Genomic DNA, 72,089 nt, shown 5'->3' with positions numbered 1-72,089 from the left:
CAAAATTATATCAATTAATATTAAAAGTTATCGAGAAACAGAAGCTGTCTCCCACTGTTCTAATGCATGAATAGGACAAAGTGTCTCTTTCATTTCACCTTGTCAAGGTCTGACCATTTATACAATCAGTAGTTGGCCTATAGTTGACCTTTTGTTGACTTATTTAATCATCTACTCTATTTCTAGAACAGGTTATAGGTATGCAGACCTGAATCACTCACTAAAAAGGTCCTGTCATTAGGCACTAAGACTTATACCTGATAATCTGCCTGTCACATAATATGCATACAGATGACAATCACTTACTGCTTTTATGATATAAGGCTGAAATTGCCTATAAATGAGGAAGAAAGCCATTATTTAATCAATAGAATTGCGTCAATTGAGTAAAATTTGTCTCCAGTGTAAACAAACTGAATGTCTTCGCGCTCTGTGAAAAGAAGACTAAATTACTTGCAGATCTTGCAGACAGAAAAAACATAGGAAGTGGACTAGCAGCCTGACACATTCAGGATTTTGGAATAGACATTAAAGATAATTGCTCAGATAACACTGGATTACTTGTTTCTGCACAGTGTATACGCACCTTTATGTCTATAAAAAGTGAACAAATATTTGCTGTTTTAAATTGTTTGCTGAATAGGTATTTTAGAAATGACTTTGGACGATGCATGTTTATTAATAATAAATGCATCAGTTGAACAAGTCAGTAGCAGAACTCCTATGGACTTTGGTAGGTTGAGGATTGAGCCTTACTACCTCATGATTTGGCAAATGTATTGAAGACTCAAGGTATTTATAGCAGCAGTGGAGGTCTGTCTAAGAAACATCGACGGCAGAGTTATCATACCCTCCGCACCCTAACAGCTTCCTCCTTGCAACCTAATACTTACATTGGTGGCTGACCACAGCAAATCACTTTTGCAGGAGAAAAATCCAAGTATCCAATTCCTAGAACTATTATGACCCTTGCAATGGTTAATGATTAGTCCTGTCTAGAAATATCTGTTTTGGAAATTGTGCAAACCACTTGAGATGCTGGTATTTTAACATTCAGTTATTTTATATGCCCTCAAGTTGTCTGAAGCTTTGGTTGAAGGAAAACTTGAGAATGTTTTAGATGTATGTTTCTAATCTGTAAATATTTAAACTGTTGACTTGCTAAATTAAATGTCGATTGCATTTCCCTAACTGAATATAAGTGACCACCTGGAATGATATCACTCATATACATGACTTGATGCCCTTGGAAAGCAAGACCTTGTGTAAGTACGTCTTCCTTACCCATCCAGAAATTGAGAGAGTTCCATAAAGAAACATATAAAGAGCAGCTCATCTGGGGAATCAACTATATCAGCAAGATTTTCTGAAAGCCTCTGTCATGACCCTCAGTCAGGGAGATGATTGTTTAAGTCTGGAGGAAGAGACACTGGAGGAAAGGCACATAAGGAGTCAAGAGCTACAGCTTGGTTTTAGTATATAGATCTGAATCAGAAGGTTTCTGTGACAGCTCTTGTAACCAATGAATGCCTGGTCTGAGATGAAAAGATTTAATAAAGTCAGCATGTTGTAGGATTGGGCCCTAAATAAGACGTAGAGCAGCAAGTGATGACAACCAAAGGGTAGTGGGAGGGGCAAGGGCTGCAGCACCAAAAGATAAGCTATTATTTAAATATATTCCGTTATTTCCTCCCCCTACCCATTTTTTTGAGTTGTTGAGATAATTTTAGATATTGTAGGGATTTTGTTAATAATCTGAGGGAGTAAAGTCCACAGGACAGGAATAATGGAGTCAGATGTTTTATTTGCCATACTGATGTTATATACATTTCTGCCATTGCCAGTACCGTACTCAGTCTTGATACAACCAACTTGCCTATTTATTATTAATTATTATTATCATTTGACTTTATTAATTTATATGTCAGTTGTGCCCACAGGCTCCAATCAGGGTCTAGGCCCCATCATGCCAGATTCTGTACAAAAAGGGGTCCGAGCCTTTTCGAGACGTTGGACAGCAGTTGTAGCAAATAGTTGAAAGTCAGTTAATCGTTCCTATGGGATGGTGATTGCGATACTCACCCTACCCAGATTTCCCAGTGAGATGAACACAGAAGGGGACAGGGAGAGCAGGGGACCTGGGATCTCTACCTGACTCTGCCACTGACTGTGGGACGCTGAGCAAGTGGCAGTTTGCTCTCTCCCACATACTCCCTGAGGCTGATCTTGCAAAGATTCCACCAAATAATTCCGTTGTGGGGTAGGATTTGCCCCCTCTTTCTGCTGGAATGAGCAGGGGGTTCGGTCCCTAGAATCCTTACATTCCTTGAGATCTGTGTGGATGTCTGAGGACCCACTGGTGGCCAAGGCAAGCTACACTGGCTCTAGAGCTCCCTCCCCTGGTGCTGTCACAGATTCCCACAATCACCACCCATAACATGGAAGGGCTCCTCCTCACAGTTATAGTAACTTTTAAATAGATTATCTGGGGGCTTGGTTGGGGATGGTGCTCACTCATCTCTCCGCCTCACTCCTAGTTCACTCTCACATGCAGATCTCCAACTCCCTGGAGGGCCTTCTACAACACTCAGGGTGGGTGGAGGTGGGGGACAGTGCCTTAAAGGTGGCACCTCCCCTTTCTATATTGGAGATCTGTGCATTGGGGGTCCCCTCTGCTTGCGGATCGTGTGGGGAGGATATTCAGTTTGCCCATCTGTAAAGTGAGTATGATAACACATGGGTGTTATGAGGCTTCATTTATTAGTGTCTGTAAAGTTATTGTGAGATTCTTGAATGTAAGGTGCTGGATCAACACATCATGTCATGGCTTCAGAAAATGCAGCAGTAAGATTACAGCTAGATCCAGCTTCATTAGAGAGCTGCTATTTGGACACCATTTGCACTTGGACTTTCTTTACACTCCAGTTTAATGGCTACTTTTATTTTATTAATGTAATGGGTTGCTTTGAGTGTTTGTGTATATTTTTCCAGTCATACTTGGAAAAAGAAATTGCAAAAGGCTGTTTTGTTGAGTTTGAGTCAAATATATTAATAACTGGTAAAAAAAGTGACAACATCTTTGCGTTAACCTAAGAATCTGATTCCAATTACTTCTAAAGTCGAGTGCCAGTATCTTGTTTCTATTCTTTTATGATTTCAGGTAATTTGTTACCTTTTAACTGAGTTAAAAAAATAGCCTGCATTGTTAAATTCTGCAAAGCAAAGCGCTCTTAAGAAGCAAGCTAGAGAAACCTGCACCTTGAGAGAGTATCATGTTGTATCGAGACTTCAGAGAGATTAGTTTTTAAAGAACTTCTTTATTTTTATTCAGAATATGATCCAGTTCTAGGGATTTAATTTTCTGCCCCAGATCACTAATTTTGTATGTTTTCTTATTAAAGGATGAAAAGTTAGGGACTGAACCTGCAAATCTGTTATCACACAGTTTCTTCTTACTCACATAAGTAGTGCCATTGAAGGCAAGGCAAGATGTAGTTTTATCCCCTAAAAAAGGCTGCTTTTATAACACTATCTAGCTCTTATAGAGTGCTTGTCATCATTAGATCTCAAAGTGCTTTACAAAGAGAGGTAAGCGTCATTATCCCCATTTTACAGCTGGGAAAAATGCAGCACAGGAAGGTAAAATGTCTTGCTCAACATCACCCAGTAGCAGAGCTGGGAACAGAAGTCAATGGCAAAAGTGACTTCAGTGGTGCAGGACTGAATTTACTGTCTGGGGTTTGTGGAAAAAGGAAGGCTAGTCATATATAGGGTCAAACAGCTTTAGCAGATGAAACTGTAGGATGTTTACGTTTCACCGCAACACATCCAGTCCTCTGTGTCCAGGGAATACAATGATCTTTCAGTTTTTGTTCAAACGTCTTGCCACCCCAGTTTTCGACCCAGAATCTGGAGAGTTTATTATTTCTGAACACTAGTCCCTTGACAGCTCCTGAGATTTGGAAACAGATAGATATATCTCTTGCAAAAATGCTGTGGAATATTTTGTGGGATTTTTAGAAATGATATTTTTCTTTTTCTATTTTTATTTATGGAGCAATTAAAATGCTTAACTTTCCAGGAAATTATTTTTTATATGTTCAAAGTCATAAATGATTGATAGAATATTGGCTTGCAACTTATACAGGTGAAAAGTAACCACAGGAAATTGTCCCACGTGTATATGATATATGAAACAACCCTGCAAGACTGAAGTCTGATAACATTGTGCAGTGGAAGGGCTCCACAGGCATTTGGAACAATATATAATTGCAGAACCACTATCAAGTGCCATAAAGGTGAAACAAGAAGACTTGGCTTTATAATATAAGAGCTCTCCTCTAAAAGGCTAATCCCTTGAAGAAAAATAAAATGTAAAAGGAAACATAACCTCTCAACTAGAACATTTACAGTGAGTCTGTATCAGACAAGGTAGCTATCAGACTGAATGATGTACTGTATAATGGGAATAAGACACTTTAAAAATGTTGCTTTTTAGATGAAGTGACACTGCTCCCTACACCTTTTGTGTGGATAAAAGGAACTAGAGAGAAAAAGCCTGATTCTAGTCCCACTGAAGTCAATGGGAAAACTTCCATTGACTTCCATGGGAGCCGGAACAGGCCCAAGGTCAGTAATGCAGCTTTGAAGAGCTCGCTTGGTGCTCTCCTCAATAGGAGATCACAGGAGCATGCATCTGGGGATCACAGAAGTATGTTCTCCTGCAGTTTAGACATTGTACATTTTAAATATTCACTGGCACATACTGGTCAGCAGTTTCCATGCAGAATTGCTGAAGTCAGTGGGAGTTGTGTGTGCAGATCAAGACCAGGAGTAGGTATGAGAGATCAGATGTGGGTGCAATTCCCTGGGGCTTGAGATTTTATAATACCATGTAGTCAGGCTTCCTGGAGCCTAGTCAAATCCAGACAACAGAAAAAAGGCTTCCCACTGCCAGAGTTTTAAATCAGATATTCAAAAGCGACACCCTACAGCCTAGGTTTTGAAAGGAAATTGATTTAAGGATGGCTTTGTGCTAATGATGCAGCCATAGTTCATGTACAGCAAAAACCATGCTTCCTCCTAGCCATATGGAGAGTCAAGCTTCCCTTGCACAGTGCCAAACTCACTGCAGAACGTGCGCTGGACCATGCTCACTCCCTGATGCAGTGGTTCTCAAACTGGTGGCAATCAGGCGTTATCCAGGTTTGTTGAAAGTATAACCTCAGAAAAAGAGTCCATTATAACTACACTGAATAAAGAACAGAGGTGGTTCACCATGTACTTCTGAGAGTTGGAAATGTGGATACAATAGGCCTTAAAATCTGAGAACTGCTGGTCTGGTGAGTAGCACATCAGAGTAGGAGTCAGTACTTGTGTGTACTGTTGCCAGCTGTACCACTGATTCACTCTGTGACCTTAGACAAGCCACTTAGGTCAAAATTGATCACAAATGTAGTGTGCCTTCATTTTTTGGTACTCAAAATGAGACACCTAGAGCCTAAGCTTCAGACATCTTGATCACCCACAGTTCAAGCACCTCTGAATATCAGGCCCTCATCATCTCAAATTGGACACCCAAAACTAGAAGACATCCTTGAAAACTATTGGCTTAATCTTTTTGTGCTTCTGTTTTCCTTCTCTATCCTATACAGTATTGTGAAGCTTAATTGATTGATGTCCGTAAAGCATTTTGAGGTCTTTCAAGAGGTTGTACAGGTGCATATTATTTATTATTATTAATCGTTATTATTGTCTTTTTGGGCAGTACGTTGGTCAGAGCAGCTGAGCCCATCCATGCTTCAATAATGGACTGGTCCCCTGACAATCCCTGTAGTGAAAGTATGGTACCGTGGTTTGAACTTTGCTCAGTGAGCAAGTGATAACCCTTGCTCCAACACAAGGCTCATAGCACTCAAAGTGTGACACATCTTCCATAAATGACTTTAAAATGCATGGGCCTGGTTCATCGCTGCGTTCAGTTTGTGCTGGTGTAACTCCATTTATGTCAACACTGTTACATTGGCACAAAACTGGAGTAACACAATGATGAGTCAGGTCCCATGTGTGTAAAAGCCTGAAATTCATATGGCTGCATTAAATATTTGCACATTCTGCTGTGTTTCGATTACAGTTAAGGAAGAATCTGGAAGTTAACCAGTAGTATGACCAGTTAAGCAGGCATGGGATGAAAATGAACATGACTGAGACTTAGGTTATGGTGGGTCAGTAGAAGTACCACAGGGAAACTGGATATGGAGATTAATGGAATATGACTAAACCAGACTGGCCTGTTCAAGTAGGTGCGTGGCTGGGTCATGGATAATGGCAAGCCTGAATAGGAGATGCAGTCCAGACTGGAGAGTGCTGGAAGAGTGTGGAATAAAATCTCCCATGTCGTGTATGACAAGCATGTGCCATTGAGACTGAAAGCCCGACTGTGTAGCACAATGATACAACGTCAGTGCTGTATGGTGGACAAGCCTGGGCACTGAAGGGAAAGCAGAATCAATGCTTACAGGTATGTGAGATGAGATATCTTTGCACAGTAAAAGGAAGGGACAGATTGTGAAATGAAAGCATTAGGATGGAAGTCAAAGTCTGTGATGTGGCTGACAAAATCCAGGAAGCATGACTCGGCTGGTTTGGACACGTGCAGAGAACGTACCAAGAGGATGAATACAATATGGCAGTAAAGGGTGGTAGAAAAGAGACCTTGAGAAAGTAATAGATGGATTTCATCAAAGAAGACTGTAAGCAGGTGGACCTTAGTACTGCCTCAGACAGATGCAGATGGTGGATGCTTGCATGACCACCAGACCCCAGATGATGGGATAAGGGGAAGAAGAAGAAGAGTCTGGAAGCAAGTAAAAGTCAGACAACAACTGAATTAATTAAAAACAGGAAAAGATTAATTTAAATGAGATTTGAACCGGCATATATAGGAAAGAAATAATTCAGTTTCTCTCTGGGTCCAAGAAACACCACTTCCTTCAAAGCTTCCCAACAGTATATAAAAATAGAAACATTAAGGTCCCCATTCTGCCACTTTTATTCGTATTTTCTCTGTGATTAGTCCCAAGGATTTCAGAGTGAGTAAGGGTGACACAATTGGACCTATATCAATGCAAAAAAAATTTTCCGTTGGCTGATCATATTCAGAGACCATGATGTTGCTTCTTTTCAAATGAACTCTGTCATTATCTATATCGTTCCATAGAAATTTCAGGAATCCTTGTCTTATGTTCTCGTTTCTTTTCTCTTCCTCAAACATAATTCAAAATAGATGAAGATGATTTATTTTTTGTATTATCACAGTGCCTAGGAGCCCCCATCACACAATAGGACCCTATTGTGCTAGGTGCTGTACAAACACAGAACAAGAAAATGGCCCCTGCGTATCTTGTTTGTGTTTGCATTGGTTATGATAGAAAGACCAGTCAAATCAAAGGTTATCCTTAATTTTCACTCTGACCCAAATTCTTCCTTGGTAAACTCCATTTCCTGTATACTAGGGGTGAATTTAGCTCTTTGAGAATGTATTTTCTTGACTCTTTTAATATATATACATTTTTGAAGCAATGTGACTTGCCAAGAGATGCCCTCTGCGCTGTCCATAAACACTGTTGTGATTACAGTCAAATAAAGGAGAGCCCAACCAGTGAACGTGATACATTTTAGCTGGTAATTTGATAATTTATTTTTCATGAAAATGACCCTGTATCACAAATATTTCTCCAAGAGCGAATTCTGGTTCATCAAAGCCTGCTTTGGTGCTTAGATAGGTTCAGCTTTCATAGGAGAATGAAACATTGATCAATGGGATGTAGCAGGAAGGTTCTGCAGAGGGTTAGCGATAGTTGAGCAAACATAATAAATGACTCTCAGTATTTATTCCTGTCATCTGTCACTGTAAACCACATCACTGTCAGTCTTTCTACTATTTCTAGCTTGCATTTAAGTTTCCAGGAGCTTGGGAACCTTTTCCATTGATAACCTGTTTGTCGACGAACAACAAAAAATGAAGATATTTAAAATAAAAGAGAGCCAGGTTGTTGTTCTTTCCCCATGAGTATGCTGCAGTCTCCAGGGAGAGGAATGCAATGAAACCGTAGACCCTTCTTCTAGGGAGTCGCACTGAGCTGTTGACAAGTTCTCCCTGGGCTGTGGGCAATACACCACTATGCACTTGTGTCACACCGCAGGGCTTCCCATTGATGCTTATCCTTTTAGCTTGACCTCTGAACTCTGCTGCTTGCCACACTTACTGAAATAGCAGTTTAAAAACGAAAGCAGGAGCACGGCCAATGGAATTTTCATGCACTGTACTTGCCTTAGTTAAAATGATTTGCCTTTCATAATAATAATTAATAATCTTTTATGGCTTTCTTATTTTGATTCAAACCCAACTTCCAGCTATGTATCAAGCTACAGAATGCCATTCAGTTTTCCTACTATCAGTTGCATGAGTGTTCAGCCTACCATCAGTTTCTGTTTATCAAGGTTGGCCTAGAACCATCCCCTACAAACTTTGCAAATATAACTGTGCAGTTTGGGCCCATCTACAATTTCTGTCTCTCATAGGGCTCTATCAAATTCATGGGCCATTTTGGTCAATTTCATGGCCATAGGATTTTAAAAATAGTAAATTTCATGATTTCAACTATTTAAATCTGAAATTTCGCAGTGTTTTAATTGTAGGGATCCTGACCCAAAAAGGACTTGTGGGGCGGGGGGTCGCAAGGTTATTGTAGGGGGGGTTGCTGTACTGCTACCCTTACTTCTGCGCTGCTGCTGGTGGCAGCACTGCCTTCAGAGCTGGGCAGAGCTTCTTCGAATGATTGCTTCTGTGTATTCCACAGTAGGTGTGCGTGCTCGCCACGTGCACCGGTGCCGGAAGTTTTTCCCTTAGCAGTACCCGTACTGGGGGAGCACCGCGGGGACCCCTGGAGTGGTGCCTGTATATCGTGCTGTAAGGGGAGCTACGGGCTCCCCCCACCCTCAATTCCTTCTTGCCACCAGTGAAGGTAGTCGGAACTTTTGTGCTCCAGCTCTCCTGCAGCCCTTCTTCTCGACTTTAGTGGTACCATTGTAGATTGTTCTTCAGTGGACAGAGCGGACTCGGGGCATGCCCCAGGCTTCAAGTCGTGCGACTCCTGTCGCCGTTCTATGCCCAGGAGTGACCCTCACGCTGAGTGCCTTCGCTGCCTGGGTGAGACTCACATCAGTGACCGTTGCAAGATTTGCAGGTTGTTCAAGCCAAGAACCAAGAAGGAGAAAGACTTCAGACTTTGAGTTCTCCTGATGGAGTCGGTGCTGACTCCGATGCCGGTGTGCAGATCGGACTCGGCACCGGCCGCCGCATTGTCGGTACATAGTGAGGCCCCTTCGACCAGTTGGTGCACTCTCCCGCCAAAAAGCAAGGGAAGAGCTCGGCCTCGCAACAACGCCGTGAGAAGGGCAAGGGGGAGGCTGGTCTCACGTCAGCTAGCTTCCCCCAGGCTCTAAGGCTCCGACTCGTGTGGAGTGGAGCAGCCCAGTACCGTTGACCCAAGCATCCCTGCCGGTACGGACGCTGTCGATGCCGGAGGTGGTGCAGGCTGCGAAGGACATTATGTCCCTGCCCGTCCCGAGCTCGCAATCGGGTACAGGCCCTAGGTCGCGGGGCAAGCCCCCTTTGGGTGCCCATCAGACCTCTCCGAGCAGCCGCAGTTCACGCTCCGAATATCAATCCCCGCGCTGCTCGGCACACAGCGGCCGCTCTTCGGACATCTCCTGGCCACCCTCAACGCCGGCCACACCGTCTGGGCCGCTGTTGGGACGGGAGTCGCGGGGACCCTCCACGCCGCCTGCCAGTGAGCGGAGGCACCGGGAACACTCACCTGCTAGACGTGGGTACCGGAGCCACTCTCGACGGGACAGACGTCACCGCTCCCGTTCCAGCTCCCGCTTGTCTAGGCGCCACGCCAGAGGTTCCCCTGGGGGTATCTCAGCGTCAGGGCACTGAGCGTTGCGTCGCCATCACATGTACCGAAGCAGTTCGTTGCATGGGTACCGCTCATCGTCGTCGAGATCCTGGTCCCGAGGGAGACGACGCCACAGACGCCGCTCCTACCGCTCCCGCGACACCGAGCGTTCTTTGGCAATCTCGGCCTCGGCACACGTCCATCCACCCTCCGCATGTGCCATTCTGCTGGGGCACATATTGCCATCCCGTACTCAGCCGAACCAATGGCGAGGGACTCCATGGCAAGGACAGTGGTGCCAGTGGGCACCGTGGCCATTGGTGCCAGCCCAAGCAGAGGCCCGTTCGGTCACCGGAGTGTCCCAGGCTCCATCGGCCTCCTCTGACCACCCACAAGACAAGTCGGCGGGTCACGAGTTGGCGGACACGTGCCGGGACTCTGACCTCAGTATCGATGCCCCGGCATTGACCGAGGTGCCCGGCTCCATACGGCCCTCTCTCTGGTACCAGACGACACCATAGTGGTGCCTCCATCGTCGGTCGCACAGGAGGACTTCAAGGCGCACCGGGACCTGCTAAAGCGGGTGGCTTCCAACCTCCAGCTGCAGGCCAAGGAGATGGAGGGTCCGTCCGATTCCCTCTTTAACGTCCTGTCTTCCTCGGTACCGGGCTGCATGGCCCTGCCTCTGCACCAGGGTATTGCCAACATTTCAAATTCCTTGTGGCAAACTCCCGCCTCCTTGGCCCCAATCTTGAAAAAGGCTGAGAGGAAATACTTTGTGCTGGCGAAGGACCACGAATACCTGTATTCACACCCGGCACCCAACTCGCTCGTCATGGAATTGGTAAACCACAGAAAGTGCCAGGGCCAGCCCGCGCTCAGCCCAATAAACAAAGATGCCAGGAGACTGGACTCCTTTGACAGAAAATTTTATTCGTCGGCTAGCTTCCAGCTTCGAGTAACCAGCCACCAGGCCTTAATGAGCAGGTACGTCTTCAACCTGTGGGAGTCCCTGCCTAAATTTGAGCCCCTCCTCCTGGACCGGGACAGGAAGGACTTCAAGGCCCTGGTGGAAGAGGGGTCGTCGTCGGCAAAAGCAGCCCTGCAAGCGGCATCCGATGTGGCGGACACGGCGGCCCGCTCAATGGCTTCCGCGATCACCAGGCACAGGGCGTCGTGGCTCTTGTTGTCCGGGCTGTCGACAGATGCACAATCACTGATGCAGGACCTCCTGTTCAATGGCAAGGCGCTCTTTGCGGACCAGACGGACGTCAGGCTGCATGGGATGAAGGATTCCCGCACCACCTTGCAGATCTTGGGCCTCTATGTCCCTCTGGCTAAGCACAAGCCCAAATCGCTTCCGGCGGCTCAGGCTGCGAGGAACAGATATGATCCCCTGTACAAAAGGCCCAGAGACAAGAAGCGTCAGTCTCAGAGGCAGTCCCGCTCTGCCCTGCAGCCTGGTCCCTCTAAGGGCAAGAGGCAAGGGAAGAGGCGGTTTTGACTATCTGCAGGGGGGCTTGTTGCCAGGGAGACCCCCCCCAATTAATAAAGTTTGTGTTCTGCAACCGATTGTTTGCCTTCCTCAGGGCGTGGTCCCGCATAACTTCGGAGCAATGCGTCCTCAGTACTATCTCCAAGGGCTATCTTTTGCAGGTCACTTCACCTCCACCAAACCACCCGCCATCCACGATGGCCCCGGGGGCCCCGGAACATGTCCACCTCCTGTGTCAGGAGATGGACCGGTTGCTCCACTTAGGGGCGGTGGAAAGGGTACCGGTTCAGTTCCAGGGCAAAGGGTTCTACTCCCGGTACTTCCTGATCCCGAAGGCAAAAGGGGGGGTCTCAGGCCTATTCTGGATCTGCACGACCTGAACAGGTTTCTAACCCATTCCAAGTTCCGCATGGTGTCCCTGGCCTCTATTATCCCCTCCCTGGACCTGGGGGACTGGTACGCGGCCCTGGATCTCCAGGACACGTACTTTCATGTCCATATTTTTGAGGGACACAGACGCTTCCTCCAATTCATGGTGGGGATGGACCACTACTAATTCACGGTTCTCCCCTTTGGCCTATCCACGGCTCCCAGAGTTTTCACCAAATGTATGTCAGTGGTGGCGGCCTACCTCAGGTAGGAGGGTGTACAAATCTTCCCTTACCAGGACTCCTCAAGGGAGAGTCCCGTTTCGAGATGGAGTCCCACGTAGAGCTGCTCCTCTTGACATGCGCCGATCTAGGCCTGGTCGTGAACTAGACCAAATCGACATTAGTGCCCATTCAGTGCATAGAGTTCATTGGGGCCCTGCCGGACTCCTCCAGGGCCACAGCCTCTCTCCCCCTGGACAGGTTCGAGACCCTAAGGGATCTCATCGCCTCAGTCACGGCCTTCCCGGTGACCACGGTGAGGAAGTGTCTTCAGATTCTGGAACACATGGCGGCGTGCACTTACGTGGTTCACCATGCCAGACTCCGTATGAGGCCCCTCCAATTATGGCTGGCCTCCCAGTTCTCCCAAGCTTGGGACTGTCTGGACAAGGTTCTCACGGTCCCGTCCCTGATACTTGCTTCCCTCTTATGGTGATCCTGCCCTAGCAATATGTTGCAAGGGATTCCCTTCAGGGAGGCCAACCCATCCATAGACCTGATGTCCGATGCTTCGAACCTGGGCTGAGGAGCCCACACAGGGGATGTGCAAACCCTGGGAATGTGGTCGGCCCCAGACTTGCCCCTTCACATAAACATCAAGGAGCTCAGGGCGGTTCGGTTAGCATGCGTGGCGTTTCTCACGCACCTCCACAGCAAGGTGGTCAGAGTCCTCACGGACAACACTGCCGCCATGTACTATATCAACAGGCAAGGCGGGACTCGCTCCCTAGCCCTCTGCCGGGAAGCCCTGAACCTATGGGAGTTCTGTATAGCCCACAATATCTCCCTGAGGGCGGCTCACCTCTCGGGCGTCCACAATACGCAAGCGGACCACCTCAGCAGGGTCTTCTTCTCCCGGTACGAGTGGTCGCTCCACTCGGAGGTCACTTACTGGCTCTTCTAAAAGTGGGGGGCTCCTCAGATCGACCTGTTTGCAACCCGTCAGAACCGGCGTTGCCCCCGGTTCTGCTCCGGGGATGGGAGGGGAAGGCGTGATCTCCGACGCTTTCCTCCTGAGCTGGTCAGGCCAGCTCCTGTATGCCTTTCCCCCGTTCACCCTCATCGCCAAGGTCCTTCAGAAGGTGAAAGCGGACAAGGCAAGAGTCATTCTCATAGCCCCGGCGTGAGCCCGCCAGCACTGGTATGGGCCCCTCCTACGCTCTTAGCAGCCCCCCCAGGGCGCTGCCGCTCCGCCCGGACCTCCTCTCCCAGGATGGGGTGCGCCTTGTCCATCCCAATCTTGCCGCACTTCACTTGACAGCGTGGCTGCTCCGTGGCTGAATGACGAGAAGAATCGGTGTTTGGAGCAGGTAAGGTGAGTCCTCCTGGAAAGCAGGAAGCCGACCACGCGACGCTCCAGGTTTGCCAGGTGGACAAGTGAGCGGGGAGTGTCCCCTTCCGCCGCACCTCTCCAGTTTATCCTGGATTACCTCTTATCCCTTAGGGCCCAGGGACTGGCACCTTCCTCAGTCAGGGTGCACCTGGCGGCCATATCGGCCTTTCACCTGCCGGTGCAAGGTCACTCGGTCTTCTCCCACTCGATGATCTCCCATTTCCTGAAGGACCTTGACCGTTTGTTCCCAGATGCTAGGCCCTCTGTGCCGCAATGGGACCTCAACCTGGTCTTGCCCCGTCTCACGGGACCCCCCTTTGAACCTCTGGCCATGTGTTCCTGGTCGCACCTCTCGTGGAAGGTGGCCTTCCTAGTGGCGATCACGTCGGCCCGACATGTCTCAGAGCTCAGAACCCCCCTATATGGTTTTCCATAGGGATAAAGTCCAGCTCCGCCCACACCCGACGTTCCTCCCGAAAGTGGTCTCCGCCTTCCATATGGAGCAGAGCATCTTCCTCCCCATGCTCTGTCCTAAGCCCCACTCCTCTAACGAGGAACGCTGCCTCCAACTCTCGATGTGTGTAGGGCGTTGGCTTTTTATCTGGATCGGACTAAGCCGTTCCGGAAATCCTCTCAACTCTTTATTGCCTTGGGCTAAGGGGCAACCCATCTCCACCCAGCGGCTTTCCCGCTGGATCACCTCGTGCATACACACGTGTTATGATTTGGCAGGGATTCCCCGCCACCGATTGTAAGGGCACACTCTACAAGAGCTCAGGCCTCATCAGCTGCCTACATCGCCCATGTCCCCATCCAGGACATTTGTAGGGCGGCCACGTGTGACTCAGTTCACACATTTACTTCACATTACCCGATCGTCCCCCAGTCCAGGGATGACGCCGGGTTCGGCAGGGAGGTACTTCGTCCTGAAACATCGTGAATTCCTACCCACCTCCAACAGATATTGTTTGGAATCACCTACTGTGGAATACACAGGAGCAATCACTCGAAGAAGAAAGAACAGTTACCTGTTCCGTAACTGGTGTTGTTTGAGATATGTTGCTCCTGTCTATTCCACACCCCGCCCTCCTTCCCCTCTGTTGGAGTTGTCCGGCAAGAAGGAACCGAGGGTTGGGGGAGCCCGTAGCTCCCCTTATAGCGCGATATACAGGCACCACTCCAGGGGTTGCTGCGGTGCTCCCCCAGTACGGGTACTGCTAAGGGAAAAACTTCCGGCATCGGTGCACGTGGCGAGCATGCATACCTACTGTGGAATACACAGGAGCAACACATCTCGAAGAATGCCAGTTACGGAACAGGTAACTGTCCTTTTTGGACCAGGAACCCCTTATGCTGGGGGGCTGTATAAACACAGAACAAAAGCAAAATAATCTTTCTGATCTTGGGTGGAAAAACAATGCCACTGCCCTCTTCCACTTTTGTGTTTGATGCTCTGTAGTGATTGAGCAGTGTTTTTCCTTGTTTCCCTCCTGCCTGCTCCAAGTGATCTTCCAGCCAGCATCAAATCAACAAGTAGAGCCAGAGAATAAAGAAGAAAGGCAGTTGAATCAGAGAACAAGCCTTTAGGGTTCGAAGGATCATATCTTTCCAATGCAGGGCAAGATCCTCAGCCGATGTAAATCGGCATAGATATGGTGACATCTACAGATGTCTATGGAGGGTCTGGCCTGTTATTACAATCAGACAGGCCAACTCAAGAAGTTTCTACTAGGACAGGGGCTTTAAACTATGGAATGCCTCTTTCCTGCCTGGTAGCTTGAATTTCTGGGATACTGTAAGTGAGTAGTTGGGTGTCCGTGTCATAGCTCTCTTTTCTAGCTGAGCTGGTGGTGGAGGTACACCCTTCATTTTAAGAGCTAGGAGTCCAACACCTTTATTGAAAACTGAATTGACCTAATTTTAAAATAAACCAATTAAAATACCTAGGAAGGATTAATAAACAACAGCTAGAAAAGGTTTCCTAAAATCTCACAATAATATTCCTGTCATTTATTTTCAAAAGCACCAAAGAGATTTAGGAGCATGAGTTCCATTGAAAGTCAATATGATTTTTGCTCCTAAATACTATAGGTAGATTTGAAAATTTCCCCCATGGGCATGCTGCATTATTGTGCATGTAAAAGGCTTAGTTTGGAAATATAGCATGCAGAATTTAGACTAGGAAACAGATAACTTGGCCTACGCAGTTAAATTCAATTGTTAATTTCAGTGTTGCCAACGCTTGTGATTTTATCAAAAGTCTCATAATTTGGGGTTTTTTTTGGAGCTGCTGGAATCATGATGTTACCTGAAAATCTCTGCATTTTTTTTTTTTAAGGAAAGTATGTAGGCCTGATGGCTTAAGAGGAAAGCTTGAAAACATGAACTCCAAAGTGTCTAACTCCAGAAGGCAAATACCCCCCCCCGCATTATTATTTTTTAAATCTCATGATTTTTAAGCCAATATCATGAATCAAGTGTGTGGGGGATCTGCTTTGTGATTTTTGCATGATTGAAGTCGGTGATACTGTAAATTGACAGTGAGGACTGGCTCTCCTGTGCACTGAGACCCTTTTATACCTTTCTGGCAACATGCAGGCTGTTAGTGTAAGTAACATTCAGGTCCAAAATTTCATTGTGCTGATTAAACATTCAGGTCACAGTGCTGAAATGAGGCCCATTGTTGTCTTTGCAACTTAAGTTAATGCTATAATCAAGTTACCTTAATTTGGCTCTTGGTTCCATTAGAGTAGAAGTGCTGTACTGCACCAAACATTTCATCCCTTTCTGTGTTCTTCAGTGAAGTAGGAAGGTCTGTGCTTAAAACAAATAGATAATGGGCTGGATCATTCAAATGCTTATGCACATACATAGCTTTAGTCATAATGAAGTCAGTGGGACTATTTCCATACATAAGTATCTGCAGAATTTATAACTTCCAACCTCAGACTGCTACAAGCCTCCTTTCTAGTGGACAGATTCATAACAGGCTCCCCCTCCACCCCCCCTGGCCCCCAGTGATCTGCAGACTGTGAAGGAGCTGAAGGTATTATGATTAGACAGTAAATACATCATGAAGATTAAGCTGATAAATGGTCAGTTCTGGCCCATGATTGAAATTCAAGTAAACTGTCTGCACAAAAATGTGTAACACCATATATATAACAGATATTTATCTCTTTTCAGAACTTTCAGGGCTGTGCATGAGATGAAAGCAAGCAAATGGGTAATCAATTTTATTAGTGATTCCATATTTTTTACTCTGATAGGAATAATTTATAAGGAGGTAGTGCCTGGCTTTCCAGCATGCCATGCATGTATGCTATAAATAGATAGTCATTGTGGTGTGTATTTCCCTATGCTAGATGGTGACAGCTTATAAGTGGGTACCCTAGATAAGGGTATACAAGCAGCTATCCCCCCTCTCCTGCCCTGACATTCCATGTAAGGGCCTGCCCAACCACATCCTCGTGCTCAGGGTTGGCTCCTTCTGGTGGGACTGAGAAGTATATTTTACTTAAAATGGTCCCTGGGGAATATATTGCATATGCTGAAGCCATATAGTAGTGGGCACACTTCCCCTGTCCTATTCTATCAGGAATCTTCATGAGGAATCATGTCTCCTTGAGGCGGAATGCCTGCTGGTGTCCCAATGGGCCGGAGCGAATGCACATCACTCCCAATATAAGGGTGTAATTCAATGGCACAGCTGAGTCCCCAGAGAGTTATTTACATATAGCCTTAAACAGGAATTGCTAAAATATAGAAATCAGTCGAAACAAGATCCAGAAATCTTTACTTCGTAATTTTGAAGACAAAATTTAGCAATTTTGATGGCACATTATTCAACAAAGTTATTAAATCAAAATGTGACTTGCCTTGACAGTGGACCCAGCTATAAGATATTACCTTTAGGAATTCAACCATCTACTTACTTTTCAGTTTGTTCATATCCCCTCTGGTAATTTAAAAAACAATATGTTAGGAGGCTGAGTAACAGCAAACAAACCTATGTGCTGACCTGCGCATGTGCTAATAATAAGTCATAAGTCTGCTTCTTAAAAAATTTCTGGTTGCAGCAAACAGTGGTTGAAAAAATAAATACATGCTTGAATTCCTACAGGTAAGACCATCCAGATGGGACCATTGGGGGATTGGTTAATGGGGTGGCTCAGTAGTCTTCACAGTGTTTCTTTAGGAAGAGCCCCTGTTGTTCAATCAAGCATTAGTCCTAGAAATATTTTCTAAAGGTGAAGTTCGCCACTGGATAAAGGGCCAGCAAATGGCCTACGTGTTAGGCTGAAGTGGGGCTTGATCTGTCATAGGCCTTCTGCTGGTGAAGTTCACCCTAACTGGATAGACAGATTCTTTTGACAAGTTTTCAAATAGCCTCCAAAGCTACACATGCATGTTTTGTGCATGCATCTCTGTGCACTTATAAAACCTGCAGTTTTGCAAATAGGTCTTTGCATGTACAAATTAAGTGGCTAGCCATGCAGTTCTTTGATTTACACATGTTAATGGCTGGACATACATTATGTTTCAAAAATATGACCATGGATTTTACAAGAATGGATGGCTTTACTTTCCAACTTTGATTGTTATTATATTAATACAGGAATTAGCTCCATTTTTTCACAATACTAATCAGTTCGGGTTTTTCTGAAAGAGCTTTGTGCACTACAGAAAATACTTCCAATTAAGTTAATTTGAAATAAGAAATAAAATTGATGAGGCTTCACTTTTAGAACTGCAGGATTTTAACAAGGGGGACCATTTTAGCTGCCCAAACTTAGACCATCTTAAGCGCTGCTCTAAATTGCTCTGGGAGGCCAGATTGTTCCCAAGAACAGGGAAACAGAAACATGGGCCACAGCCATTCCTCCCTCAAGTACTTGTCCTGAGTACACCTTGGCCAGACCCAGGAACAGGACCCAAATTTCTTTTTTGATCTCTAACAATCTTGTCCAATTTTTTCCCAGAGCTCAAAGGGAGCCCTTCAGCCCACAAATTGACTCTAGCTGTATTCAAACCAGTACATGGTTGTGTGCCTTATTTTATTTTAAATGCTGTGGTTGGCTTGGTTTTAGGGCTGCAGTGCTTTGTGTTGGCATGTAGGAAATTCAGGTTTGAAAACAACCTCAGGGATTCCTATTTTCATGGCAAATAAAGACGGTGGAGATTATGCACTTTGTGCTTTGCTGTAAGGAGGGGGGTAATAGACTATTTATTATTAATTATTATTATCACTTGCATGCAATAGCACCCAATCATGGAGTATGGCCCTATTGTTCTTGACACTGTACAAACCCATAACAAAAAGATGAGATCATTGCAATATCTCAGCTACTTGATTCTTATGAGCTGCCTCCTTTCCTGGCTGATGGACACTTTATAGAGTAGACAGCTCCATGGTCATCAGTGTCTAGAAAGCACCTTAGAGTTTCACAGCAGGATATTTGTAAAAGGGAAAGGGATGGTGTATCAGGAATTAAAAGGTCTGTAAAACTAGAACAGGAGTACTTGTGGCACCTTAGAGACTAAAAAAATTATTAGAGCATAAGCTTTCGTGGACTACAGTCCACTTATGCTCTAATAAATTTGTTAGTCTCTAAGGTGCCACAAGTACTCCTGTTCTTTTTGTGGATATAGACTAACACGGCTGCTACTCTGAAACCTGTAAAACTAGAGTCTCTCCCTCCTAAAATGACCATCCCAGGTGAAGTCTATAGTCTGTTGTTCTCTGTCCTGAACACTGAGACCATACGGTCAAACCAGTGCATTTGGAGAAGAGCCAATATTGGCACAAAATTCTGAATATTCTCAATGATTGTTCAGTCTGACCATGGTAATAATGCTTATCACTAGCTACTAACAAACTGTAATGCAAATGGGGCTTTGGCTGTGATCCAGCAAAGCTCTTAAACATGTGCTTAACTCCAAGCATGCTAGCAGTCCTTTTAAAATAAATAAGACTCTTCACAAGCTTAAAGTTAAGTGTGTGCTTAAGTGTTTTGCTAGATAAGGGCCTCGGTTATCATGAATATTTAGGAAAAGGCTGTTCTACACACATTATGGAATGAATAATAAAAGGTGTTCTTGAGTGAACAAAATCATTCATTGTTTGCTATTAGGGTTTTGTTATTTTTCATTCATTATTCTCCTGTTTAAATGTTTTTCTTGGAGCAGAAACAGTAGCAAGGGACTTTAGTAAACAATCATGCCCCAAAAGTATTAGGTAGGGAGAAGTGAATAAATGTGTAAACTTCCTAATAGACTTGTTTGCATAAACTATTACATGAATACTTTTTAAAAAGGAATATATTCAAAGAAACCAGAATCAGTTAGTGAATAGTTCTGAAACAGGAAAAAAATAAGGCTGTGTCTTCAATACCAAAACATGTGGGTTTTTTTGATAGGATAAGTAACATGCATTAGCCATTTCGCTGTAAACCCCTAGTGGAGACACGACACTTGTAGGTTTTACTGCAAGGTAGCTTGGTGAGGTCAGCACCATATCCCAGACCTATGGCTGCCCTCTCCTAGTTTATCTCATGGTGAAACCACAGTGCTTTATCTACACCAGATCTTCACAGCAAAATGGCTAATGCCATGTTATCCTGTGCCACAAATACACATTTTGGGCAATGAAGACAAACCCTAACCACGGCAGATCATTTATTTACAACAATTAGCTCAACCAGTTCTAATTCTAAGAATTCCCTGTTATAGTTGAATTTTTAAAAATGAGACCACAAATGAAACAAATACCCAAATACTGCTTACAATAAAGATGTATTGTGTATGGGTTGTTCAGTTACATTTTCCAATTATTTTATCTCTCTACGTAAATCTTTTGCCATCAGCGGAAGAGGAAAGTATCACTTCTGAAGATAAACAGGATTCAAGTAGTACCACTCTTCCCTGCTATCTTCAAATGAGGTGTCAATTTCCTTTTGGCAAACTCCTGTGGATAGATAAGAGACAGTTGCTGCAGGAACAAAGGGCTTTTATGACAAGGTGAGAAAGAGAAAGTTTCAGATTAATAGGAATTTCTATCTTTGCTTACTTTTAATTTCAGTTTTAAGTCATAAAACAGATTTTCAGTGATACATGAACTCTGTAAACTAATGTTCTGTGGCAGTCCGATTTCACCACTCTGACTCTCTAGCTTCAGAACCAATTTCATCAGCCCGAACAACGATTTACAATCAAGTTATTTTGACCACAAAAGTTCAGGCCTCTTGCCTATAATCATGAAATAGGAAGAGTTGTTTCAAGAAATGGATTTAAAATTAAAGGCTTAACATAGTAAGACTTATCTTATTTATGCTTAGATGATGAGTAACCATTTTTTTTTTCCTGTTAGGTCTGCTTCATTATCAGGGGGTGGGGTAACTAGAAGCCTCTGGCGTGTTTTAACACATGTGGAAATAAAGTAAGTAAATAATTTAAACATGTATAAAAATTGTAGAACATTTTCTCTCAACTGGTTTACTCCCTTATTATCTTCTACAAAATTTCTTCTTCAAATTTTCTCTTTCCCCTGTGAGGGTTAGGTGCCTAGGCACTTACTGAGATTTTCAGAAGTGCTTATCTCCATCTTTAGCTGCCTGCACTAGATTGAAACTGTTTGTTTGCATAGCTAATTAACAAATCTCTTTCTTTAAAGGTCCATTTTTAAACTGCACATGCCTCGCTGGCTTCAGGTCCCGTGGCTTCAGAAGTTTTTACGGGGAATGGTCATTTTAAAAGTCATCTGAAAAACCCTGAATTATATTTTTTTACCCCCATCCTGGAACACGCTGTGATGCTAGAGGTGAAGGGACACAAACCTGCGGCATTACACAGTGAGCATGGACAGTATTATTCCATTTGCTCTTTCAGTGGAACACTGCCAGGTTAAACAGTTTTTATTTTTTAAATTTGGGAATGAGAGACGTGCAAAACTGCATTCATCCCTCTCCCCAGGAGGCAGAGGAAGGGTCTGCCAAATGCTTGTTGGAGCCCACCAAGCTTTTCTCCACTTTAAGCCCACCCATCCTGGATGCTTCTTGTCAAGGTCAACATCTTTCCACTTGAAGAGGAGTGGACAGGATTCCCTCCAGAGCCTGTCAATGCTTCTCCCAGAATTGTCCTTTGGGGATGCAGCTGAGTGATCTGAAGCACTTTCTTCTCCGAGGGTTTAGCAAGCTGCCCCTGCTAGCACACTGCGCCTGAGACCAAGAAACAAACTCAGGCCTTCGCTTAGGACTCCAACGCACCACTTATGCAAATGGGCCAGCACACTTACTTCTCATGCATTTTCCTCTTAGAGAGGTACATTGGCATTGGGGAAAACTTTCACTCTTCACAGATGTAGAAATGAAAATGTCAGGAACACCCCCACATTTGGGAAACAACTTGGATCCAGGTTTCTAGCCTGGGCCTATTTCTACTATAAAGTATCTCGTATATCTCATAGCAACATAGGACTTGCTATTCTGGACCAGACCCATGGTCCTTCTGGTCAAGAATCCTGGCTCAGACAGAGGCAGAGCCAGTGGCTTCAGAAGAAGTGTGGCAGGGTGGACTAGGTCCAGAGGCCCCTTGCTGGAGGTCTTGTGGCCCTGCAACACCTGCCCCAGAATAGAGCAAGGGAAATCCTCCAGACAGCCTAGAGTGGCTGCAGAGCAATGGCCAATCAGAGGGGCTGATAGAACAGCCAATCCCGGGCCAGAAAGGCCCTATATAAGACAAGCAGCAGAGCAGAGAAGTTCAATTACTGTGTGGAGCTTGATGAGGGAGGAGTGGATGCCTGGCTGGCTAGACAAACAGCAGGACTGCGGATAGCTTACTGCAAAGAGCTCACCAGACAGAACTGAGCCCAGCGGACGCTGCCAAAGACCGGCTGGCTGGATAGAATAGCAGCAGAGCTATCGAAAGGTCAGTGTGGGCAGGCTGAGTCCGGGGGACTGAGCATAAAACCTGGCCAGACCAGACGAGGGTACCAAGATGGACACTGCTGGTCTGGTACCAGACTGAGCCCAGGGAGGGCTGCTGAAAAGGACACCTGTGGAGGGTACCAAGATGGGCCCCAGCTAGGTGTCTGAAGAAGGCAGTGCCTCTGGGAAGAAGCCTAAGAGCTATGGCCCCCTACCAGGGCCGTGATAAGAACTCGGGACTGTATACCCCGGAAGTGGGAACAGCATGGAAGACCAGCCGAGAGAACCATCGGCCAGGATGGAGGGCGCTCGCAAGAGGCGGATGCCACCCCGATATAAGAACTAAAACCAAAAGTAGGCTCACACCCACCCAAAGGGGGCTGCCTGTCAGAGGTGGGTGCCCCCCCCCCCGTGAAAAGAACTGTCGGCCAGAGAAAAGGGGGCACACACAAGAAGCGGGTGCAGACCCTGTTACAAGAAGATGCAAGAAGCTCCACTGTAGGCAGATGTTGGATAATCTGCTCCAATGAAGGTCTCATTGTAAGCTCCCTCTGAACCCATCTTCTCTTTATTCCTGCTATGAAGACATAGGATGACATCTTGGCCCCATTGGCATGAATGGGAGTTTTGCTGTTGACTTCAGCAGGATTTCACCCATAAGGCTGAAATTCTGACATCAGGTGCATTTCATTAATTGCTGAAATGGTGAGGAAAATCTCATTCAAACACTAATATGTGAAATAACAAAGGAGTGCAGTTAGGTTTTCTTTTCGTATAAATATTTCTCCCCTGTTTGCTCCCATGTAAATGATCCTTTTAAAGGACTCCTCAAAGTAAGCAGGTGCAATTTCCATTGAAGTCAACAGTTGTGTTAACTTTTATGCTAGGGTTAAAACTGTCCCTGGATGCTTGACTTATTATGTTACAACGTTATAATATACTATAATGTTTTAGCCTTTGAATTTATGAAGTGATGACATGATGTGCTTTACGAATTTACAAAATGTTTACCAATCACACATTGCCAGTGCGTGATACAAAAGCAATGTTCCCCAAATGAAGCAAGCCAAATGGCCCTTGCACTGCATTTTCCATGCTGTTCTTCAAGCTAATGTCAAGGTGGGAAGCTCATCTTTGTTCTTCTAGAGATATTGTACTTTCAAAGGGCTAGACTGAGCCACTGTGCAACTCACTGAGTATGGGGCAGCGCAAAGTTGCACCATCCCAAGAGGAGCCCTGGGAAGGACTCTCTTGCTTCTGGAGGTGAGAGGAAGTAATTTATGACACCTCTTTCCAGGTGAACGTTATTCCCCTCCCATGCCCTGCCAACATGACTAGCTTTTGGGGCCCAGGAGCAGAAGCTCATCCACTCCTGCCCCCTTTCCATTCCTCTCCTGCATGATCCAATTTTTCAGGTTTTGTTCTGGAGACTAGGACTGGGTTCTTCTTTCAAGCGACTACTCTATTTTGAAGCATAACTATCAAAAGGAGGCTTTGTCATGTAACACAACCACTTTGGAAAACTTTGAAACACAAAGAGGCATTCAGATCCCAGGGTGATGGGCAACCTTTGAAAAAACTTGATAGACAGGATCACCTAAATAGTTGAATTTTGTTTTGATTTTTTCCCCTCCTCTGTAGTGTTGACAAGGGCAGAATGCAGATGGGAAATAATTTTGCCATTGTTGTTGGCACCACATTTTAGAAAAACCCTTGTTACTGTTCAGAAGGCAACCACAGGATCTGCTATCCATCTATTGTTTTTAACTGCTGCACAGTGCTGATGATTCCTGTGGGTAGTTGTGTTTTACAGGATAAAAAACAAAAACTGCTCTCAGACAAAGCTGAAGTTTGGTCTTTCTCATGGAAGGAATTTTGCTTCCTCTGAATGTGAAGATTGGCCAAGGTTATTTTCTGAAGTGAGGGTCTGACAAATTTCCACCAGATCCTTGTACTCCAGAAAGGTTTATTGAAAGGACTGTGGGGATGCTCTGTGGCATTCTGATTATTTTTCATGGTGAAACTTCCTGTATAATGTTGTTACTGCAATTACTAAAATAATAATAAAAAATAATAAAAGGTTGCCTGCTATGTAACAAGTAACTGATAAAAAGAAAGAGGGAATGAGAAAGGCATAATAAACCTAGAAAGAAAATTGAGTTTAGAATGATCTCTCTTGACCTTTACCATCAAACAAGAGGACTGAAGTTCTTAATGTCCGAGTCTAGTTAAATGTAATCCATACAATGTCTACTGTATTCTCTTGAGGGAATGCAGTGCCTGACTAGCACACTGTGTTCTCACGTTAAAATGTTCCGTCAGCATTGCTGTGGGCTGTGGGGGATATTAGCTCTGCCAGTCTCATTGCCTCTCTAGCCTAAAGAAGAGGCCAAAGATCACCATTTTCATTAATTCAGGCAGGAAGAGCGGAAAGTAAGAGTAAACCAAGTATTTGTTTTCACTGACTGTCCAAGCTACACTCAATAGTTTTCTCTTTCCTTTTTCACTGCTAGAAACAAAAGGAAAGTAGGATTTTAGTGACTGGGTAAAATGACCTGTTACTTAAATTGAAAGGAATCATTTTACCACATTCAAGTGTCTGCTGTTTTTGTTTGTTTGTTTGTTTGTTTGGTGTTGTCACTAGAATTATATGACACAAAGAAAATTTATCTGCCTGATATGTAATTTATAAGCACATGCTCCTTATTGGTCATAGTTCATTATTCTCAGGAAGTTTGATTATTTTCTTATTCTAGTAGACTATAGAGGGCAGCTGAACGCAGAAGACTATTCAAGGTTGATGGCCTGAATTTCAAAGCTCTGGCTGCCTGAGAGATCTCTTTCTCTCTGTGACCACAACCTCCTATAACATGGAACAATTAAACTGTTGGTCAATATGGGAAGATGTGTGGTCATGGGGGACAAAACCCTCAGGGAAGCCAGATCCAGACTCTGAAGTTCACTGAAAGACAAAATCGAATGGTTATTAACTTCACTACATTCCCACATAGATTCACCACTTAGCCCTAGCTTTCCCCCAGCTCACCTATAAAAATCCCATTTTTATACATTCAAAATAATTAAAACAATTATGCAAACTATCTTAAACTGCCTTTCATTGATAGGGATGGAAGAGAGAGAGAGATCCGTATTCTTGTCTTTTTCTCCTGAGATGTGCTCAGATACTATACTACTAATGCAAAAACCTGGACAGATAACTAGACAGAGGAAAGGAGAAGTTTCACCTGCTTGTGTATGTTACACACTAGCAAATGTGTAAGAGGTAAAGCTATAAGGTGTAAGAAATAGAGGACAAGGCTGGACAAGAAATTTCCGGAGGGTTGCAATAGCTAGCTTGTTGTATTATGGAATTCAGTAGTTCATGAAAGATATTGTGGCTACTTTTATGTTATTAGTTTTATAGTAATAAGCTTGACTCTGCTTAGTGACAAATAGAAATAGTTTCCTTACATGCAGTGTGGTTGTAGCCATGTCAGTCCCTGGATATTAGAGAGAGAAGGGAGTGTGCGGTAATATCTTTTATTGGACCAATTTCTGTAGGTGAGAGAGACAAGCTTTCGAGCCACACAGAGCTCTTCAGGTCTGGGAAAGTTACTCAGAGTGTCACAGCTAAATACAAGGTGGAACAGATAGTAGTTAGCACATATTGCAAGAGACCGTTCAAAGTGAAGTGTCCAGTTAACACTCATGAAGTCATAGGACAAAAAGGTGAAGGTGGTGGTGGTGGTGGTGTTCATGGGTTGCAGATTGTTACAGCTTGTAATAAATCTATTACAATAATCTGGAAAGCTTGTCTCTCTCTCACCATCAGAATTTGGTTCATTAAAAGAGATTACCTCACCCATCTTGTCTCTCTAATATCCTGAGACTGACATGGCTCAACTACACTGCATTTAGGCTCCTAAGGCATATTTGAAAATGGAACTTAGGCGCTTTTGAAATTTACCCTTAAACTAAATTTGAGATGTACTGTTTTTTTTCCTGCTTGGAGGTTAAATGATAACCTAACATTTAGCTGATACCTGGCTGCAGCACAGCGGACAGTTGCAAAGCTCATTTCCTGAGTTACATCTTTTTGTTTTCTTAACATTTAACAAGACTTTCTAACTCCCTCTTGATTGGATTCCAGATATTTCCTGCCATTTGAAGGAACCAAGAAATGTTGCCTTAGAGAGGTAGCCAACATAAATATAATTTTACATGGTGACGTAACAGCCAGCTTTTTGTTTCACAAAATTCAGATTGATTAAAAACCCGAAACTCTCCTCCTGCAACCAGTCTCTGGCCTGAAAAATCTTTCAAGTTTCCAAGGATGTGAGTGATACCAGGTTCAACAGTTAAACCCCATGTCCTCCAATTTCTTCATAGATTCCAAGGCTGGAAAGGATTACTGTGATCAGTTAGTCTGACCTCCTGTATGACACAGGCCATAGAACGTCCCCAAAATCATTCACAGAGCAGATCTTTTAGAAAAATATCCAATCATGATTTAAAAATGGTCAGTGATGGAGGATCCACCATGTCCCTTAGTAAATTCTTCCAGTGGTTAATTACTTTCACTGTTAAAAGTTTGTGCCTTATTTCCAGTCTGAATTTGTCTAGCTTCAACCTCCAGCCATTGGATCGTGTTATCCCCTACTGTTGCATATGGGCAGACCCCTCCATCCACATGGAACACCACTGACTTAAGTGGGGCTTCACACAAGCAAGTTCCCATATGCAACAAGTTGCAGGACTGGGCTCTTAATGTACGTCCTGTTCATGCAACAGTTTGTACCTGTCTTCCCAATTTCTTTCTCACCCACGCAATTAATATTTAATTAGCAACAATGGAACACAAAGGTACTTGGCAAGCTAAAGTTATCACACTGGCTGACAGCATGGCCCATCAAATAAGGCACTATACTACTTTAACACCGTGGTGGTATAAAGTACCCCACCACAACCTCTTCTGCGATGACAGCCTACTTTCTGCTAACCTTCCTGTAGAGCAGATTGTCCCTTACAGGAACTTTTTCCCAGCATGCATATTCTGGGACTCGCCCTTTAAATTTGGCAGACTGCAGCAGCTGCAGCCCTAAGGTGGCCATTTTGCAACTGTCTGCTGCTTGCTGCATCTCTTGTTGTTCCAGCTGGCAAGTATTCTTAACTCCTGTTACATTTTCCCCTTATTGTTTCTGAGGAGATGGCACATTCTCACAACCAGGTGTCAGGAAACCTGGGTTCTATTCCCAGCTCTGTTGCTGTCAAATAATACAGGTTGTCCTAAGTTCTCTACATTAGGTTGACCATGAAGTCCACATGCTCATGTTGGTTTATATGATAACAGTGAAATCCTGAATGTCTAGACTATGACACTGTTACACTGTATTTCTGATATCTATGTGTGATATTTGGCATTTAGCATTATGCAGGAGCAAACCATATAAAAAAATGGCATGTCAGGATTGGAAAGAGCTTGTGTTTTAAAGCAAATCTCAGTGTTAGTATTTTCATAAGGTTACATGAAAGCCTCGCAAAAGATAACATGGAAATATGTGTAAGTCTAAATGTAGCTGAAAGTCATCCCCTGTATTGTTACTGTAAGTTACTGAGCACTGTTTGTGTACAAACAAGTTAGAAAAATCTTTTTAAATTGATAACATCAAAATCAGCTACAATTCTTTCCCCATCATAGTTACTGATTTTTGTTGCTCAATTGGGGCACAAATTATTTAAAGGCCAAATTTCCTCTTAAGTTATCACAGTGTAAATCCAGAATTACTTCACTCAGCTCAGTGGAATTATTCTGGAATTACGTTAGTGTAAAATGAGAACAAAATCTGGTCCCGAAGCTGTGAGTAATGGTGGTATTGGTGGTAGCAATTTAAATGAGGGAAGTGTCATGGTCAAGTTGTCAGGTCGAGAGAGAGACCAAGTGGAATCTATGAGAGAAGCCAGTGTGGTTGGTTTCAGGGAAGAGGCCCTACTGAAAGAGTCAGGATCAAGGAGCATCACCAAGGGATTCACCCCTGAGAGGTTCAGCCAAAGGACTTGAAACCTGGAAGATATTCAGATTTTTTTTTCCCATCCCGTGTAAGATTAATTTACAGTATTGGGGGGTCAAATTGGTGGCAAGCTGCCAAAAGCCAATTTATCTCCTTTTATCAAAAGAAAAATAAACTTTCATCTGCTTTTCTGATTTTTTGCCTTAATGTGAAATCGGGGTAGTGCGAACCAAGTACAAAACTTGCTCCATGGCAATGAATTTTTAACTTTTTAAAGGTTATTCTCTCTCTATTGTCTACATATATTAAATCAGGTTGTTAGGATTACTCAGCTTTACTAACTTTGACTTGACTTTAGTTTCAACAGAAAATTAAAAAGCTCAGTGCATTGTGGCTGCCAACCAGTTATTTTCCAGTGGTCAGTGTTCAGTTACCTCTTGGCTCTCTCTGCAGCTTATGTTGATTTGCTGCTTGTAGGCCATCATTTAATTCACTCAGTTTGAGTCTCTAATTACGATTTTTACAGCAATTTCTTGCAGCCCTGTTCATGCATTTTTTTTGCAGTGCAAAAGCATCCTAGCTCAATGACACTTTGTTTTTTGATACGATTTGTTGGTAAAATGTGCTAGGACTGCAAAATCTACCCACTGACTTCCTCTCTCTGTGTGGCTGGTGTGAAACCGGACTTCTTTCAGGATGCCAGGATGCTCAATCTACATATTATGGGTAGAGCTGGTAGCACTGCCTATTATTAAGGTTGCCTGACATTTCCCCTCAAAGACTCTGTTTTCAGTTGTTTATAACTTTGCCAAACTTTTGTGTGTATTATATATATATATATATATATGGAATAGGAATTTTGCAAAGAATGTTTATATTCAAATTATTATTTTGTGCAGCAAATTTTGTATTCTCGTATTGAGCAGGACACAACATAACTGGATGAGGCATAACGCAGCTTGACATGATTTACTGTTCCTGAAAATCTGTAGACAAGAATAAAACCAACACTCTGTGTTATAAGAATTCAGGTTGCAGACATTTTCTACTCAGAGCAGCATAGATTAACATAGGCATCCCATTATTTGTTGAAAGCTCTCTCTCGCTCTGAATTTGTTTGGATTTGGTTGAGTTGGGCTGATTTGCTAATAGCTCTGTTGTTCCGCTTGTTTATGGAATTTTGTTGCACTTAGGGTGACCAGACAGCAAGTGTGAAAAATCGGGACAGAGGGTGGGGGGTAATAGGAGCCTATATAAGAAAAAGCCGCAAATATCAGGACTGTCTCTATAAAATCGGGACATCTGGTCACCCTAGTTGCACTAATTATTTCTGATGTACAGCTACAAAAGAAACGTAGAGGAAAGTACTGTTATTATTTGACAGACAGGGAAACTGAGGCAGAGAACAGTCAAGTGTTTTGCTGGAGGTTACTCTGTTGATGGCAGATGGGACTGGGACTTGAACCAAGAAGTTGTAATGCATAGTCCCTTGCTCTAAAGTCAGATATCATTGCTATGAATTATACAAAGAGAAGTCTGGGGACCTTAGGGGCCCCTCTGAGGCATTTATTTGTTGAAGAAATGAGAGTACAATACTGACGCTCACAGAAAGTGAATATTTTAATGCTTATTTCATTAATGCAAGAATAGGAAAATCTAATTATGTTGTTCTTTAGATACACTCCATATGAAAATCATGTCTACATTTATATTTGGACTAGATTCTATTCTCTTTGTACAAAACTCCCATTGATAGGAGTGGGATTTCTGAGTAAGGATGGAATATTTTATTTTAAAACCACATTTGTCAGATAAAAGGGTGAATCATTTATTAGGATAACTATTTGTACTTTTAGTACAAATACTTTTTTAAAAAATTACAGATCTTTAAGAGAAAAACATTGGATGAAGAAATATTGTTAAAAGAGCACATCTGTTGCAAATTCTTATTTGGGGGGAAAACACGTGTTTTTATTTTAAATTTGTATGTGTGTTATCCTTGTGTTAACTATTAGGTAAATAGAAGCATTGAGAATCCATTTTCCAGTGAAGTTTGGTTAGGAATATTTGTACACATTGTGTGGGAGATAATTTGAAAGCTAATTGGAACTTTGTGATGTGCCAATTCCCTGCAGATCCCTTAATTCAAAATACCTGCCTTTTGTATACTAATATTTACCAAATGCACATACTTGTTTTGGATATGAAATCACTTTACTCTACAATGTGCATTTTTGACATGCCTTCCTAGAGTATTGCATAACGCAGAACACTGTCACATAATGTGCTCCAGCATAACAAACACAATCCGAGCGAAGGCTGAACTTTAAGGGAAAACATATTTGTTTGGGGTTTATTAGTTACATATATGCAGCCACAGTCAGTTTAGATACTGTGTTATGATGTAATATTGTAAAGTTAATGAGCTCACTACTGAGCACAGATGGGAACTTTTTCTTATAAGGCTAGATATCTGTATAAAATAGGGTGACATCTTGGCCCCATTGACATAATTGGTGAAACCCCCTTCCTTCAGTGGACTAGGGTTTCACCCCAGAAGTTTTGGGTGGGTCCCCTAGGTTGCTTCTTACCCCTTCTCAAAGATTCATGGTAGAAGGGTTGAGAGCAAGTATCTTAGGCCACGTCTACAATGGGACACTCAGGAAAGTTAAAGGGAAGTAACTAACAGCGTGAAGTCAATGTGCATAAGAGCATGTCTATACTTACAGCCCTGCAGCGGCACAGCTGTACCGGTACAATTGCATTGCTGCAGCGCATGTGGTGCAGACCAGAGAGAGCTCTCCTGTCAGCATAAAAAACCCATCCCCGCGAGTGGCAGAAGCTCTCCTGCCGACATAGTGCTGTGTGCACTAATGCTTATGCCAGCGTCACTTAGGTCGCTCACGGGGTGGAATATTCACACCCCTAAGCAATGTAAGTTTTGCCAACATAAGTGTAGCATAGACCTGGCCTAAGTTAGAGCTCATTATCCCTGTTAGGGTTGCCATCTGTCCAGGTTTTCCCAGGATTATCCCTTTTTTGAGCTGTCCCAGGAAATCTGTCAGCAGAGTCACCTCTAGGGCTGCTGCTGGGGGTTTATGTCTCTTGTCATGCACCATGGTGGCAGCTGCTCAGCAGGGCCCTGCTTCCCCTTCAGGGAGCCAGCTTCTATTCCCACACTCCTTCTGTGCTCCCCTTCACCAGCTCAGGCATGTCCCTGTTTGTTTTGTACCTTAGAGGTAGCAGCCAACCCTTGTGTGGATACTCTCATTCAGGAATGAAATGGCCTTAGTTCACTGTAACTTGGAGAAGGATTAAGGGTCTGTCTACATGGCACGGCAAAGTGCATGAGAAGGGTGTGATTTGTAGAATGCTCTAACGTGGTGCAGTGTTACTGCCAGTGTAGGCCTTGCCAGCGTGCTCTGAAAGGTACCTGGAGGAGGGTAGTAACAAGGTAGGTGCCCATCCTCCCACTCCACCAGTGGGCCCCTTGAGATCCAAAGGGTGGCCAGTACTGGCTAGAGGAGGGAAAGGAGCTCTACTTCGCTCCCAGGAATGCTCCCTGAGGACTATCACATAGGATCAGTTTAAATTGAATGAACTAAAATAAGGTTTTCCAAAACCGCGTCCCCCGCCCCTCCCCAAAATCCAAACACAAACAATCCAACAACAAAAAACAGCACTCCCCATACCAATCCTCCAAACTAGCCCATCCAAAACATTTTCTCAGACCTTAGACTAATTAGGGGAAATTTCAAGCCAAAAGGAGTTTTGTCTTGTGTTTTGAGAAAGGTAGAAGGGACAGCAGGCTTAGAATGAAAACAAAATTAAGGACTCATTACAATCACTTCAGTGGCAGAAAAGCTAGGGCTATGACATTGTCTCCTCTACTCTTCTACTATTACAAAAACCCTACCCAACCCTAGAATTCTATTTTTAGCACCCAAGTAATTAGAGAATTCTATTAAACCATCAGAGTACCTCTAACTGCTGCAGGGGGAAAAAGGGAGCGGGGTGTTGGCCCAGAGTCTTCTATCAAATATTTTTGCCCTTGGTGCAGAGGAGGAAGGTTAAAGAAAAAAAGTCTTTGTCTGTAGTTCTTGCCAAATAGGCACGTTTTTTGTGCTTGTGCAGACCCTCTTGGGAGGTGGTGAATAGTTTGATATCATAAAAATTCACAGGCACTTAAAATTTATTAATGTAACTGTTATCTTTACTCTCACTTCATTCTAAATCATATAAAAATCAGTGGTATGTACATGCAGTAGTATTCATAACTGTCAGATCAGGTATAAAGCAGAAAATGTTTTGACTGTTGGAAGGAGAGCTGTGCAAAAAACTGTCAGTTAAAGGGCAACCGTGTGTGGTGTCTCTAATGGTAAATTGTTCTGCGTGAGAAGACTCCTGTGCCAAGCCCGTGAACTTCAGTGGGGCTCCACAAGGGATCAGGGATGCCACGTGGAGTGAGTTACATGACTAGTGCCCAGCTAGAGAAAGAGTGAGTCCATGCAATATGTGCTTGAGGACAGTGGAGGGAGCTTATGGCATGAGTCAGAGAGCACTAGAGGGAACTAATCAGGGAGAGAAGAGAGTAAGAAGATGGTAGAGCTATTACAATTTTATGAGTTTGCTTGGATTAAAAATCCAGCTGATGTTTACTGACTGCTTCATTTACTTGAGTTGATATACAGCCCTGACAACGAGTGTGTGAAATCCTGTCCCCATCAAAGTCAATGGGAGTTTTGTCAGTGATTTTAATGAGGCTAGGATTTCACCCCAAGTCTCTCAGGGCTGGGTTTATTTACATATGTACTTAGACTTCCACGCAGTCACTCCTGAGATCCAGTGTTGTGTCACATACCCCTGGGTTTCATGTTCAGATATAGGTTTATTCAAACCCAATGTGGCAGAAGGGAAACTCTGAGTAAAAGTGGGAAAGTTACTTTTAAACTTTTTGCATTATGTGCAGGGTAGTGAAAGTTCACCAGAGTTGGCTCATTGAATCCAGAAGACCAACTGTCACATTTTTTCATGATGAAACAAAAACCAAAGTATGAAACTCATTCTTGAAACATTAATAACTACTCTGAGACAGCAAAGTGTGAAAACTTGTTGCAGACGAAGAGCTGGTGGTCTTGATTGCGCTGATATGGCTACGAAGAGGATCACCCTCATATATGGTTGGTTGGTGAGGGATGACTGTCAACTAATTAACTGGTGCTGCTTCCTGGAATGATGTGGCAGCATAAGACATATTGATTACTGCTGCAGCTGACATGGAATGGCAACTCCTAGTGTCAGACCAGCATGTTATTAGATACTTTAGTTTTTGAGGGAAACAAAGAGTGGATATACATTGAAACCTACTATTAGTACATTTTTGTTTGCAGGATCTTTTCAAGTCTAAACATTTTTTCCCAACATCACCTATCCCTGTTTAAGAAATTTGACTACTAGATAAAAGATAACAGCTGCATAACATAGGAACACAGGATTTACCATATAGGATCAGGCCTGAGGTCCATTTAATCTGATCACCTGTCTCTAACAGTGGTCAATACCAGACGCTTCAGGGGAAGATTCAAGGACCCTGCAGTAGGCAGTTATGGGATAACCTTCTTCTGAATCCCCATTAGTTAGAGATTGGCTTATGCCCTGAATCATGAGAGTTTGCTACTAACAGTAATCATTGTTCTTCTTCGAGTGCTGTCCCTGTGGGTGCTCCACTCCAGGTGACGGTGCATCCCGGCGCCGTTGATTGGAGATCTTCGGAGTGCCTGGTCGGGATGCACGCACTCAGCTGCTGTCTCAAGACTTCCCTGGCCACTCATACTTTCATTATGCCAGGGTCGCCAGGCTTTAAGAAATGTGGCTCCTGCAAGGAGTCTATGCCGTGGTCTGATGGGCACGCACTCTGTGTTAAATGCCTCCGCAAGACACATGTCCCTGTGAAGTGTCTCCACTGTACCAACTTAAAAACTAGAGCTCGCTGTGACAGAGACTTGCGGCTAAAAATGCTTCTCATGGAGAAAGCTCTGCAGCTGCCTATGGAGAAGGGCAGTAAAACCTCTCCCTCAGGCTCCCCAAGTCAGAACTGACCCGGAGCACGGCTTCACCCTCTCACGCGAAGAGGCAGGAAGCCCTAATGTCTCCCCTCAGAGACACCCAAAAGGGTAAAGGATTTCCCGCAAGGTCTTTACCCTTGGTGCTGACAACCCAACTCTCTTGTGGTGGATGCAGCGACGCAGAGAACAAAGCAGCCACACTACTGGCCCACTTTGCAGGACAAGGACCTCAAATGCTTTGACCTCCTGGGCCGCAAGGTTTACACCTCTTCTACTCTACAATTCAGAATTGCAAATTGTTCCGCCCTCCTCGCAAACTATGACTATGACAACTACAACAAGCTCTTTGATTTTGCCTCCCATATCCCGGAGGACAGGAGAGCGGACTTCAAGACCTTGTCGAAGGTCAATTGGTGTCTAGGATGGCACTACAAGTGTCCATGGACATGGCAGATACTGCAGCCCACACCACTGCCACTGCAGTTGTGATGCACCAGTCTTCCTGGCTGTCTGCATCCGGCATCCCCAAAGATTTGCAGACCAAAGTGGAGGATCTTCCCTTTGCAAACATAAACTTTTTTTCCAAAAAAATGAATGAAGTCCTTCACACTATGAAAGACTCTAGAGCAGGGATCGGCCAGCACATCCCTCGACCTGTGCCGCTTCCCGCAGCCTCCATTGACCTGGGATGGCAAACCGCGGCCAGTGGGAGCCGTGATCGGCCAAACCTGCAGATGCGGCAGGTAAACAAACGGGTCCGGCCCACCAGGGTGCTTACCCTGGCGAGCCACGTGCCAAAGGTTGCCGATCCCTGCTCTAGAGCCACTTTGCGCACATTGGGCATATACCCATCCATCCCTAGGAGATAACGGTATCAACCTTATCAGAGGCCCCGCGCACAACAATATCACCGACCCCAGTCCAGACCGTATGACACTGGGAGAAACTGCAACAGACCTCCTAGGCCCAGGCAAAACCAGGTGCAACCAACCACTTCCCACCCATCGGATAACAAACAACAATTTTGAAGTGCTGGTCGGGGCTCTACAAGACCACCCCTTGACTCCGCCGCCTATTTGCCCATTTGGCTACCGCCTCCAGGCTTTCCACCATGTCTGGCAACAGATCATGTAGGACCGCTGGTCCTGGAAATAGTTCAGTCAGGTTACTCCATCCCTTTCTTATCTTCCCCGACCATCCTTTCGCCTTCCCCGTCCCTCTTCAAGGACTCCTCTCATGAGCACCTTCTCTGCATGGAGGTGGCTCATCTTCTCCACCTAGGTGCAGTCAAACATGTACTGACGCAACATCGGGGAAAAGGGCTCTACTCCCACCACTTTCTGACCCAAAAGAAAGGCGGGGGGTGGAGACCTATACTAGACCTGTGCCGACTGAACAAGTTTGTACGTGTACAAAAATTCAAGATGGTCACATTGGGCACAATAATACCCGCGCTGGAACAAGGGGACTGGTTCACACCCCTCGACCTACAAGACGCCGATTTCCATATATCCATTCATCCGGCACACAGACGCTTCCTGCGATTCACACTCGGACACGACCACTTTCAATACAGAGTACTTCTATTCGGTCTCTCCACAGCACCGCGGGTATTCTCCAAGACCCTAGCTGTAGTTGTAGCCAACCTCCACAAACATGGGATTATACTTTTCCTCTACTTAGATGACTGCCTTATCAAAGCCAGCTCCTATGACGAGACATTAAAAGCGACGAATTTTACCATCTCTCTTTTCCACAGTCTAGGCTTGCAAATAAATTTCCAAAAATCCACCCTGATACCTACACAGCAGATAGAGTTCATTGGAGCTCACCTGGACTTGATTTGAACCAGAGCCTTGCTTCCACACAACAGATTCCTCACTATTACGCATCTCATACACACAATCTCTGTTCGCCCCAAAATACAGGCACGGACCTGCCTACAGCTTCTTGGTCACATGGCAGCTACCACCCTCGTGGTCAAATACACCAGGCTGCACGTGAGATGCCTTCAGCGTTGGGTCAACTCCAACTACAAACCCAGCAGACACAGTTTCTGCATAACACTGACTCCGCCACTGAACGTATTGGCCTCCCTACATTGGTGGACAAAACCAGAGAACCTATGAACGGGTGTTCCCTTCTATCCACACTCCCCAGTACTCACGCTCACCACGGACGCTTCACTGATAGGTTGGGGAGTGCACCTAGGAGACCACAAGGTACAGGGCCGCTGGTCCCTCTCAGAGACGCGTCTGCACATCAATCTTCTAGAACTCAGAGCCGTCAGGTACGCTTGCCTTCACTTTCTTCCCCAGCATAAAGAACAAGTCCATCCGAGTTCTGACGGACAATATAGCATGTATGTTTTACATCAACAGGCAGGAAGGAGCACGATCTCACTCCCTGTGCACAGAAGCCACCCGTCTATGGAATTGGTGCATACAACATCACATAGAAATCACCGCTTCCTACCTGCCTGGGTGTCACAACACTACCACAGACACACTCAGCAGACACTTCTCCGAGGAATACGAATGGGAATTACATCCCATGACACTCCAACAGCTCTTCTCCCACTGGGGCACTCCGTCGATAGATCTGTTTGCCACTCCTCAAAACCGCAAATGCCATCTATTTTGCTCCTGAGCAGGACTCAGGCACGCATCTCTAGGGGATACATTCGTCATTCCTTGGAACAACTCCCTCATGTACGCTTTTCCACTGATTCCACTGATACACAGGGTTCTACGCAAGATCACAGAGGACAAGGCCTGGGTCACACTTATTGCCCCAGCTTGGCTCAGACAGACATGATATCCTTACCTGCTACGCATGTCAATCTATCCTCCAAGGACTCTCCCTGACAGACCAGATCTCCTCTCCCAGAACTGTGGTCGGCTTCTTTATCCACAGCCCCGGAAACTCCATCTGACATCATGGTTCCTTCATGGTTTTAATTCCATGAATTAGCCTGCTCAGAACAGGTCCAGTACGACCTCCTGCACAGTAGAAGGGACTACACTCGTAAGACTTACCTGCAAAAGTGGAAATGCTTCTCCATCTGGTGCTTCCACAGATGCCTGACACCCCAGACTGCAACTCTCCCTGACATTTTAGACTATCTTTTTGAACTAAAACAGGATGGGCTTTTGCTCAGTTCTATCAGAATACACCTTGCGGCCCTTACCACCTTCCATGACACTCTGGATGGCTAGTCACTTTTCGCCCACCCCACCATGAAACGCTTTCTCACGGGCCTGCAAAATCTCTACCCTGAGATTCATTCACCAGTAGCCTCCTGGAGTCTCAACCTAGTTCTCTGCGCTCTTATGAAACCTTCTTTTGAGCCCCTGGCTACCTCATCCCTGCTCCACATGTCCATGCAAGTGGCTTTCTTGGTTGCCATAACGTCAACGAGAAGGGTTGGTGAAATAAGCACCCTGATGGCCTACCCCCCTACACCATTTTCTCTAAAGACAATAAATGCGGCCCCACCCCAAATTTCTCCCCAAGGTGGTGTCTACCTTCCACCTTAATCAACCAATACACTTACCTGTATTCCAGCCCAAGCCTCACACAACTCCACAGGAAGCGGCGTTACATACCCTCAACGTCCGACGGGCTCTTGCATTCTATCTTGACAGAACTAAACCATTTCATAAATCCCTTAGGCTATTTGTTTCTACTACCGAGAGATCAAAGGGTGAGGCTATCACTAAGCAGAGACTCTCCAAGTGGATATTGGACTGCATCAGATCCTGCTATCAGACCCAGAATATTCAACCACCAGAGTGTTAGAACTCATTCTACTAGAGCAATGTCAACATCCATTGCCTTCCTCCACAACGTACCTATTACAGACATATGCAAGGCGGCCACATGGACATCTGACCACACATTTGCAAACATTATACTATCCCACTGGATACCATGGCAGACACCATAGTCGGCCATACGGTATTGTCTACTGTTATCCCTCACGCAACTCCAAAATCCCACCAACCATAGTGGGTATTGCTTCACATTCATCTGGAGTGGAGCACCCAAAGGGACAGCACTTGAAGAAGAAGAGAAAGTTACTCACCTTGCAGTAACTGAGGTTCTTTGAGATGTGTGTCCCTGTGGGTGCTCCACTATCCACCCTCCTCCCCTCTATTTGGAGTACTAATCAGACAACTCTACGGTAGAGAAGGAACTGAGGGGGCTGTGGGACGCGCATGCTCAGGCAGACCCTAACGCTGCCACGATACAGCAGCTGAGTGCGTGCATCCCGACCAGGCACTGCTACCAAAGATCTCCGATCAACAGCACTGGGACACACCGTCACCTTGTGTGGAGCAGAGCTGTAACTAGCTATTTTTGCGCCCAAGGCAAGAATATAAAATTGCGGCCCCCCTCCCCTTGGCTCCACCGTGCCGTGCCCTCCCTTGGCTCCTCCGGCCGCGTCCCCCCCCCCCCTTGGCTCCTCCGGCGGCCCCCCCCCCCCCTTCCTCCCCCCCCGCCCCGCCCTGCCCCCCCCCTGCCCCTCTGGCCGCACTGCCCCCCCCCCCCCGCGCCTTGCTTCTCCGGCCGCACCGCAGCAGCGCAGCACCCCCCCCTCTTTTTTTTTTTTGCTTGGGGCGGCAGCAAAAAAGTTAGACCCGGCCCTGCACTCTCTACCCTAGCTTACCTCTGCTCTGCCTCCCTGGGCCTGAGCACGCCGCCGGTTGTTTCTCTGTGCTCCCAGGCTTCCCGTGCGAACAACTGATTTGTGGGAAGTGGGGGGCTCGGAGAAGCAGGGGCGGAGCATTCAGGGGAGGAGGCGGAGGCGGACAGGAGGTGATTGCGCCCCTCCCCTTTGTGCACCCGAGGCTAGTGCCTCACTTGCCTCGCCCTTGTTACGGCACTGGTGTGGAGCACCCACAGGGACACACATCTCGAAGAACCTTAGTTACTGCAAGGTGAGTAACTTTCTCATGTTTAAAGGCTACATACAAGACTTTGATAAAAGAATAGTTGAATGTGACTATGAAGATTGGACTATATCCGATATTACATATTTAAAGGAATGTTTTTGTTTTGTTTCTTAAAATAAGTAGGGCCTAGATCCTTAAAAGTATTTAGATTCCTAATTTCCATTGATTTCAGTGGAAGTTAGGAGCAAAATAACTGTGAGGATCTGGGCCTATGGCTTTTGTTCTTTAGTTTAAGCAGCAAAACACTGAAAAATATCAGTCTGCTATTCAGTAACTAATTTTTCTTTGTCTCCAAATTCTGTGTATTTGGATCTGTGCTTCACAGAGCTGTGTCTCTCCTTGTCACTTTTGCACAGTCATTGTTAGTTTTATGGCACAGACTTGGATAAAGGAGAAGCATGGAGAATCCAAGTCAATACGCTTGAGTTAATGGAAAAATGCCCCTAAAATTAAATTTATTATGAATGAGAAAGATGCCAGAAGGGCCAAGTTAATGCTGTTGAAGAGTTGACAGCACCAGCTTGAGGGAGGCATAGGGAAGCCAAGTTCTCTGAAGGCTTTGACAGCTCTGCCCTTGTATCTCCTTCATGAATTGTAACATGATCCTCATTGGCAGTTCCTCAGCTGAGACCTGAAATTATACGCAGAATTGATTCAGAAGCCAGTGTACTGAGCCCCAGCGTGACATCCTCTTGGTGTTTTTCATTTCTCAGGTCAGGTCTACACCACAGACCTATATCAGTATAACTATGTTGCTCAGGGGTGTGAAAAATCCACAGCCCCGAGTGATGTACAGTACAACCTCAGAGTTACGAACACCAGAGTTACGAACTGACTGGTCAACCACACACCTCATTTGGAACCGGAAGTAAGCAATTAGGCAGAAGCAGAGACAACAACAACAACAAAACCACAAGCCCTGTCCCCCACCCAATAAAGTACAGTGCCGTGTTAAACGTAAATTACTAAAAAAAATAAAGGGAAGGCTTAAAAAAAGATTCAACAAGGTAAGGAAACTGTTTCTGTGCATGTGGCACCTTAGAGACTAACAAATTTATTTGGGCATCAGCTTTCGTGGGCTAGAACCCACTTCATCAGATGCATGGAGTGGAAAATACAGGAGCAGGTATAAATACATGAAAAGATGTGATTTGCCTTACCCAGTGTGAGGTCAGTATAATGAGACAATTCAATTTACAGCAGGATACCAAGGGAGGTAAAATAACTTTTGAAGTCGTAATGAGAGTGGCCCATTTCAGACAGTTGACAAGAATGTATGTAACAGTAGGGGGAAATTAGTATTGGGGAAATTAGGTTTAGGTTTTGTAATGACCCAAGCACTCCCAGTCTTTATTCAGGCCTAATCTGTCGTTGTTTTTGCTGATACAGACTAACAGGGCTACCATTCTGAAACCTGTTTTTATGCTTGTTTCATTTAAATTAACAGCATTTTTCTTCTGCATAGTAAAGTTTGAAAGCTGTATTAAGTCAATGTTCAGTTGTAAACTTCTGAAAGAACCATAATGTTTTGTTCAGAGTTACGAACATTCAGAGTTACGAACCACCTCCATTCCCGAGGTGTCCGTAACTCTGAGGCTCTACTGTAGTTATACCGACCTAAACCCCTGTGTTGGTGGGCGAGCTTCTCATGTTGACATAGCTGCTGCCTCTCGGGGGAGGTGGATTAGCTACGCCAATGGGAGAAGGTCTCCAGTAGGTATAGGAGCATCTTCACTAAAGCGCTATAGTGGCACAGCTGAACCAGTCGCAATAGTGCAGATTAGTGCATAGTTTGTCTTCATCTGAGAATCTGGCTAGATGTTTCTTGCCACTTTGTTATCTTTGTGTCCAGGAGCAGTGAAGAGAGTAATAGAACGATCTTGACAATTGAAAAGCAGATGCCCTTAAAATGGGGGGACGTCAGTGTTTTTCTCTTCCTACTCTTCCCACCTCTATTTTACTTGGATTATGGTCAGACATCAACTGGTCATAAAGAGGAAGCCAAAAGATAGTTACCTTTTCGTAACTGGTGTTCTTTGAGATGTGATGCTTATGTCCATTCCATTGTAGGTGTGTGTGCTTGCCATATGGACCAGTGCCAGAAGTTTTTCCTTCGGTGGTATCCATAGGGGACCAGCTCTGGCGCCCTCTGGAATGGCTTGCGTATGCACTGATATAAGGGGCACTGCCAGCTCCCCCCATCCTCAGTTCCTTCTTGCCAGAAACTCCAACAGTGGAGAAGGAGGGTGGGTCATGGAATGGCCATGAGCAACACATCTCGAAGAACGCCAGTTCTGTAAAGGTAACTGTCTTGTCTTCTTTGAGTGCTTGCTCATGTCCATTCCATTGTAGGTGACTCCCAAGCAGTACCATTGGTGGCGGGTAAGAGTTCATGGATGTGTTGATTGCAACACAGCTCTGCCAAATCCAGTATCATCTCTGACTTCCTGGGTGATGGTGTAATGCATCATGAAGGGGTGTACTGAAGACCACGTTACGGCCCTGCAGATGTCCTGGATAGGGACATGCACCAGGAAGGCAGCTGAAGACACCTTAACCCTAGTCAAGTGGTCCTTCGCTATCAGTGGAGGCACAGCCTGTGCCAACTTATAACAAGTATGTATGCAGGTGGTGACCCAATTTGAAATCCTCTGAGAGGACACCGGAAGGCCCTTCATCCTGTCAGCTGTCACGATAAAGAGCTAGGTCGACCTGCAGAAGGGCTTGGTGCGCTCCACGTAAAACGCCAGGGTGCACCGGACATCTATAGTGTGCAGCTGCCTCTCCTCATTGGTTGAGTGAGGCTTTGGACAGAACACCAGAAGGAAGATATCCTGGTTGACATGGAAATGTGACACCACCTTAGGCAGGAAAGCCGGATGGGGCCACAGCTGGACCTTGTCCCTTGTAGAATACCGTATATAGAGGCTCCGAAGTGAGGGCTTTAATCTCGGATACACGCCTCGCTGAAGTAATCACTACAAGGAGAGCAATCTTCAGTGACAAACGGGAAAGGGAGCAAGCAGCCATAGACTCAAAGGGTCCCATTGGGGACCAGGTCCTGGATCAGTGGGAAGAGCCGCTCAAGGCCCTTAAGGAACCAGATTGACATTTAGTGTGAGAATACTGATTTACTCTGGACGCGAGTGTGGAAGGCTGATACGGCTGCCAGGTGCACCTTGATTGAAGAGAAGGTGAGGCCCTGGTGTTTTAAGTGAAGCAGGTAACCCAGGATGGACTGCAGAGATGACTGGGTCTGGGAGATGTTGCACTCCGATGCCCAGCAAGAGAAGCGCTTCCACTTTGCCAGGTAAGTCGCTCTGGTGGAGGACTTTCTGCTTTTCAAGAGAATCTGCTGTACCTGACTAGAGCAGGCCTGTTCCTCTGGGTTCAGCTACGCACACCCAAGCCACGAGGTGGAGAGTGGTAAGGTTTGGGTGCAGGAGCTGACTGTGATCCTGCGAGAATAGGTCTGGGCGGTTGGACAGTGGCCACAGTGCAGCCACGGCCTCGCTGGGGCGATCATAATGACTCGTGCCTTGTCCCGCTTGATTTTTGAGAGGACTTTGCTGATGAGCGGAATTGGCAGGAAGGCGTACATCAGGTCTCCTGACCATGACAGGAGAAAGGCATTGGAAAGGGAGCCTCTGCCGAGGCCTTGGAGAGAGCAGAACTGACAACTCTTTCTGTTCTGTCTGGTGGTGAATTAGTCCACGCAGGGAGCATCCCCACTTCTGGAAGAGTGCCTTGATGACCTCAGAGTGGAGTAACCACTCGTGGTGAGAGAAAAAGGACCCACCGAGGCGATCCACCAGTGTGTTCTGGATGCCGGAAAGATGTGAGGCTTTCAGGTGGATCGCATGCTGAATGTAAAAGTCCCACAGGCGGAGGGCCTTCTGGCAGAGGGCTGACGAGCGTGCCCCCTCCTGCCTGTTGACATAGAACATCGAGGCCGTGTTGTCTGTCAGCACCTGCACCACCCAACCGGACAGCTGCGGAAGATACTGCAGGCAGACACCAAGATGGATGGCCCTGAGCTCCCTGTTGTTTATATGTAATGTGAGATCCTTTTGAGACTATGTTCCTTGAGTCCATAACCGAGGTTAGACACATCCTATATCAAGGCGATTGTGGGTTGTGGACTTTCGAATGGCACTCCTTCCAGCACCAACCTCGGATCGGTCCACCACTGCAGAGAGGTAAGTACCTTTGGAGGGACTGTGATGACCTTGTCCAGGTGATGTCTGGCCGGGGAGTAGACTGCCGCTAGCACATTTGAAGGGATGCAGTCTGAGCCTTGCATGGTGGACAACATACGTGTATGCTGCCTTAGGACCTAATAGTTTGAGACAGACCCAGGCTGTGGTGAGCGGGTTGTGCGGTAACGCTGGTAATTAGATGTGACATTGTCCTGAATCTGGCCTCTGGCAGGAATGCTCTGGCTTGGGTAGAGTCGAGTACTGCCCTGATAAACTCTATCCATTGGACCGGGACTAACGTTTACTTTTGTTCATTTATCAGCAGGCCCAGAGCTCAACGGGTGGCTTGCAGTATCTTGATGCTGCATTGGACTTGGGCCCTGGAGTGGCCCTTGATAGCCAGTCATTGAGGTATGGGAAAATCTGGATACCCTGACGCCTGATGTAGGCCGCCGCCACCGGCATGCATTTTGTAAACACTCTTGGCGCTGTTGCCAGGCCAAACGGGAGCACTACAAATTGGTAGTGGGCATTCTCAACTATGAACCGTAGGAACCATGTGTGAGCATGGAATATCGACATGTGAAAGTAAGTGTCTTTCAGATCGAGGGCAGCGTACCAGTCACCTGGATCCAGGGAAGGAATGATTGAGGTAAGGGAGACTTACATGCGAAACTTCAACTTCTTGAAATACTTGATGAGGTTCTGCAGGCTGAGGTGGGACGTAGACCCCCTTTGGCCTTTGGGATCAAAAAATAGCAGGAGTAAAACCCCTTGCCCCTTAAATGAAGCAGGACTTCTTCCATGGCTGCCACCTGGAGAAACCTTGTATCTCCGGAATGAGCAGATGCTCGTGAGAAAGGGTCCCTGAAGAGAGACAGGGAGGGGGGATGGGGATAGAAATAAACTGGAAGGTATATCCCTCTGCTACTGTGCTGAGGACCCACTGGTCTGATGTTATAGAGGTCCAGGCAGGGAGGAAGGGGGACAGGCAGTTGGAAAATAATGAGGGAGCAGGATCCAGGACACAGGCTGGCAGGTCGCCCTTGGCTGCACCTCAAGATGCCTGCTTACCACCCAGTTGGTTATGGGTGGAGCTTGAGTGAGTAGAGGATGCTGGCTGATGGCCTTGCCAGCGCTTATATCCCTTGCCCTTTCTACGGATGGGCTCTGACTGAGGTTGGCTCCCAAACCTATGGGTCTGTTGCGGCTTAAGCCACTTCCTTGCCAGCCCTGGTGTGTACAGGCCCAGAGTGCGCAAGATAGCCCTGGAGTCTTTCAGGCCATGCAATTTGCTGTCTGTCTGTTCTGAAAACTAGTGCCAGACCATTGAGCGTGAGGTCCTGGATGGACTGTTAAACCTCCGTCGAAAGGCCCGACGACTGCAACCAGGACACCCGCCTCATTGAAATCGCCGAGGCCATGGTTTGGGCTGCAGAGTCTGCCGCATCTGAGGCTTCTTGGTGGGCTGCCCTGGCTACTGCCCTGCCCTCATCCAGAATCGCCAGGAATTCCTTCCTGGGTTCCTCTGGCAGTGCATCCGAGAACTTGGCCATGCACTGCCAGATATTAAAATCATAGCGGCCACTCTCAGCTGGAGCCTCTCTTTGCCTCCCTTATTCTTGGGCATCGATCCCGGTTGGCCTGTCTGTTGTGCTCATTGGCTGCCAACAAAACCAGGGGCAGGGTGGGTGTAAAGAGACTTGTACCCTTTGGCGGGGATGTAGTATTTCCACTCTGCCCTCTTGGAGATGGGGGCGCAGTGAGGAAGGTGTCTGCCACAGGGCCTTAGTGATTTTTGCCACCCCCTCCTGTACTGGCAATGTCACCCTGGCTGGGGATGCCGTCCTGAGTACGTCAAATAAGGAGTCCAAGGGCTCTACCAACTCCTCAGCTTCCAGCCACATGTTGGAAGCAACCTCTTTAAGAGCTCGTGGTGAACTTTGGCATTGTCCTGGAGAACTGGGTGAGAGGCTCCCACTATCGCCTCATCAGGTGAAGATGAGGAGGAGGCAGGTATGGGCGGTATCTGCCAGCTCTGCCACTTCTGCCGTGGGAGCCTGAACTGAGGCTGGTTGAACCTGGGGAGCCCGCTCTGACTCCATGGCCGAGTCCAGGGATGGGTGGGAGACTGTCGCTGACTGTCGGATGTCTCTGAGGCTGACCTATGTCCCTGTGATGGTTGGGGAAACCCCCAGGGGTTCCAGAGTTGCCAGGGGGCAGGCCACTGGCCCTGTGGCCATGCTGCCACTGGTGGCCCAGCGGGAAATGCTGATGCCCCTGATGGGCGGCCCTGGTCCATGGGCAGAATCTCCTCCTCGTTGTCAGAGCCCGAGGAGGGGGATACATGTCTGGGGGGACCAGGACAGTGCTGAGGCTGCCTGTCTACCCGGATCCTGTTGGCTCTAGCCCTGAACCTCTTCAGAGGTTCTGTAGGAGGGCGATGGCTCATGGTGCCACGATCCTAGCGACTGGTGGTGGCGTTCAGCAGATCTGCAATGGTACCCCAGCGATCGACGCCTTATTCTTAGAGAGCAGTGCCGCTCTATAGATCGGGAGCAGAAATGGGAGCGAGAAGACCGATGTGTCAGAGACCGTCGACACGCTCATAGTGAACTGTACTGGCGGTATAGCGACCAGTGACGGGGCTCCGGGGACTGGCATCTCGACCCTCCGGAGTGGTGCTGTGCGCTGGGAGAGCGCTCAGGTGCTCCCAGCACTGAGGTTCTGAGGACTGGGTCCGTATCTCTGTAGGTCTGTGCCAGCCCACTGGCGATTGCTGCCTCAAGCTCAAGGAACGCTGCCTGGAGTCTGTGGACCGATGTCGGGGACTCCGGCAGGCAAACCGACCCACATCCAGGGACTGGTGACGCTGCTCAGATGAGTGTTGACTGGACACCCCCTGTGGCGAGGAGCGGTGCCGCACTGATGGGGACCGTTGGAAGGGTCCTAAGACTGGTTTACCCCTCAAACAGGGCGTGGGCAGCACTGGTAGGGACAAATTTTCTTTAAGTAAATCTCAAAAGTCCTCAATTACACTGTCCTAGGACATGTTTTAAGGAGCAGAAGCATTAACGATAGAAAAAATGCTGCCTTTTAAAATCTTCCTTATCTGTGGGAGGTGAAAATATGCATATTATTTCCTTCTATTTAGATTTTAAAATAATTAAATCACAAAAGCACTAAAGATTTCCATTTGTGGCAGAAGCAGAGAGTTGAATGTGCCAAAGAACATTGTTAGTTCAAACTGAATTTGGCAGTTCTCTTTTGCATCACTTCTTTTGTCAGGGCTGCAGAAAAATTATAGTGTCCAAAAATATTATACCATGCCATAAATGCTTGCTTATATTCTTGGGCTGGCAAACACTAGTGTTATACATGTCTTCTTATATGATCTTTGCATGCTTTTATTGACACTTACAAACCCTGCTTTGTATAGCTACCATAGAGGAGACTGGGGCTTCAGCTTTTTGCTCTTTTGGGGGAAAAAATCTGTTATCAAAACTCTGTTTTGGGTAAAAAAAAAATTAAAGTTATACAGTGATATTTTGTATCTATCGATCATATACTTGCAAATGTGAATACTGCCATTGCACATGCAAATTGTGCAATTGCACGTGACCATGTACAGTTAAACACCTCAATGGTCATATGGAAACACAATTTGTTAATGCATGTAAATACACAACTGTACATAGACTTTGGCTACTGAACATGTTGCCATTAAAGTGCAAACCCTGTACATACACACCAGTGCATTCTCTGCTTATTAGCAACCTGCCATAAACCACTGTTGACATAAATATTGGTCATGCGTAACCATAACACAAATTTTTTAACTCTTGCATTAAGATTCTCAGTTTCTTGTGAATTCAGTCACTATGGTATTTTCCTTTTAAAACTGTTTTTATTAATACCTGTTTGATCTGTACGAGGTGCCTGACAGACTTATTATCCACTTTGGTGATGAAAAACTCCTGACGAGGTCCGGGAGAACGGGATTCCAAGGATCAGCATGATGTCTGTCTTATAAAGCTCTCATTCTTCTGGCTGACCATCTGTGCGTGAAAAAGGCCGCTACTGCGCAGCAGTGGTTTTGTTGAGCTTGGCCTTGATTTCTTTTTTCCAGATCCTGCCTAATAAAGGGGGGGGGAGGAGGGCTGGGGATGTCGGGGGCAGCCGGGGAAGGGTGGTGGAGGTGGGGGGAGAAACCTCAGAGAGAATTTCATTGGGGAGTGGTGGGGAACGGGGGGGCTGAAAGCTTAAAAAATGACTGACTGGTAGAGGAGTACAGTAAAGTCAGTGAATAATTTTAGTGTCCTGGTCTAGCAGCTTGGGAATGTGCCATATTAAACAATAACATCTTCCAAGTAAGTGAGAGAGTGGGGCAGAGGAAGAGGAGGAGTGGGATGAAGGGGGGCAGGGGAATGATTGAATCCCTGAATACAGGCACTGCCAGTTCTTGGATCGGCTACTTCTTATTTTTCTTACATTTTTTTTTATTAGATATTTGACAGAATCCAAGCCCAGGGTATAAAATCAGCGTTGGTCTTTTACCAGGGCTTGACAAAAACATTACAGGTAGGCTGCTGCTCCAAGTTTTATACAAATAAATTAAAGAGTTATTGCTTCTTTGGAGCCTTGTGGACCTCATCACTATGAGGTCCTATTGGGGCATTTAAAGAACACCAGGGCTAGGCTTACGGGGACGAGGGGAGCCATGTCTCTGGTTCTGGCTTCACCAGGATTTATGGAGTTCACATGGGGTAGGGGCTGCTGCAGAAGGGAATTTTCAGCTTGCTGGATGTGTAGGGGCTGTGTTCTGGCAGGAAGGGTCTATATAGAGGACTGTGTGTGGAGCCATGGGCAGTCTTGATTTAGGCTCACATGAATGCAGTGTCAAGGATATATCTGTTTTGGGTAAACTGCTGCTGTGCCTGAATGTGGCCGATAGTACTTAGTTTCATGAAAAAGAAAACCTGTCCGTAGCCTCCGAAGGGATTGATGCACCATATGGTAAGAAGATACAGAGAGCTATATATGCGCATGCAAATGTATGCCCCTGGTTACCAATGCACAGAGGATTTAGGCATAGAACTTCCATTGGAACCCCTGCTGGTTTCATGCGTAAGCCCGCTTCTCCTCAGTGGCTGAGTAGATCTCACAGGATGAGCTTCTCTGCAAGACGGCAGCAAACTGTTTACCAGAGACACAAGTTTCAGCCGCCACTTGACCGTAAGACTTCATGATGAGTCTGAAATCATACACTTTGGGCTTCCAGTAAAGGGGAGGGGCAAAAGAGTAAAAACTCTGCTGTAAAATGCATTATGTAGGGTCACTGGAAAATTCAAACTGCTTCAAGGATTTGAGCCAACTTACGATGGGAGGCAAGTCTGAGACCAGACTGCACTGGTGAGAGAAGGAGAGGGAAGTGGAAAACCGTGGATGGAGCATGGAAACAGAGCTTTTATAAGGTTCTTTCTTCAGTAGTTACTATAGCTGAGAATCACCAAAGAGATCAGAAAGCTTTATTCACTTATGATTAACACCATTTAAGAGGTGCTTGTGCCTTTAGGAGCTTAAACACCAAGAAGGGTGTAGCCAGTTTCAGGAAAGGTGTGGACAGTATGTGAGGTCTTGCCATAGAGTAACTGGTCCTTTCTGGTGCCTATTTAATTAGAAAGTTGCAGTGGCACAATAGAAATCGAAGTGTTTTTTTTCTAGTTGGCAGCAGGGGAAGAGAAGGAGTCTATATATCCCTGATCAGACACTGAAAATAGTCACTTAAGCCTCACACATACGGTACTACTATTGTATATGCACAGTACCAAATAACTGAAAGGGAGATATTTGTTTTTGGAAAGTTGCCTGGTAGTTGGCTTCAGGTATAGCTTCCATGGAGCTACAGCAGGATGAAACTGGCCCCATGTCTTTCTGACTAAGTACTTCTATGGATGAAGAAAGGTGCCTGCAACCTATTCGTTATCTATACTGGAACAAAGATCCATCTCAATCTCAAACATCATTAAAAATAGAGAAAAAGAACGATTACAGTTAATGCTGCAGATGAAACTCTTGTGATCACCTGGTTTGGGAAAGCCAATGAAATCTTAGTCGAGGGTCATGTTGTTGCTGATAACATTGCTGCTGCCATAGTTCCTGTATCCGTGTCCACGAGCCAAACCAACATCTACCATACTGAAGAGAAATGTTTCTGTTATGAATGTCAACACGTTGTCAATTGTTACACCATACTCACTTTTCCCTCCTTGCCTCCTCTTTAATACATATTTTAGATCGAGAGACATGTTCTGCAAGGTTACCAAGACCTGAATATTCCAGTTAGGTATGTAGTGTGTGTGGAGGCAGAGAGCTTTATCGTACCACCTGTTCTTGATTCTAACCACAAAATGCTGCTTGTGAAAAAGGGTAAGAATCCAACAGTGAAAAGAGTCGGGGAGAGAGGGTGGGGAACCCCAGGCGATTAAGTATATGTGCTCTGATTCCAGCTCAGAAGCTGTTATAAAGAAGAGATGACCAAAATAGTTTGGATAGCAAAAGCACTCAGGCATTGGCCTAGTTTTGGAGCATAATTTGAAATGAACCTAGGTTGTGATTCTGAAATATTTAATACATCTTGTTTTTTTCCCCCACTTCTGATTTTTGTCCAAAAGTGGAAGTGCAGGAAATCCCTCAAGAAAGGCTGTTCTGGAGATTTCCAGCCCAATTTTGGGCTCTAGAGGATCAGATAGTTTGGATAAGCCTATGAACTTTTGGATGTTTATCTGAACTGAACCTGAACTCTGAGCCTTTTAAGGTTCACCCGTCTCTATTAGGGCCAGCTTAGCTCCAGTTGAAGTCAGTGGGAGGCAGGCTCATAAAGAAGATGATTTTTAATGTTCTTCTCTCTCTTTGTCTTCAGCCATGGATGATTCCACCCCCCAGAGAATTTCTACTTCCTGCTGAGCATTAAACAAATAGAAAATGAAATATAAATGTACCAAATATGTACAGCCACACATTGCATTCAACACTGCTGTTCCAGCTGCTATCCATCCCGCTTGTTACTTGCTGTCTTTGCAAGAGGATTTAGCCAGAAAGAGAAATCCGTGTGTGTATATATATATATATATATATATGAATGATTTTTTAACCTGGCAGAGCCTCTCTTGATATCTGTTTCTTTCTTGACTGGAAAATGACTGACCAAAAATGCCAGGACATTAAGTTACTGATGAATAGTAAACAAAACACAACAACAACAACAAAAACAAAAACAAACCAACCAACCAAAAAAACCCAAGTAAAGCAGATGTTTCTTTGGTTCAATAAAATTTGTAGAGGTGAATATGGTAATGCTATTTATATGGCCTCATCACTGCAGGATCTGAATGGCTCCAATTTATTTATAGATTTATCCTCCCAACACCCCTGTGAATTAGGGAAGTAATTTATAATCCCCTTTATGAAGAGGAGGATCTGAGGCACATAGGTGATGACATCCTGACAAAACTTCCATTGAGCCAAGATTTCACCCATAGGGATTATCAGTTACCCAAGGTCACACAAGAAGTCTATGGCACAGCCAGGAATGGAACCCAGATCTCTGAGTTTCAGTCCAGTGTCTTAACTACAAGACCAGTGTTTCTCAACTGGTAGGATGTGATCCTCCCAGGGGGTTCATGAAAAGGCAATCAGGGGCTCTGCAATGTGTTGAAAACTGTATTACAATCTGAAGCAAAGAAAGTCTCGCTCCTGCACCCCCATACCCTTGAAGATCAAGTATTCTCTGTCAGCTTCTTGAAACATACACAGACATAAATTGTATAGGCTTAACATTGTTATCACTGATACATGTTTTACTGTTACATTTACAAGAAATGTAAGGAAGTCATGAAAAGTTTTGACTTCGAAGAAGGGCTCACCAGTATGAAAAGGTTGAGAAACATGCCACCATCCTTGGAGAAGGCTCCTACTTCTCAGACTTTATCATGGATGATTGTAGCTTCAAACCCACCAAAGGCAGCTGTTGCGCTGGGACAGTTGATTTCTGGGCCTATAATACTGTGTTCCTGGTGTGTGACCAAAGTGGTGCACTGGGAAGAATGTGTTAAGTTTCTTGTGTGAGATCTCAATATTAACAATGCAGTAACAAGGGCAGAGGGAGTTGCACTTAATTTTAATAACTTGATGAGATTAGAATGTTTTTGTCTGAAACATTTTCTCTTCCCATTCAATATTTTAAAAAGTCCTACTTCCACTGACTGTGCTGCACATCAGTAGTCCTATGACTTTTTTATATCGTCTGCTGCTTTAGGGGAATTTTTGGAGGCCATATTTTATACGCCATAGCCCAGATTTTCAAAAGAACTCAGAAACCAGCAGCTCTCATTCAGGCACCTAAATAAATGATTGAATTTTCATAAATGAACAGCTCTCAGCAATTTTATATTGCTCTCAACGGCCCCTCTCAGTGGGAGCTGCTGGGTACCAGGCACTTTTGGAAATGTAGCCACTTCCTTAAAGTGCCCAAAATGGGAACTCAGCTCTCTTGAAAATCTGGTCCTTTAGCCACGCTAAACTACTGTAGCAATATCAGTGTTGGGTGAAACTTTGGGCCAAGCTCATTTGAAAGGTGTGTGAACCTTTCAATAAGACTTGCAAGCAAATCTGGGCTAATTTATACTTTGGAGTGGGTGCCAAATGGGACACCGCAATTTTGTGGGATTCCCCAAATTTGGAGATTTTAATTGTGTTTCACTTTCACTGCATTTGGGTTCATTCAGACCTGAAATCCATGCGTATGAATACACAAAGATAAAGCCTTAAGGAATTATTTTCATGAATCCCTGTGGACTGAAACTGCTAGTTTTACACATCTGCACTATGCACTTAACTGTGCACTGCAGGCAGCAATTCTCAAATGTATATCAGCTCTATTTGAACAAAAAGCGATGAGAACCTGTTCTGCTTCCATGGCACCCTGTTCATAAAGAAACCCATCTTCTCGTCTAATAAAACTAATGTAATAAAGCACTGAATGAGTTCATGTACACAAATCAGGCAGCAGTAATGGGTTAGTCAAAATGTCCATAGCAGCAGGATGTAGGAATGCCTTCTAGATACACTTAACCTGGTATGCACAACTGTGTTTATATAGCAAACCAAAGAAGATTAGCTACTATACACAAGGTCCAAGAAGATCTAAATCAGAGGAATTATGCTTATTCCAAGAATATGGTATACCAAATTTTTTATGATCAAAGATTGCTTTGGGGGTTTTCCCACAGATTGTACTCTTAACCTGAATTTAAGTTATAAGTGTACAACTAACTGGTTCATCTGTTCACTATCTGAATAATTTTCAGCTTATCTGAGTACATCTTTGCTGCCTCTGTCTCATGTAATTTCCTTAAATTAACAGCGGGCATTGCAACCCGCAGCTTGGTTATGACTTATTTTTGAAACAAATGTATTTGAGTAACTTTTGCACAATTAAGGGGAGAAAATTTCAAGTGGGGTAATGTATTTTGTTCTTAAAATGTTTTAAAGATGTTTAGTTAAAAGCACATTCCCATCAGCAGTAGCATATTCTAGCAGTGATGCGGCTTTATCTCTCACAGAGAGATAAACTCTGGGCAGTAAACTGATGTGATTATCGGTGCAAATGAAAACATTCAATTGAGTGAAAGCATAAGAATAAACAGTCCCACATTCCATCAAAAGAAGAACTTTCAGCTGGAGGGAACTTCAACTGAAAGAACATTTACTCAGATGAGGTAAGCCAAATTAACTGGATCCAACTTCTCTGAAATTTGGGGGCATTCAGATCTAGGGCTGGATCAGATCATCATGGCTTGGACCTGTCTCTGTGTAGAACCAGAACTTTGAATGTAACACATACCCAAAGTTTTGGGAGTTTAGATCCATTCCCTATCAGGGTTTGAATGTCCCAGTGCAGGGCACTTAATAATCGTCTGAATAGGAACATTGAATTCAAACACTAGCAACCTTGGGGAAGCTGGGCTCCAGATCTAATGCTATATATAAACAGCATGGCTTTGGTTCAGTTTATCCCCAAAGCAATTTAATACAACACCGTGGTTCTGCATTCCCTTGTTGCTGTTATTTATTTCTGAATCATATATTTCTCCCTCAGGTCACAACCTAGTTTCTTTTCCAGCTGAAGTCTGAGGATAGCGATCAAAATCTTCTGTTAATTATTTCGCAATCAGTTGCCATGGGAATGACTGTGATGTTGCAAATTTTGTGTTAAGTATTCCCTGCTGGAACAAAGAGGAGCTGGAGGAAAAATGCGGGGCGGAGGAAAGCCTTATGTCAAAGGTCAGCTGAGGTCAATCTCGTCTCTTGAGGCTAAGAGTTGGTCATTGTTTTAACATCTGAAAGTCAGACCATTCATTTAGCTGCCTCAGTATGGATATTGGAGTCTAACTTCCAACATAATTTTTGAAAATTTTGGCCATCATATTGTTTCTGCTCCCTAACTGAAACTTCTTAATAAGGAGAATAAGAAAGGATGGACGTTGAGTAACAAATAAAACACTGTTCATTATGAATTTTCAGACAAAAATAATTGGTGCAAAAATTATGATATGTTTGGGATTTATGAGCAAAGTTCACAAATTTGGTTGGCGTTTGATGCTTGTCCAAACACTTGAGAACAACTGGTAATGTCACCTCATGAATAACAGCAGCCTGATCTCACCATGTTAATTGCAAAACTATTTTCAAATCATTTCTTGCATTATTCCACCAGTTCTAGCCAGGACCCAAGCCACATAGTGCTTTAGAGAACAAATGCAACACCTCAAATTGCACAGAGAAGCTATTGGCAGGGCCGTCCCGGGGAGGGGCAGGGCCTGTGACATAGGCGCTGAGTTTCTAATCTGCCAGGGGGTGCTCCCCCCAGCTCTGCCCAGGCTCTGCCCCCACTCCACCCCTTCCCCCAAGACCCCATCCTGCCCTGCTTCTTCCCACCCCCGCTCTGCCCCCACCCTGCCTCTTCCTGCCCCTGCCCTACCTCTTCCCCACCCAGTTCCTCCCCCTCCCCCGGGTGTGCTGTGCCCTCGCTCCTCTCCCCTCCTCCCCAGTGCCTCCTGATGCCGTGAAACATCTGATTCGCACAGGCAATAGGTGCTGAGAGGGAGGGGGAGGTGCTGCGGGCAGGAGGAGCTGGGGGGAGGAGCAGGTTCTGGTAGGGGAGGTTTATGGGAGGGCAGAGCTGCTGGCATAGGGCTATCTGGTGGCCCCCACGTCTTTCCGGTACCCCGTATCGGGTAGAAATCTCTTGCAGGTACGGGGTACTGGAGGGTACCGCAGTACTTGCACTCCTGATGGCAGTTTTCAGTGGAATGTGGAACAAGGAAGTAGAGGGTTAGTCAGACAATTCCTGCTAATCAATGTCTGCCCCTGGTAGCAGGATTTTATAGTATGGACCATGATGGTAGCACTGACAGCTAGGGTCATGATTTCTAGCATGATTATAGATACAGTATTATTGTGTAAAGCATTCTGCCCTGATTTTACAGTACAAAAATGGCATATTATAAGGAGCAAGCCACATATCTATTCTGTGTACCAATCATTTCTTATTATGCTTTAATTGGAAAGTCATGATTTTACATTGTTTTCTAGGCTGTCAAGTGGGTCCAAAATGTAATGAAAGAGTAGCCAGTTGTGTTCATGTGGTAATCACCAAATAAACTTTCCCTACTGGTCTGATATAATTTTTCATCTGGGCGTGAACTGACTCACTTTGTATTTTGTATAAGGCAAAGTTTGGTACCTACAGAGAAAGCCAGCAAATTCTAGAGTATTTCCAAATAAACACAATGTTAAGCTGGAATTAATGTGTCAGTAAATTAAGGGTAAAAGCATTAAGAGTTTTGTAATTGTCGCCTAAACAAGAATTACAAAAACAGGAATTTCAGAGTTGAGTCTAAACTTAATAGGAATCCAAAGATCTTAAGGTATAAGAAATGAACAGGTTAAGGCACCCAAAAAACCTTAACTCTTCCCTGCAGTGATAATTATTGTTAGTGCATATTCATGTTAGTAGTCCTTGATCATATAACACTATTTTTTAAAGACACATTAGATTTTTTTTTTCATTTTTTCCCTTCATGGTGTCACTACAGGGCAGCATTAAGGTTGTTTGAGTGCTTCAGATGTGCATTTCCACACTTTAATGCCTTTGAATTAATTTTTCCCTTCCTATATATTCTGTCAGTGGACAGCAAAACAGGGCACCCCTCATGTGTAAATCCTTCCAACTCATTCTAGTAATAAAACTTAGGCAGAAGGCACACAGCAGGGACAGGGAGACAGAAAACAAAATATTGGGTGCTTGGCTGCAGCAGAATGGTGAATTCCATGACAAAAATGCAGAATACCATGAAATATCAGAAAAAAGCTTTGTTCTATGGTTCTGGGATCACAGGGCCCTTGACTGAGAGTTCACATTTTTAGTGCTATTGTTTCAGGCTGTCTTCAGCTTCAGGCAGTATTTGCTGCCAACAGATTTTAGGTTTTCTCTGCAACCAATAAGGGCAAGAAAGTAAGAAAAAGGTTAGATTGTCATGACCCCAATGGGATGAGCATCCTGATTTGTGTGCACTCTACCTTTACGCTGGGGAATAGGCGAGACTGTGCCACCAACATAGCATGGGCCTGTCCCTCTCTGGCACAGTATAGCTTTTGATTTTTTTTTTAAATGCAGTTCACAAAGAGTTGCTAAGGCTTGTTATTTTATTTCTCTGGGCCTTCTGTGTTTTTAGGCCTCTTCTCCGCTTGTTTTGCTTCTGACTCTGTGAAGCTTTTAGGTTGTTCTGATTGAACTGGAGGACTTGCTTGTCTGTTTTCCTTTCCCCTTTTCTCTTTTTCAGGGGTGTTCTGTGATCTGTTGGGTCTTTATTCAATCCTGTTCTGACACCATGTAGCGATTACAGAGACACAAAACCCCAGGGTCCGGGGAATACAAGATTGTTTTTATTTCCTGTTTACCCAGACTCTTTCCTCCATGCTGTATGTGCCCTAGCAGCCATCCTGAACTAGTGGCTCTAAACATGCACAACTAACACTAAGTCTAAGGGTGTGTTTACACTTCAATAAAAGACCAGCGGCAGCGAGTCTCAGAGCCTGGGTCACTGACTTGGGCTTGAGCTGCGGGGCTCTGAAATTCCATGAGGGGGGAGGGTCTCTGAGCCCTGAATGTCTACACTGCTATTTTTAGGCTCACAGCCTGAGCCCTGCAAGCCGAATCAGTTGACCTGGGCTCTGAGACTCACCCCACGGGTTTTTTATTGCAATGTAGACATAGCCTAAACTGTGATATATATATATATATATAGAGAGAGAGAGAGAGAGAGAGCTTGTCATGCTTCATGGCAGAAAACTTGCGTGCTTTTGCCCTTATTAAGAAAGACAAGACTTCTTTCGAGTCTGCTCCTGCGGAGTTCAATTGAAGTTTTGCAGCCTTCCATGGGAGACTTCCGTTGGGCTTTTAGTCTATGGTATGGTGTGTTTATCTGGGAGGGAAAGAAAGTTGGTGTCTGTAATTTGCTGTGTAATGGTTATATTTTTCATGAATTCTGTGACTGGCTGACTGGCCAGTCAGGAACTAATGAGGACAGGGAGGGCTTCTGAAGGTAAAAATGTCCCATAGAGACATGTTAAAGTCAGTCCAGAAGTGAATTGATGATTTTGCAAACCTCAAACCAAGTAGCCCATACCATTTTTTCTTATGCAACTGAATCATATTGAAATATGGAAAATGTGCATGACCTTCATTTAAAGCTCCATGATTTATAGTTACCAGAAAGAGGAAGGTATCTCAAGAGGGAAACTTGTGAGTGAGTCAAAAATTAACTATTCTGAACAAAATCTACATATGTGGGATTGCAAAATGATTCTAGGTCTAACAAATCCTGAATGAAACCAGTTTAACCACAAAAAGTCTGTGTCTTCCTTGCTCAGATGTTGCACAGTGAGTGTCTCAGGAACTTAGGCTCCAGAATGGCTGCGGTCTCTAACTAGCTTTTGGTGAAGATGTGTTTGCTTCTTTCTTTCTAAAATCACTGCTTGAATTTTTTGCTGCCTTCTATGCTGTGCTTGGATTTTGCTATATTTGTTTTCTTTTAGTTGCTTCATCATGTTCCCTTTGGTTATTTTCTTTGGAGACTTAGTAAATGACCTAACTCCTTTTTCAAGATTATTCGGCAACTGAATTTGGAAATGTTCTTGTCCTGCTCTATTAAATGTCCTTTCATTTAAAAATAGGTATGACTGAGTGGAGAATTTTTTTCATATTTATAATTCAACATGTACATCCTCCATTTTCCCAGCCTTCCTGGGCAACCTTTCTTTCTGCCCTGCAACTCCCCTCTCTTCATATGAAAGTTCTGAAGCAGGCAGGAGTAATGTGGACCCAACAATGTTGCAGGACCCAACAATTTAATTTTTTACTCCAAGATACCATTTAAATCTCCTGCAGTCAAAACTCCAGTACGGAAAATAACCTGACAGTATAAAAACATAAGAATGTCCATACTTGGTCAGACCAAAGGACCATCTAGCCCAGTATCCTGTCTTCCGACAGTGGCCAATGAAAGGTGCCCCAAAGGGATATAACAGAACAGGTAAACCATCAAGTGATCCATCCCCTGTTGCCCATTCTCAGCTTCTGGCAAACAGAGGCTAGAGACACCATCCCTGCCCATCCCTGCCCATTGATGGACCTATCCTCCATGAATGTATCTATTCTTTTTTGAACCCTGTTATAGTCTTGGCCTTTTCAACATCCTCTGGCAAGGAGTTCCACGGGTTGACTGCGCATTGTGTGAAAAAAACCCTTCCTTTTGTTTGTTTTAAACCTGCTGCCTATTAATTTCATTTGGTGGCCCTTAGTTCTTGTGTTATGAGAAGGAGTAAATAACAGTTCCTTATTTACTTTCTCCACACCAGTCATGATTTTATAGACCTCTATCATATCTCTCCTTCGTCATCTCTTTTCCAAGCTGAAAAGTCCCAATCTTATTAATCTCTCCTCATACGGCAGCTGTTCCATACCTCTTATCATTTTTGTTGCCCTTTTCTGAACCTTTTCCAGGTCTAATATATCTTTTTTGAGATGGGCTATCACATCTGCACACAGTATTCAAGATGTGGGCGTATCATGGATTTATATAGAGGCAATATGATATTTTCTGTCTTATTATCGATCCCTTTCTTAATGATTTCCAACATTCTGTTCGTTTTTTTGACTGCCACTGCACATTGAGTGGATGTTTTCAGAGAACTATACATAATGATTCCAAGATCTCTTTCTTGAGGGGTAACAGCTAACTTATCCCCCATCATTTTATATGTATAGTTGGGATTATGTTTTCCAATGCACATTACTTTGCAATCTTGTTCCGTTTTGGGTTTAGGTGGGTCCCATCCTTCCTGTATAGGCTTCCCCTTTCCCAAAAGTTTCCCCAGTTATTAATAAATCTAAACCTCTCCTCCCTACACCATTGTCTCCTCTACACATTGAGACCTTGCAGTTCTGCCTGTCTAACTGGCCCTGCGTGTGGAACTGAGAGCATTTCAGAGAATGCTACCATGGAGGTCCTGGACTTCAATCTCTTACCTAGCAGCCTAAGAGATTTGGCCTCCAGGACCACTTTCCTATCCTTCCCTATGTCATTGGTACCTACATGTACCATGACTACTGGCTCCTCCCCAGCACTACACATCTAGATGTCTCGAGAGATCCGCAACCTTCGAACCAGGCAGGCACGTCACCTTGCGGTTCTCCCAGTCATCTATGTTTCTAATGATCCAATCTCCCATTACTAATACCTGTCTCTTCCTAATAACTGGAGTTCCTTTCCACCAGTACTTGCCTAAGGGACACATGCGGCATCAGGGTAATCTGATTGTGGGCTGCAGCTCCCATTGGCCAGGAATGGCTAACCATGGCTACTGGGAGTTGTGGGAGGCCGTGCCTGCGGACGGTCAACATCAGCAAAATGTCTCTCAGCCTGCAATCAGATTATTGGAATGGGCTATATGTGGCCCGTGGGCTGCAGGTTGCCCACCATTGCCTTATAGTCTTTGAATTATAGTTTACATTGATCCTATATCTCTATTTCTATCTCCTTCTCATTTTATCTGTGCTGTTTTGTGAGTCATTAAGTGCATCAAGTGGAATGCATGACAATTGCAATGACCTAGATTATATTACATTGCATTTTATGTAGTGGTTAAGATCTTTGGGCATGGTTAGTGATTTTGCATGCCTCAATTTTAAGGTACCCAACTAGAGGTACTTCAAAAGGACCTTATTTGCAAAAAGTGCTGAGCACCCAGCCTCTTAAAATCAGCCCCCTTTAGGGTGACTGTTGCAGGGCACCCAAAATCACTAGTTACTTTGAAAATTTGACCAGCACCTTTAATATCACAGCTTTGAATATGCATGTCTAGGGTTGTGATATGTCTAAGCAATATCCTATAAGGTATAAAGCAATATCTTATAAGCTATAAAGAAGTAATGAGCTGAATCTACAGCAAGAGAGATTAGGTTAGATATTAGACAAAACTTTCCAACAATAAGTGTAGTTAAACTCTGGAATAGGCTTCCAAGGGAGGTTGTAGAATCCCTATTACTGGAGGTTTTAAAGAACAGATTGGACAAACACCTGTCAGTGATGGTCTAGGTTTATTTTGGCCTGCCTCACCTCAGGTGGGTAGGGGTTGGACTTGATTTCTTCAGGTCCCTTCCAGCCCTATGTTTCTATGATTCTAAGATAATGTGCTACGTTAGTATGAAACATGTCTCTGAGTTTATTAAAGCGTAATCTGAATGGTGCAGAGCTAAGCTCCATGGCATAGAGGATACCTCGGCAGTAGCTGTGGGGAATGTATGGGAGTGGTCAGAGGGAGGTGTGAGGAGAGGCCTGGAACATCCTGACTGAGTAATGTATGGATCAGTTCCATTCCTGGAGTAATTTCACCTCTGGAGAGTTTGATGCTCTATGGGCTCAATTCACCATTGCCTTGCACCTTATGTACTTATTTACTAGAGCTGGTCAATTATTTTGTTGAAACATTTTTCTGGGATGATTTTCTGGTCAAGATTTTCCATTTTTGTGATGAAAAAACAGAAATCCATTTTTTTTAAGAAATTGGTTTTCAGTCAATGTTTCCCCCCTTTTCTTCTCTCTCCCTATCTCACCCTACTAGTCATGGTCAGTTGGAGTGAGCCTCTCCTTGGTCTCTATGTTTGGTCAGTACCAGAGGTGGGCAAACTTTTCACAGCCAGTGGCCTTCAAGCAGTGGAATTCCCTCCTGGAAGAGGTCCACCCTGACTTGCAAGCTACATGTCCCATCTGGATGGTGTCCCTAGCCTCTGTTTGCCAGAAGCTGGAAATGGGTGACAGCAGATGGATCACTTGATGATTATCTGTTCTGTTCATTCCCTCTAGGGCACCTGGCATTGGCCACTGTCAGATGACAGGATACTGGGCTAGATGGATCTTTGGTCTGACCCAGTATGGCCATCCTTATGTTCTTATGTTTTAACTGGCCCATCCTTGACTCTCCTCCCCTTCCTCCATCTGTTCTATCAATTGGGAAATGACCCCTTTGTGGTGAAGCAGTTTGTGTTGACTGTCTTTGAGTTTCCTCATGTTGGTGTCTTCATTCTGTCTGGCTGCATATTGGGACTAGTCGGTACATTTTTATTATCTTTAAACATCTTGTAGTTTGATTTTATAGTGCAGTGCTTAGATCCTTTGTGACAGATGGCCAATAAATAAGTTGAATAACATAAACGGGCATGTATCTCTTATGACTTATCTACAGAAATCACTCATGTCTAAGCTTTGAAAGATAAGCTTTGAAATATTAGATGCTATCTGCCTTTTCTGTGAATGGTGTTGTTAACAGAGAGAACAAATCTTTAATTTTAAAGTAAATTTAAGTGCCTGTAAGATGGGCTTGACTGATAGAACTGAAGTGACTGACTGTGAGATCACTAAACTTAGTGACATATTTAGCCACAGAGAAGGTACACTATCGACTTCACTGCACAGAGGTCTAACACAAGACTTATACACTATTTAAGCCTCACTTAAGCCCCAATATAGATTGCCAAATGCAATATGGATACCTGTCCATTGAGACCAGCAATTCATTTTTCACAGGTCAGGATACAACCATCAGATGTTAGCAACTTGCTGTGTCTAACAGTCCCAGCTGAATCTGAACCAGTGATTAGCAGTGAAAAGTGATGTATCGAATTGCTAGTCTCTTTAGCAATCCAGTCACCAGTGGAAATGAAGCTATAATTTCAAACAGTGCAATGATATATTGATTTTATATGCTGCCATCCTATGAAACAATTTTTAGTGCCTAATCATCCTATTAAGAATGTTTTTTCCTCCCTCAAAGTATACCATTTTACGGTCTGCTCCTGCTCCCATTAAAGTCAGTGCCAAAACTCCTCTAGGCTTTCACTGGAGTTTGATTAGACCTTTAGTTTAACAAGATAGTTTTTCATTTTTACTGGATTTAGGGCCTGATCTTGTGCATATTTAAGGCAATAGAACATGTGCAACTGGGTTAATTGGGAACAGGATCAGGCCCTCAGGGTGATTTTAATAGCTAATGAAAGAGGCATTAGATAATGTGAGAAGAATATGAACATGCAAAATTATTTATTTTTTCTACTGTATATAAATTATATATAACTATATGAGAAAATTATTATCTGATGTGCTCATATGTTTTTAATATTTTGGGAATACACAACAAATAGCCATTTAAATGTTTCCAAAATATTTGAAGTTTTATTCTGTCTGCTCAGTCCTCTTGAACATTAGCCAATGTTAATTCAATCCCAGTTGATCCTAATAAGTCACTAAGACCTCATTTCATAAACATGCAATTCCAGATTATTATTTCTGGCACTGCTGTTAAGAAAAAGCTGCTACCCTCAGAATTATAGAATTAAGGGATTATGGGAAGTTGAAAATCATGAATAATGCATAAGTTTCTCCCCATAATGGCAATTCTGGCTGTATAGATAACTGGCCCAATCCTACCAACCCTGTCTCCTGTGAGTAGTTGATATGCACATGATTAGTCCCACTGGAGACAATGGAGCTATTCAGGTGAGTAGGGTTTGAGGATCGACCCAAATATATATAATGCCCTCTATTACACTAATAAGCTCACTGAGACAAGGCTACTGTACTTATGCTTTTGCAGCTGCACTAAAAGCTATTACTTATTCATACATATCCTGATATCTTTATTCTCCCCCTAAAATATATTGACTCCAAAAGTATATTCCATATCTTGTGTAATTCCCATTAAATTGTTATTGAGAACGAAAGTATTATTTTTCCTTAATATGGCCATTAAAATCATCTGGAAAACATCTCTTCCTTCTTTCACTGAGTTAGTCTTCTGCCTGTATCTTTCTGCTGGATGTTGCCAATGAAGGCATTAGTTCATGTCTTTGGTACAAGCCATTTCTGTAAAATATAGATTATAATGTGTAGAATGTGAAGGTCATTGAAGTGTCACAATCTACTGAACTGGGTCTGGAATCAATAAGGTGTACCTCAAACTCAAATTTTATTTAATTTTCATTACTACGTACAGTAAAGCTCCATACGAGTTTACATGAGTGGAAATGAAAGATGAAAGCTCATCTATACTCTAGCAACAATATTTTAACAGCCTACAGATAGAGCTAAATAGGATTGCTAAGCACATCACAGCATTATGGGGGGGGGGAATAGCTCAGTGGTTTGAGCACTGGCCTGCTAAACCCAGGGTTGTGAGTTCAATTCTCAAGGGGGCCACTTAAGGATCTGGGGCAAAATCAGTACTTGGTCCTGCTAGTGAAGGCAGGGGGCTGGACTCAATGACCTTTCAAGGTCCCTTCCAGTTCTAGGAGATGGGATATCTCCATTAATTTACAATTATCACTAATATTTTTTTTTCATTTTGTAATCAACAGATTTTGTAGGCAAAGCAGAAAAGACACAAACATGTTACAAAGTTAAAGAAAGAAAAACAAAGCATTATGTGGTCATTTACTAGCATGGCTTCTTTCGCCTTGCACCCATCCGTTCTCCCGCAAATTGGTTTGTGAAACTTTGACATAAAAGAGAAAAAAGTAAAAGAAAGTTAATGAGATGTGTTTTATTGCCTTAAATCCAACGATATATGCCTTCAGATTAAAGCAACACAGAATATTGTGTATTCTGCAATAAAGCAATGTTTAAAAAGGCATAATTACAGTCAGATTTTAAATCACTTTTCTCTCACTGTCCTCTGTTTAGGCACCTTGCATGAAAAATAGATACTACAAATGTAGGCAAATGATTGTCTGCTTGTAATAGAAAGGTGATGAGTTGTGATTACTTCTCCTGTTGGCTAAGAATTGCATACATCTATTATTTTTGTTACTGTGTATATTTCACCCACCTACCCAACCCTCTTGTTTGCCTCATCCGGGCATTATATTTTGTCTTTTAGATTGTAAACTCTTTGATGACTGTCATTTACTATGTTTGTACAGCGCCTAACAAAACGGGCCCCTGAACTGGTTGACCTACAGACACTACTGCAATATAAACACTGATAATTAGAAAAGATATAACTATGTCCCACTCTGGTGGATGGAATTAGAAAAGATATAACTATGTCCCACTCTCCCTGCTACTGGATGGAATCAAAACTGCTCAGCTGTATGTTACAGGCCCTGTACTGCTAACTGCTAATAGGGATTCTTCTTTAGCTCGAGTGTTGGGGACCTCTTTTTTTCAAGTAAGAGTGTCTGAGTTCTCTTTGCTGGTGCAGTGAAGTTCTGAGTGGTCATGGTGTACAGCAGTGATGGGCAACCTGCAGCCTGTCAGGGTAATCCGCTGGCAGGCTGCCAGACAGTTTGTTTACATTTGCATGGCTGCCCTCAGCTCCCAGTGGCCGCAAGTTTGCCGTTCCCGGCCAACGGGAGGTATGTTTGCAACCTACATGAACTGGAGTTTTTCCAGACCTGGCCAATGGGAGCTGCGGGAAGCAGTGGCCAGCACATCCCTGCAGCCCGCGCCATTTCCCACAGCTCCCATTGGCTGGGAATGGCGAACGACGGCCATTGGGAGCTGCGGGTAGCTGTGCAAATATAAACAAACTGCCTGGTGGCCCGCCAGCAGATCACCCTGACGGACCACGTCTGGCCTGCGGGCCGCAGGTTGCCCACCACTGGTACAGTCTAGTGATAACTGTAAACAATCCGCCGAGGCACAGCTATATTAAAATAGTTATAAAAGACCATGTGATGGGTCAGGCTCCCATCCCACTGGTAGGAAGGCTAATGAGCATTCCTGCCCTCAGGCAGCACCAATTAGGCACACCTGCAGAGCAAGCTCCACCTGGAGTAGTGAACTTCATAAGGTGAAAGTGGCCACAGAGAAGGGAGAAGTTTGCCCAGCAGCCGAGGTGCTGCTAGTAGGCTACAGTAGCAAGGGGAGCCTAGCCCAAGGCAGTGGCTAGCCTTTCCTTCCTCCCCTGTCCCATTGGTTGGGGGCACACTGACACTATGAGTGTGATATGGGCAAGGGGCCGTGGAGGGCTGCTTCCTGCCAGCGACCTGTGGCAGGAGCTGGGGAGTGCCTCCCAGGACTACAGACAAGCGAATTGTAGTTGGACTCTGAAAAGACTCCAGGGGTGAGTTGAACTTGTGCTGGGAACTGTGAGATTGCCCAAGAGTGGGTGCTCCCGTAGGGAACTCTGGGGGATGAGGCTCAAAAAGTCTATGGCTAAGCCCAGCTGGGGGCTGGCCGACTACAGACCCACACTAGCAACTAAAACTTAGGACATTGGTGATCTCACTTCTCTGGGAATGGGCCCTAACTTCTGTGTTAAGTTATGTGGTTTAAGGTCTGTCACTCTCTTTCCCAAATGATTACTAATAAGTTTACCATGTTATGCTCCCTTTTTCTTTACATGCAATAGTCATTTTTTGTCAGATCATCTGGAGGAAATGCTCTGCACACAACCTTTTGTGGAAAACATTCTGAAAAGACCCCATCAGATCATAATAGAAATCAGGTGGGTTGCTGTGACGTTATGGGTCAATAGCAAACCACTAAAAGCTTTTTTTTAAAAAAAATCTGAATTTAGGCTTTTAATTTTGAAGCAAAATGGGAGGTATGTGTGCAACCCACGTGAACTGGAGTCTCTCCAGACCCATCAAACTCAGTGGGAGAAGCCTTTTCAAACATATGAAGCAATGACATTTTAGTGGTCAGTGAAATGTTTGATTACATTTTCCATAGCTTAAAAAAATTGGAACTTTCTTCTGCAATCTCTTTCCCAGTGATGACAGGGAATATATAACCTCACCATGCATCTGCTGTCAGAAACATCGCCAGGGCACCAAGCTGGTCTGTGGAAAAATGGACGTCAAGGTCTCTAAGCCCTAGAAGTTATAGACCCATTCACCTGAGAGAAAGTCAAGAAGATGAGTGGAGAGACATGGAAAAAAGTGTAAGTATCAAAAAGTGTTTAGGCTAAGATGTGGCTCTAAGCCACAGCATGTGTTGGAATGGGGTGCAATGGCTTGGTGCTAGAGCCATTGCTCCTGGGACTACAAGGGCTGCCCTTTGGAATGTCAGCTCCCTCTGCCACTTGTTGAAGCAGTGCAGCATGCATTCCCTCCAGGCCGGGCCAGTCCTGTGGACTGGTTTGGAAGGGATAGGGAGCATAGCTGGAGGTGCTAACAGGGATCATTGCCTCTGCCCCTCAACCTGATTGTGATTAGCCCTTACACAAGCATACAGAGGGAGAGAAACCTTCTGCAACTCTGTTTCCCCCTTCCTAATCTCTCTACACACACATACACTCACAGAGGGCTGGGCACAATCTAGCACTCAATATTTTAAATGAATGCAAGCACATGATAACATTATAGCCATGTTGCACTGTAGCTTCTTTCAGACCACTGCATTTTTTCTTGATGTAGGAGAAATCTGCCAGCTTTTTTGGGGGTGGACAGATGAACAAGTTTTGGTCTCAGTTGTCCCTCTACAACCCCAGGGGAAGTTGGCACCTGTGCTTGTAATGCTAGAAGGTGATTGTGATTAGTGCAAATGATGCAATATGTATTCGTACATCCAGTAGTGGATGTACAACAGACATTAGTCTCCTCAAAACTCCCCTCCACATCCCAATCGAGAAAGGTGTAAAGCAAGGAGATACGATTTCACCAAAACTATTTACCCCCTGCCTTGAAATGGTTATGAAGAAGATCAATTGGAGGAGTGGTGTTAATATAAATGGAGAATGATTATCTCATCTCAGATTTGCGGGCGACATCATACTAATTGCTGAAAGCACCAACCAACTGCAGAGCTTGCTACGAAGACTCAACAAGAAAAACAGTTAGGTCGGTCTGAAAATGAACCGTTGCAAAATGAAATACATGCGATTAGACGTCTTAAGAAAAGCCCAAATAATGGTAACAGAAGAAGAAATTGAAGAAGTGGAACAGTATGTATATTTGGGCCAAGAAGTTAATATGCGCCAAGACATGAACAGAGAACTCTCACGAAGGATTCGGGCAGGATGATGTGTGTTTAATTCCATCAAGGACATCTTCAAAGGAAAAATCAACAAGACCACATGTACAAATATCTTCAATTTAACAGTGCTGTCAGCCACGCTGTATGGCAGTGAAACCTGGGCACTGACGAAGAGAGAAGAACAGTGGCTGTCGGTAGCTGAAAGGGCAATGGAACGAGCTTTGTTGGGAATTTCCCTTCTGGATCGTATCCCAAATGAAATGATTAAAGAACGCAGCAGTGTGAAAGATATTGTCATGGAAAGCAGATCTAAGAAGATACGATGGGCGGGCCACATAGCACGGGGTTCACGGACAATAGGTAGACCACAATCATTACTGAGTGGTACCCGCGAGAACAGAAAAGACCACCTGTTCGGCCTCCAAGAAGATGGGAAGATGACATTGTTAAACATTTCGGACGAACATGGAGAAGAAAGGCAAGAATGCGAGAAGAATGGCGGATCTGTTGTGATCGGCGCAGTCTTAACGACAGCTGAAGACCGATTGATCCAGGTGGTGATGCAATAAGAAGGTTTAAGATAATTGTCTGTTGCTTTACAGGGCTCTGTTTCTTTCAGTTAATAGAATAAAGATTGCTTTCAAACAATTATTTTATTAAAAAATAACAACCAGAGGAGAGAGACAAACAAAAAAACACATTAGCACTGAGGCGGCTAGGGGAAGGAAAGGTCCCGGGGAGGAGGTGGGGTCCCGGGATGGTTAAAGAGCGTATCCAACCTTCTCCTTTGAAGCACAATGCAGCGGGTACTGTACTTCAGCAGGGCTATACTGCAGAGGGACAGGTGTTGAGTGCCGTGGGTACTGGGAGTCTGCAGGGCTGGACTGTGAGGGGGGAGGAGTGGAATGCAGAGGGTACAGACTGGAGCCAGGAGGTTGATAAAAGTGTGTTGGCCATGTCTGGGGGCACATGGGAAAGAGTTTTGCGACAGTGGCTGCAGTTGATGGCAGACACGGAGCTGCTCAGTTTGCAGTGCTAATATCGCCTGGAGCATGTCCACTTGGCACTCCATAACGTTTAAGAGCCACTCCATGGCTTTATTCTGGTGCACCGTGTTCTCCTTTCAGTCCCCCTTCTCACTGTCCCGCCATTCCTTCAATTCTTGTTTTTCATCTGCGGCGTGCATCATGACATCATGCAGAAAGTCCTCCTTAGTTCTTCGTGGCCGCTTTCTAATTCTGCACAGCCATTCAGCTGGCGATAAGAGAGAGGGAGGCTGGGCTCCCAAGGTCATCTCTGTGAAGCCAAAACACAACATTTTACAGAAGCAGTATTGTTTGCAATACACAGAACACTGATTCAGTGATTTAAAACACAGCCACTATTCACATGCCTGTCACTAACTGACTGACCCTGGGCAAGCACACATGAGCCACAAGACCCCCAAAATGGTGAGTAGCCGCAGGGGCAGGGGAAATCAGTATTCCTGGACCCTACTGTACACTGGGCATGTGGCTTTTGGGGAAAGCCAGCACTGTAGGGGGGGCCTGATAATCATTCCTGTCCCCACACATTTTCCACAGGTTGTGTTCATTATGGAAGATATTTCACTGCTGAAGGTGAGCAGGGAATCAAAGGAGGGTCTTCTCCAACACTTCAGCTTCCATCCTGGGCCTTATGTGGCTCACCTGTGTGCAGCTATGACCCGCCCCCGCCAGTGATGGCAGAGTGGTGCGGGAAAGTTACTATTAATGGGGAAAGAAACAAACCAGTTCTGCCAAAGAACATGTGGCAGCGGATTGCCCAGTATCTCTATGAGAGTTTCCTGGAGATCTCTGAGGCAGATTCCCGTGAAGTGAAGTAGTCAGTCAACAGCCTGTTCTGCTGCTCAAACTAGGCATGTGGTGAGACACTTTCTGCAACCCTCCTGCCCCTAGCAACTCGCTTCAGCGATTCCCACAGCCACTTACCAGGGGCCTCCTCTCCTGTTTGCACTTCGCCAACTTCCAACAGCTGGGACTGGCTAACCTCCTCCAGGGTAGAAAAGAGCTCCTGGCTGCATGCATCTCTGACCTCAGAGTCATCCTCTGCCTCTGGGTCCCCCTCCCCCTCCACATCCTCGTCCAAGATTTCCTCCTTCTAGCTCGGTCTACTCTCGACTGGCATGTGAGCCACCGAAGTATCCACAGTGGCCTTTGCAGTGGAGGCGGGGTCGCCACCGAGTATCGTGTCCAGCTCTTTGTAGAACTGGCAGCTTGTGGGCCAGCACCGGAGCGGCGGTTTGCCTCCCGTGCCTTGTGGTAGGTGTTCCGCAGATCCTTCACTTTGACCCTGCACTGCAGTGTGTCCTAGTCATGGCCCCTTTCTGTCATGCATCATGAAATCTGTCCATAGGTATCATAATTCCTATAGCTGGAGCACAGCTGTCCATGGGACTGGACAGCCTCCTCTCCCCATATGCTGATGAGGTCCAGCAGCTCAGCATTGCTCCAAGCAGGGGATCGCCTGGTGCGTGGATCAGGCATGGCCACCTGGAAAGATGTGCTGAGACCACTGCACGCATCATTGAGCAAACAGGAAGAGGACTTTCAAAAGGAATTTAAGGGGTGGGGATGACCGTTGGTCACCTGAGGGCAGGGCAGTAGCGTTCAAACTGATGACCAGAGAGGCGAGAACAGGGCATTGTGGGACACATCCTGGAGGCCAATTGCAGCACTGTTATCGACCAGGGTGTCTACACTGGCACTGCAGCGCAGTAGCCCTGGCGCAGAAAGCTGTACGCCTCTCGGCGGGGTGGGTTTTTTACAGTGCTGCAACTGCGCAGTTTTTGCACACTGCGTGGCTTGGCAGTGTGTACACCTTGGGAGTTACAATGCAGAAAGCTGCTTTACTGCACAGAAACTTGCCAGAGTATAAATAGGAAGACTTCTTGGTCACCCTCAATTACTTATTTACTGCAATCTTCACAAAGGTGAATAGGAAACAGATGCCAGAAACAAAGATACCTGTCAATTTTCTATAGTGGAGGAAGAAGAAATACTAATGGAAATCAGAGTTGAACCAGAAACGGTGAATAGGAATTTAAAATGTCTGAAGACTGCCAAAAATTCAGGACCACACATGTTTATAGGGAGGCTTCATATCTGATGAGGTTTCAGCTGTAGGTCTTCTGTCTCTTTTGCCACCCAGAAATCTGAATGAAGACAAATGATGACTCCCCTTCACCCCCTCTCCCCCCAACAAACTTGCTAACCCACTAGAATACAGTATTTTGAAAATTGCTTTGAAGACACGTTTGGATGGTTCTGATGGGCAGAGGTACTAATGTAATGCCTACCCTAACTTTAATTAGAAGGACCATAGGAGGGGGTATGGGGGTTCAGTGCATTAGCCATTAACCTTGCCTTCAAATTTTGCTCAAGTCTGCATTTCTGCTTATAAAACATATGTATTAACGTATATATTAAACCTACATTATTACAGTGAATGCACTGGAATTAAAACTTTAGATTTCTGGTTAAAAACAGCAGCAAAAGTGTCTCGGGTTAGGTAGCACAGTGGGGATATTTACAGGCCTTCCCTCTGTAAAGAGAGACAGAGATCCACTTCCTGACTTGTGTTAGGAGTTTGGCAGTGACATCCTAGTAGAGAGTGGTCCTCATGGTGCACCCCCTGAATGACTGGTACTCTCTTCCACATAGAGGGCCTGGATGGGCAAAGCTATTTCAGGTCAGGGTTGTAGTGGATTGGCAGGACTTTGCAGGCAAGCTTGCATTATGTCTGTCAGTATCAGCCATCGCTGCTAGACTTTGATTTTCCTGTACATCTCTTCAAAAAGAGATGACTCTAGAAAATGGCATATTTTAAAATTTTACTGCACTTTATACCAAACTCCTGTGCCGTCCAAGATGCAGGGCTGGGGGATCAAGGACCATGGGGTCTGCGGCGTGAGAGAGAAAATGAATTGCCTAGAGCTGGTGGGGGGAATTGAGACCTAAGGATGGAGGTTTGTTAGCTGGGAAGAGTGAGAACATGCATTGTGTCCTGGCAACAGCTAGGATACAGAGGGAGACATCCCAGTTACACAGGGAGCTCAAATGATTATTCCCATTGAGTGTGTAGCTGGCATGAAGCAGCATATGCTCCTCATCATGTGCTACTGGAACACTAACTGAAAATACCGCACTGCTATTGCTGGGACCTCTACACCTGTGGGCACTGGGTGGCTGCTGGTTTGACACCATTGTCTGAACCAGCCCTGCCTGTTGGATATAACCACTGACTCAAAGGAGAAGATGACTCCAACTAAGTTTCCTGGCCTCCTTCCATCTTAAAATGGCTTGCGGTTTTTAAGTGGCCAGTGAGAGCTGGACTTTCTGCAGCATCCCCAAGTAGGGAATTTTAGTTGCTGCTCTAATATTTGATGCTTCACAGCTGCTGCTTGTCATTTCATGCTCGACAAACAGTTTACACTGAGGACTATCCACTGGCCTTTCGTTCAACAGCCAGTTCTAAGCCAAGAGTGTCGTTATGCTCAGCAATGGATTTTCTGTGGTGGGGTTTTGGAGCTGTCACACTTTGGCTGGGTGCCTCAAAAACCATAGCAGCTGAAACCCTGCTGTATCTGGAAAAAATGTGTAGTTTCAGGGTGTGACCTCATAGTAGCCCTATTGCTCTCTTCCTGTCTTCTGCCGTGCCAGTCTCTGAGGCAAATTATTTCTCACCTTTCATTGAGCCGCCTCTCCTCCCAAAAAAGAAGGAAAATTCTAGCACCTGATGCTAATTTGGGTCCCAATCCTTCTGCTGTAGTTTGGTGCTCACCACTGGTGAAGTATAATATAACCACCAGATCAAAAAAGCTCCGGGTCAGTATATATTAAACCTTGTTGCCA

General features: G+C 44.8%; 1 long non-coding RNA gene across 2 annotated transcripts; it reads right to left on the bottom strand.

Annotated features, from left to right (window-relative positions):
- Nucleotides 1-16,171: 16,171 nt before the first annotated feature.
- LOC117874039 lies at nucleotides 16,172-47,663 on the bottom strand. Of its 2 annotated transcripts, none has more exons than XR_004644872.1 (3): nucleotides 47,515-47,663; nucleotides 20,230-20,410; nucleotides 16,172-16,262 (listed from the first exon to the last, which is right to left on the bottom strand). It is a non-coding gene; the product is annotated as an uncharacterized LOC117874039 (long non-coding RNA). The 2 variants fall into 2 exon arrangements; XR_004644873.1 differs by having other exon boundaries at nucleotides 16,172-16,257.
- Nucleotides 47,664-72,089: the final 24,426 nt, after the last annotated feature.

This window comes from Trachemys scripta, chromosome 3, assembly GCF_013100865.1.
Source record: "Trachemys scripta elegans isolate TJP31775 chromosome 3, CAS_Tse_1.0, whole genome shotgun sequence".
NCBI lineage: Eukaryota > Metazoa > Chordata > Testudines > Emydidae > Trachemys > Trachemys scripta.
The sequence above is the reverse complement of the archived record's forward strand: the minus strand, read 5'-3'. Positions and strand labels throughout refer to the sequence as shown.